This window comes from Lepisosteus oculatus, chromosome 27, assembly GCF_040954835.1.
Source record: "Lepisosteus oculatus isolate fLepOcu1 chromosome 27, fLepOcu1.hap2, whole genome shotgun sequence".
NCBI lineage: Eukaryota > Metazoa > Chordata > Actinopteri > Semionotiformes > Lepisosteidae > Lepisosteus > Lepisosteus oculatus.
The window spans coordinates 7,624,181-7,695,511 of NC_090722.1; the positions used below are offsets into that span (position 1 = coordinate 7,624,181).

General features: G+C 40.1%; 5 protein-coding genes across 7 annotated transcripts; 2 read left to right on the plus strand and 3 right to left on the minus strand.

The window, feature by feature from the left end:
• Positions 1-1,892: 1,892 nt before the first annotated feature.
• LOC102694515 (oocyte zinc finger protein XlCOF6-like) lies at positions 1,893-7,176 on the minus strand. Its single transcript, XM_015336504.2, has 2 exons — positions 6,705-7,176; positions 1,893-4,505 (listed from the first exon to the last, which is right to left on the minus strand). Exons 1-2 carry the CDS (start codon positions 6,874-6,876, stop codon positions 2,350-2,352), a joined length of 2,328 nt encoding a protein of 775 aa, XP_015191990.2. The 5' UTR covers positions 6,877-7,176; the 3' UTR covers positions 1,893-2,349.
• A 12,690-nt stretch (positions 7,177-19,866) lies between these two features.
• On the minus strand, positions 19,867-27,085 carry LOC138225291 (E3 ubiquitin-protein ligase TRIM39-like). 3 transcript variants are annotated; one of them, XM_069185051.1, is made up of 7 exons: positions 26,943-27,085; positions 25,274-25,375; positions 23,983-24,102; positions 23,301-23,372; positions 22,030-22,056; positions 21,571-21,597; positions 19,867-20,822 (listed from the first exon to the last, which is right to left on the minus strand). In XM_069185051.1, exons 1-7 carry the CDS (start codon positions 27,049-27,051, stop codon positions 20,293-20,295), a joined length of 987 nt encoding a protein of 328 aa, XP_069041152.1. In that variant the 5' UTR covers positions 27,052-27,085; the 3' UTR covers positions 19,867-20,292. The 3 variants fall into 3 exon arrangements, with proteins under 3 accessions (XP_069041152.1, XP_069041153.1, XP_069041154.1); XM_069185053.1 differs by having other exon boundaries at positions 20,730-21,147; XM_069185052.1 differs by lacking the exons at positions 25,274-25,375; positions 26,943-27,085 and adding an exon at positions 24,287-25,227.
• Positions 27,086-30,177: 3,092 nt separating this feature from the next.
• LOC102694124 (perforin-1-like) lies at positions 30,178-35,058 on the plus strand. The gene is made up of 3 exons (XM_069185054.1): positions 30,178-30,278; positions 31,472-32,043; positions 33,173-35,058. The coding sequence occupies exons 2-3, from the start codon at positions 31,502-31,504 to the stop codon at positions 34,362-34,364; spliced, it is 1,734 nt and encodes a 577-aa protein (XP_069041155.1). The 5' UTR covers positions 30,178-30,278; positions 31,472-31,501; the 3' UTR covers positions 34,365-35,058.
• A 1,911-nt stretch (positions 35,059-36,969) lies between these two features.
• Positions 36,970-41,597, plus strand: LOC102693923 (zinc finger protein 214-like). The gene is made up of 2 exons (XM_069185055.1): positions 36,970-37,399; positions 39,764-41,597. Exon 2 carries the CDS (start codon positions 39,772-39,774, stop codon positions 40,750-40,752), a length of 981 nt encoding a protein of 326 aa, XP_069041156.1. The 5' UTR covers positions 36,970-37,399; positions 39,764-39,771; the 3' UTR covers positions 40,753-41,597.
• A 3,963-nt stretch (positions 41,598-45,560) lies between these two features.
• LOC102693328 (uncharacterized) lies at positions 45,561-48,410 on the minus strand. Its single transcript, XM_069185527.1, has 4 exons — positions 48,314-48,410; positions 47,914-48,229; positions 45,950-46,026; positions 45,561-45,871 (listed from the first exon to the last, which is right to left on the minus strand). Exons 1-4 carry the CDS (start codon positions 48,357-48,359, stop codon positions 45,561-45,563), a joined length of 750 nt encoding a protein of 249 aa, XP_069041628.1. The 5' UTR covers positions 48,360-48,410.
• Positions 48,411-71,331: the final 22,921 nt, after the last annotated feature.

Here is a 71,331-nt window from a genome sequence, read left to right on the forward strand (position 1 = left end):
TCCCATTTGCAAGTCAGTAAAGCGCAATATTCTTTCTAAGATATTCTTCCTGAAACAGAAGACATCTTGTGTTGGCTTATTTTTGCCCATTCCAAAAAATAGACTCTTTCTGTTTGTCGACATCCAGAATATCAGAGCAAACTATGAACAAAAAATATATAGCTGGCATGAACAGAGTTCACCCCTGTCTAACTTGAGGCTGGACCACAAGAAAACAAACTGGGCACAGACGGTTTTTAAAAACCAAAGGCAGAAAGACTTTGCTACTTCGGCAGAGCAAAGCAAGGCAAAAGCTCCTTCTCTCTCTATCTGTCTGCTCCGGGACCCTGCCAGCACAGAGAACCAGCTATAGAAGAAACAATCCCGATCAGCTGCATTTTACCAGCATGAAGTTTAAACTCTTCACGGACGTCTGGACAACAGATCTGTTGAGTAACTTCATTATTTAGAATTATTCACATTATAATTAACGAGAGTTGAACTACTACCCAAACACATATTTAGTTCACAACTGTGAATGCATACTAGTGTCTGAGAATATTAATGTGATTTAACAGTATGAGACTGATAAAAATAAGGAGGTAGACCATAACATTATAATTGATGCGTATTTTAACTCTGAAGTTATTAGTTCTGATCTTTGTAATCCCTGAGTGAACATTCAGCTTTTGAGTCCCAGCAGATCATTTCACAGATATACTGTACAGTATATGCTATTACGTTTGTTATGCATGTTTTGGTTAGATCGATAAATTGCATATTTTACATTTGGAATCTGTGTGGGAGACTATAAAATATTCTGTTTGATTGGTACCTAAAACTCATAAAGTACTCGTGCAATTTATTGTTGCAATTTCTGATTGTTACAGCAAATCTAACCCCCCAATCTCCTACACTATAATAAGCTTTGTTTCAGAACACAATATCACAGTTTTGAGGAACTCTTCGAGAATGAATCCTACTTTAATGAGCTCTTAGGGTTAAGAAAAAACATTTCAAATCACAGTGTAAATAAGCTGAACAGAAGCTTGGGCCGATCGGTTTAGCCATAGTCTTACGGAAACAACCCTATACACTGAGACTTTTGTTATGTAACATGTTATGCGCCGTATAAATGGCTGACCCTGCACTCTGACCTCAAGCTTCTCTCTTCCCCCCGTGTGTCTGATGGAGAGCAAGCTGGGGTATGCGAAAAGACAAATTCCTAATGCAAAAAATTGTATAGGGCTAATAAAATGATCTTATTCTTATTCTTAACAGGAATGGACAACCTGCAATTTGCAGATTATCCAGTAGGTGGGGATATTTGACAATAAAGACATCTCGATTGGCCTACGAAATTAAACAGGATGCACAGCGATCGCTTTCCACTTTAGAATTCTCAAATTTGAGAATCCACTTTAGAATTTTTAGCATGAAATCTGCAGTTTGTACTGCAGCGATGCTCTGTAAAATCCCGGAATTAGCCTAAGCACCAGGCGCGTTTTTTTAAAACCAGTTCTGTACTTTCCAGGAACATTTTTCAGGTCACTTATCTACTGTCATTCTTTAAGACTGGGAAAATCTAGCCTTCGATATTGCCTTTCCTCACTGAAGGCTGGCAGGGAGCACACACTGTATTGCTCCTCTTGGGTACTTGAATGGACATAAATCTCTGGGGCTCTTATGAATTTACAAGCCCTGAGCTGTGCCTCTGTGTCATTACTTTCCCGAGTACAGGAGAAACTGGCTTCTCCCAGCCAGGTGGCACGATGAGAAATATAGCAGCAACCAAGGTCATGTAACTCTCCCCACACTGACTGTAAGCCAGTGCTGCTGGATACATTTTAGGGTATTAACTTGATTTCATGCCTCTATCCTGTGTTCACATAGAGGACACAACCAAGTTGGAATACACAGCAGTTCTATTTATTACCACATACAGTACATTGTAAAAAATACAATACAGATTGTTAAAACAACATACTGCACAATAATTTGAAGACATCCTGTTCACAGACTTGATAGTACACCCCAGTTACTGCTCTGGGGAACAGGAATGTTTTGCCCAGGCAACAGAGTCAAAACTCTGCCTTGTGCTCTTAGGTATCCTTTCTTCTTGCAGGCCTTAAAACCTGCTCTCAAAGCTAATGTGGGGCAGCAGTTAAAGTAATAACAGCAGTCCGGAGAGAGCTTTTGAGATCTGACAAGGTCAGGCTACAGGGTGCCAGAGGATTATGTAATAAATGTTAATATAGGCCCAACAACAGTGAATGTTATATAGCAAACAGTGTTAAGCATAATAGAAATATCGTGGAAGAACTGGACAGGTCATAACCGTAATAGGAAAGACGAAATGATGAAAATATCTTACAGTTGTTTCTCCCCTAAGTGAATGCGCTCATGTCTTTTTAGGTTGCTTAAGTCACTAAAACTCCTCCCACACTGACTGCAACTGAAAGGTTTCTCTCCTGTGTGAATGCGCTGGTGGCGTTTCAGCGTGCTCAAAAGACTAAACGTCTTCTCACACTGACTGCAGCTGAAAGGCCTCTCGCCAGTGTGAACACGCTGGTGGCTTTTTAATTTGCTCAAGACATTGAAGCTCTTCGCACACTGACTGCAGGTGAAGGGTCTCTCTCCTGTGTGGATGCGCTGGTGCTTGATCAGATCACTCGAATTGCTGAAACTCTTCCCACACTGGGTACAGCTGAAGGGTTTTTCTCCAGTGTGGATGCGGTGGTGGGATTTTAACGCCCCCGACTGGCAAAAACTTTTGCCACAAAGCGTGCACTTGAACGGCCTTTCCCCGGTGTGAATGCGCTGGTGCTTCTTCAGGTCACTTGAATTAATAAAACTCTTCCCACAGTGACTGCAGCTGAAAGGCTTTTCTCCTGTGTGGATGCGCTGGTGGCGTTTGAGGGTGCTCAGGTCAATAAAGCTCTTCCCACACTGACTACAGCTGTACGGCCTCTCTCCTGTGTGAGTGCGCTGGTGGCTTTCTAGGCTGCTCAAATCGAGGAAACTCTTCCCACACTGACAGCAGATGAACAGTTTTTCCCCCGTGTGAATGCGCTGGTGCCTTTTTAAACCTCTCAAGTCAATAAAACTCTTCCCGCACTGGTTACAGATAAACGAGCGCTCTCCTGTGTGGATGCGCTGGTGGCATTTCAGAAAACTGAGCCGGCTGAAGCTCTTCCCACACTGGCTGCACGTGAAAGGTCTCTCTCCCGTGTGAACTCGCTGGTGGCATTTTAAAACGCTCAAATGACTAAAACTCTTGCCACACTCGCTGCAGATGAAGGGTCTCTCTCCGGTGTGAATGCGCTGATGCCTGTTAAGGTCACTTAACTGACTGAAGCTCTTCCCACATTGGCTACAGCTATATGGCCTGTGGCCGGTGTGAAAGTGCTGGTGTATTTTAAGGTTGGATAACTGGTTAAAACTCTTGCCACAGTGACTGCAGATAAAGGGTCTCTCTGCTGTATGACAGCGGTGATGCCGGTTTAGGTCACTTAACTCGGGAAAACTCTTCCCACATTGGCTGCAACTGAAAGGTCTATGCTCCGCGTGAAGGCGCTGGTGTATTTCAAGATCAGACGGCTGGGTAAACCTCTTCTCACACTGAGAGCAGGAGTACAGCCTGTGTTCTGGCAGGATAAGCTGGTGTGGCACAAGATCTCCCAAGCGACTGACACTCTTCCCACAGTGGGTGCTGTGATGGACAGCGTCTGGGTTTCGAGTGGATCCCTCGTTGTCCTTACTCGCAGGCGGTGGAGCGGACGTAGTGGGGAGCTCGTGCTGTTGCTGATTGTGCTGTAATGACAGTCTTTCCACCCTGACTGAGCAAGGCCTCAGAACTATAATATCCAGCGGGTTGGTCTTCCTGATTTCCTGGTCTCGGAGTTGCTCTTCCCCTTTGCAGTCCTCTGTGTAATGGCCCTGCTGGCTGTGATCAAACTCAGCCCTGTTCCCATCTGAGTGTGTGGACTGGGTCTCCCTCTCCACCTTAATGTGGACGCAATCCAGCTCAAGGGCCTCTTCCTTCACGAATGGAGATCCCTCACAAGGTCCACGCAGAAGATCATTGCCTTCTTCTTCTTTGATGTGAACCGGCAGTGGCTCAGTGTGCTGCTCTGTGGATTGAGCCGAGTGGGGCTCGGTGCTCTGTTCAGTAACTCGAACAGTATCCAGCTCGTTCAGCTCCTCTTCTTTGACACCCTGTTCAACACCACACTCTAGTCCAGTGAGACTTTCTTTCGCATTCTCAGTGTCCAGATTACTGAGCCCTGCCGTGCTGTGATCAGATCTCAGTAGTTTGAGACTGTGTGAAACCCACTCAGGTGCCCGTGTCAGAGTGCTGATGTGTTTTCCACTCTCTTTGCTCCTGTGCCGCTGGGCGAGAGTGTCCTTGCCTGCCAGAGCGGGGCATTCTGGGCCACGTCTGCGACTGGAGCCCCACTGCTTCTCACAGTGCCGCTGTTCAATAGAAAGCCTTTCGCTGGCATCAGGGGTGGCCTGCACTGCTCCTGTAGGACAGACAGGATGAGAGAACAGTGCATTTAACAGGGGGGCTGTGGGGAGTCCAGTCACAACCATGAGCTCCAGTTCACTGCACTCTCATTGCATGCTCAAAACAACAAAATATTCAGGATTACTTAAGGGCTTTCAGAAAAGAAAAAAAAATGCCTTATGGTGTTGTTACAATTCAGTATGATTTGAAAAAAAATGAATACATATATTCTGTGACTCTTGTCTTTGCACTTGAAGAGAGCTGTTTCCCCTGTTTCAGTAATGGATTATGTATTTAGGATCTTTGAATTTCACAGACATGGATGCCGGAACCTGAATCTTTTGAAATGTTTGTATTGTGATAGGAGGTCTTGAATTTTAGGGAGATGATGCACTATTTGGGTGAAGATAGGGAAATGTTCTTAAACTAATGGTGGGGGGACTGCGGAAGAACATATCTTTACATTGGATCACTTTAAACTCATTAAGAGTTTTTATACATACAAACTTCAGCATTTGTTTTAGTTTTAGTGACTTAAGTTTTGGTTTTAAGAGAGTGTATCTGGGCACACTGAGGTTAAATGCAATGCATGGGCAGTTTCACTGTTTTTGTGAACACAGCCTTTTAAAAGAAGCCTATATTTATAGTAGATACACTCTCTTAAAAATAAAACAATTGCTTATGTTTTTTTTCTAAATTTGCTGAAAGTAAAATACAAAAATAACAATCAAGATGGAAAAAGTGTGCAAAAAATGTTATCATTTAAAATATAGAAAAATATTTTATGAGACTTTTGGCCATTAAAATACAACAGTATTATGATGTTTAAGATGGCTATATTATTTTCAAAGATAGAACCAAGGCTCCCACCATTGAGTTTCATTATTTATTCTTGTAGTTATCATCCTCCCTACATTGAATGATTCTTGACTAAATTGTCATTTTCTAATTAAATATATACTGTATATAATCATTTGTCGTCTTCTGTGCCTGTACTAATGTATGGGTGGCTATTCTTCTTAGATTTCCTAGATAATTGCATCTAATTATTATCCAATTATTACATTGAGGTTTGAGAAATTAATCACTGACTATTTAAGGTTAATTCATGCAAAATATCAATGGAGCAAACCAATGTATGCATCAATAATGCAAAGAAATCCATAGGTTTATATACCAAAACTGGCACATGGAATAGTCTGTCAGTAATAACATTCATTAACATTTCAGGGTTTTTTTTGTACTGCATTTTAATCTAATATTTGACCTGTGCACAGCTTCCACCAGAAACACAGCTGTTTAATGTTTCATCAGTCATGTATTGAACTTGATCACAACAGCATCAGACCTTACTGTACCCCTGGTAGGAACCCACACACCTGGGATCATCTGCACAGGTTATACAAGGACAAACTCCTGTATGTACAGTACCAAGAGCCTTTCTGTGATTGGCTGGAAAAAGACCAGCAGAGCTCCATGCCCTGAAGATGGCTATTTGAAAAAAATGCTTGTAGCGTTCATATGTATTTTTCAGGATAAGTTTTGCATTCCATGTTCGATAGTAAAGGTGTTTATGGTTTCATTTACAGTTCTGCTATTGTGTCTTGTCCATGAAAATAAATGTCAAAACTGTCAATTAAAAACAAATTCCCCAGCCAACAACACCGAATTCCATCAATCGCAACTCCTAAGACGGATCGAAATGCATGCTTCTTGTTGCTGGAAGAAAACGTTACTTGTGAAGGCTGATTACAAACACAAATATTTAACACCTGGACACACAGTAATGACTGTAGCCCCCACTACAACTAAACGAGAGCACAGTCATTCTCTCACTAAGACCCAAGCGCTTACACGTTACTGTTAATTTTGTTTCGGCGCTTTTTGTGCACATTGGTCTGGCTTTTGGCTGCGTCCTACTGGATGATAATTTGTCCTCAATCGATTGAGAATCTGGTTTAAATAATAATTCATACATAATAATCTTAATGTAAAATGTGAAGCTACAGTATCACATTGCTAGAAATGTACAGTAATATTGAAATCTGGCTTGTTCTGGTCAGCTCTTGTCTTCCTTCACGCCTTTTTTAATAAAACTGTAAAACAGTAGCAGTAATTATCATTAAATAACCAAGAACGCTGCTCTGCTCAGATAGTCCATATCCAGCACTACAGCAGATTTTTTTTTTTTAATGACAGCTCAGTCCTGACTTACCGGCCCCGGGTTGTGTCAGCTCTGCCCCCGTGATTCCCGGACAGATCCGGACAGACCCAACACGATCCCTCTCGCCGGGATGCGACATCCTTCCCAGATCCCAGGCGGCTCCCGATCCCCCCTGCTGCCGCAGCTGAAATTGTGCAGGCGCGTCTTCCTTTTCTTTCTCCATCTGAACTTTTTCAGTCTGGGGAGAGTGGGCAAGCGGTCCCAATTCACACCAGGTTCCCCGTTAAGGGGGCGGATTTGAAGTCAGATCCGTGCTCGTAAGGCAAACGTCCAGCTCTTCTTGCAAGACGCCTGCTATTCGCTCAGTACTGCCTTCCTACACTCATTCCCTGTGTACGATTTACCAAGGCGTTGAGCATTGATATCGTTACATTGTGAAAGCACTCAAAAATGGTAACGGGGAGGGGGGTGGGTGGAGTGGAATTCTTTATTTCAATAACCAGCCAAAGCAAAAACATCCTCTGCTATTACTAGCCCCTCTTCATCATTGTGGGCGTGACGTCAGCCCCTGAGGTCACAGCTGTCACGGCACATCTCGACGCCTCTTTCACATCCCGCGAGATGTGGTAATTCAAGCCAGAGTAGATGAGAGAGCTCCAGAGCTGGGGAGATGAAGTCATCGTGCCGGACCGGTCGCTTCTCCTTCTTCTAGGACTTAAGTTACGAGAAGAAAACAAAAACTTATAAGGGATTCATCATTGTCTATTTGAAGCCCAGATTCAGAGTTTTAGACTTTTTTTATTCAGGGACGAAAAACCCTCTAAGTGTGTTGCATTTGTTTTACCGTCTTTACTTTTAAGTACAGTGTTTTTTTCTCCCCATTTCGTTATTTTTTTTGTAGTAATTCTGACTGCTCGTTTGAGTTCTATTACCTACAGTACGGTCTGCAGGAATTTGTAGTGACATATGCACATGAACAATGTGATTGATGAAAATAAGGAGGCACACATGACAGAGTGTACACAACAAACGTGCGTACACATGGTTTCATTTTACACATGGAATACAGATGCTTTCTGGAGCTACTGTAAAACTGACAGGCTGAGTCATAAATCTAGCAAATAATTTTTTTAATTAAATTTCACGTTCTTTCAACTTTGTTTCAGCTTTTTTTTCTAGTAACATATACACAGTTTTTCCTGTTCCTGTCATAATATTTTCTTTTCACTTTTGTCATAGACTATTGTTTTCTATAACTGGTCCTCCAAACCTTAGCTCTTAAAATGCCTTATAAAAGCATAATTTGAGGAAACCAGAAATCAGTATTACTTGATTAGTGATTATTCACTGAGGCAGCAGGGTGGCGCAGTGGTTAGTGTTGTGGGCTCTGGTCTGAGTGTGTATGTGTTTGTCTGTGTGTGTGTGCCCTGTGTGCCTTGTGCCTGTTGCTTGGCACAGGTCAGCTGTTACTGCAATTTCTTACTACGGCTGGGCTACCGCAATGTATAAAATGTCTACTGCGCTTTGTGCATTGATGTTTGTACAATACCAGGCTTGTTGGATTCACAGATAACGAGACACCGCAGGTCATTGTGACTAGGGATTTCTGTAAGCTGGTGATAATCAGTTGGAAATTGAGCAAATACTACAGATTCATTAACATGAACCAAAGAGAATTTACAGCATAAACTAATCTTATTTAGTAAAAAAAAAAAACATAGATTTGCTCGTGCTTTTCTGTTGTAAATTACAGGTCATTATGTCATTATGCTATGTAGATTTTACAATTCTAACAATAACATAATGAACAAAATCACAAAAATGTGGGAAATTTAAACACTTTTCTGGGTCTTTAGTCATTTCTTTATGGGACAAGCTGACAGTTGCAGAGATATGAATCCCTTAAATCTCATTCAACACAGAACTGCTTTGGAAACAGTTTATAAAGTTCTTTTTATTAACTTAGAGTGTGGACGTGAAACAGTTCTGTTCAATTACTGCATTTTGAAATGGCAGTTTTTATCCAGTAACACACGGTCTTGTTACTCCAATAAATCAATCTCCATAAATCAATTCTATTTAAAAAGTAACAAATAATGTGGATGCAGAAATAAATAATGGACAACCCTTATAATGCAGCCTATCAGTTGCAAAGTCAAGCAGTACTGCTTTCCAGTGTAATGTGAATCCCAGCTCACACAGTGCACGTTCTATGAACTGAACTGAGTTTTTGTCAGCCTCTCTCACAAGATTCACACACTGTGCTTCGACCGCACAGTAGTAGGAGCCCGAATCTTCAGCTTGTGAATTGCTGACATTGAAAACTCCCGTCCTCTTCTCCATGTTCACTGACCCACTGAACTGGTTCTCCTCGTTTTGTGTGGAAAACAAGATCATTATAATCTCTGGGCTTCCATTTGCTCTTTGCCTGAACCAGTGTAGACTGCGGGCATCAGAACTTGAATAGTTGCAGTAAAGGATCGCAGTCTCTCCTTCTGTTACAGTCAGCGAGGCTGGCCTCTGGGACACCTGAGACTGAGATCTCACACCTGCGTAAGATTTCAGATTTTACATGTTAATGTAAATATATAAGTAAATGCTAAACAGATTGATCAAAACTGGTTACATTTTGGGTACTTTTATAAGAACGTTTATTTATCAACAGATGGTAATAAAGTATATTTGAAATACTTACATAGAAAGAAAACCAGTGCAATAACCACTGAGTGCAATAATCCGGATTTGAGACCCATGGTAGAGGCTGTGGCAGTGATCACTGAGTAAAAGTGATCTGTGAGTAAAAGGCTGTTCATTCATGTTATGTTCTGCAAGTGCATGAACTGCTGTAATCCCTCCCACCTTCCTCTTCCCAGTAGAAGACAGTGATGATGTAAGAGCTTTTCCTTTAAACTGCAAAAGCCTTTATTATTTGGTTTATACTGCCATTCAAGAACGTTATGTTTTACAGATGTATTCTCACAGGTCATTGGGAAACAAAGTACTTCATTGCCTTAATAATGTGCTCGTGGGACCTTAAACGAGAAATTAACACTCTCCTACACATCTACAGCAATACCCTTAAATCTGCGTCCAAATACGAAATTGTTGACTATAGTTAGTTGCAACCTCCCTTTTAAAACAAGTTTATTAAGTGGGTCATGGACGTTAGGCAGATGTCACTTACGGTAGTTCCATTGTACATACTGTTGCTGATGTCAGTAGTAACAGAGTTGAATCAATTAAATGAGCTCACAAAAATTGCAAATAATTCTTTAAAAATTAAATTCTAAACATTTTTTTGTGCAGGGAATGCATTCGCTCATTTGTTTAACTGTCTGCTGTGTTAATACTTAGAAATAAAAATAATGGAATTACACAATGAAGGTAGTTTCAGGGTGAGAGTGAGTATAGCCTACTGTATAATCAGCTTGGACACTGGACCACTTGCTTTGCGTGTGAGCAGTCTAGGAACTGATGACCACGGGCGTCTCTCCAGACCTGACCAAATGCTTGTGTGTTCATGCATCTTGCTTAAATATCAGCCAGCGTTAACAACGTGTGCCTTCGTTGGCATTATTTCTAAAAACAAGCAACAATAGAGTCCTTTGCATCTCTCTAAAGGTGTTACAAAAATCAGAAAAATCAGAATGCTGGACAAATGTTTAAATTTAAAAGATTAAATGAGCTAAAAAAGTTATTTATTTCTGAGCAGAGCGGTGCTAGAGCTTCTGTAAAAATTAAATATATTAGTGGCATGAATTGGTCACCCATTCTGTTCCTATGATAATATGGCTCTTTGGATGGTAGTTAACCATTAATTGAGAAGAGTAATTCTCTCTGTCCAGAGGGGCAGGACATTTCAAATACACTGGGTTAACGAGAGGTTCAACTGTTCTAGGAAAACTCTTGATTTTTTCCTTAGTGTTTTATATTCCTATGTGTTTCCAGTTTCTGTAAGGTGTTGCTGTGAGTTTCCTGTCACTGTGGGGTTCAGGGCACAGTAGTACAGGGCTGAGTCTGTCACTGTAGTGGAGGAGAGCTTCAGCCCCACACGTTTCTTCTCTTTATCAAGCTCGATGTTGAAACGGTGGTCTGCAGGGTCAGATCTGCTCTCTGTCAGAGTAGCTTCATGAATGAGGACGATGAATGCCAAACGCTGGCCAGGATACTGCCTGTACCACTGCAGATAGAGCACATCACCGGTGTAGACACACGAGAAGGTCACACTGCCTCCCTCTCTGACATGTTCTGACTCTGAAGCTGGAGTCAGTGTGTTACCTGAACTGTCCCCTGCAAAAAACAAATATTTTATTTACAGTCAAAGAACATCACATTCTTAATGGAACTGGAAGACATGTTTCAGCAGATCACATAATATGGGCAAGAGCTATTTTTCATTGCCTCAAGATAGTGATACTTTTAGGTAGTCATTTATTTGATTTTCTTTTTAAATTTAGAATTCCATACACTTTACAGTTTGTTTCAAAAATATGATTAAAAATCAGCAATGCTGCCATTATTTGAAAACACTCTTGAAAACCTCATATGCAGTTTTGATTAGTAAGATACACTGTACATTTATTTTTAATCAGCTTCTGTGCAAGAAAATCTTTCAGTGGTGAATCAATAAGTGTGATTCCACAGCAAGATTGGATTCTAAAGCCTCATTCTGATGACCTACCTGGCAGAGCTGTGAATAGGAGAAGCATGAAGAGCATCTTTGTAATTCTGCTGAGCCCTGATCTGATTCTCGCAGCCTCAGTCCCAGTGTGAGGGAGTTAATATTGCATACAGGCAGTTCACTGCTTGTGTGTGACCTCACTGATAGTCACACGGTTGCACAATGCAACAGCCTGGTGCTGTAGTTGCGCTTCCACCCCGTGGGCAAAGTGAGGTACTGCAGCAGAGGACAGGGGAGAGAGAGCCACGTGACCTACTGTACATGAACTCAACATTACAGCAACTGCTTTGAACCCCTGAGCATTTTCCCTCTCACAGTGAAAAGCAACCTGTCTGCTTTGTGTTATTTCAACTGTCATTGCTTTTTGGAAGGACAAACATCCTTTATATTTATTATCTATATAAAAAAACGCTAAAAAGAAATTTCAAATAAATTGAGAGGTAAAATAATTTTGTTACAACAGCACACAAACAAAAGTGGAACCATATAACGAATGAAAGGCTAAAAAATATTATGTTTGTACAATTGGACAATGTAGCAGTCAGCAACTTAGCACAGGAAATATGTGTCATTTCTGCTTGTCAGGGATCTGTGCAAGAGAAAAACAGGATCAGAAACCTATGCTTTTGCATCCATTTCATTAAAGTATAGACAATGTCCTTTCACTGAAATGATGTTGATTAAAATAATTTGCAGAACTCACTGTTGGGATGAAACTTTGTTCAGATGAAACAAAAAAAAAACTACCTGAGCTTAAAGATCACACACTCCTACTGTATCTGGCAGTGTACAAATATTAGTAAATACTCAAATAGAAGTTATATAGATAGAGTCAGAGAATGGAGTGATCAGCGATGCTTGATGTTTCATGCATTTTCATGGAAAGATACAGAAAGAAACATATTTTCTTTTTTGACAATTGGATTTCAATAATGAGACCCAAATAAACCTTCAACTTGTGCATTAAAACAAAGTCCGGCTTATCAAAGGTATTGTGTTTTCCATTGCTTCTACTATCAGAATAAAAGTTGTAAATTATTCAGGAATAATAGGCAGAAGAGGGAGGTATTTCCCTTCCCTTTTATTGGTTATTATGAGAATGGGTTTTGTAACTATGGTTGAGTAAATCACCACTAAGGGGAGCCCTGTAGCCTAGTTGAGAGTGGCTGCTGCTGTATCATCATCTAGCTGTTGATGAAGAGAAGCATCCTTAATGCGTCTCTTGCTGTTTTTCTATTGAAAAACCTTTTCATTTAGCCTCCATTAACATATTCCTTTCTGTCTTTCCCTTGCCTTTTCCAATAAACCTTTTCACATGTGCTTGCAGATCATTGCACTCCTTTTTCTTAACTGCTGGTTTTTACTGATTTTATCAAGTGCTTGCTTTCTCCTTATATTCGTTGTCTCATCTGGCACACTGTTTTCAGCTTCTGGTTTGCTGTTTCTTAGGATGAATATGTTCTATGCTTTAAGCAGAATCACCTTAAGCTGTTGCCATCCATTTTCCACTCATGCCATAACAATCCTATTCATTTCTGCTTCTCTTAATCTTTGCCTCCTGGGGAAGTAATGTCTCATATGGAAGTGTATTTTATGTTGATGACTGGTGGTATTCATTACACAACGGTCCATGGGAATCTGGAGCCACCTACCCACCCATATTGTTGATACACTTGTCCTGGCTTCCTTCCAGAGACAGTTGGACAAGATCCTCAGATCTATTAACTACTAGAAACCACATGAGCTAAAGGCTTATGTTCAGACTTTTCAGAAACAAGCTGCATCTGTAACTGCTTTAACCGTTGGCACAGCCAGGAATTGCCTGGTACCAGCAATGAGAAAAGGAGGCCAGTTTTCACCATACACATTTTAATTGGTTGATACACATCTGCTAGTGAGACAGCGATGAAAGCAAAAAGGAAACAGAACAGGTTTTATATCTACAGTATAATCAGTCCACAAGATTCTGGAACTAAACAAATTTTACAGTGTATCAACTGCCTTGAGGTTGAGGTTAACCTTAGTGTCCTTATGAACAACAAGAACAGTAGAGTTTTAGTACTTTGAGAGTAAATTAGGGTTTTTGTATTGGTGCATCCAGGACTGATCCACTGTGTGTCTCTGAGTGCACAGTGATACACAGCGCTGTCTTCCAGAAGCACTTTAGAAATGGTTAGAGTTGTCAGACCAGTGGTTGTATCAGCATTGGCTGAGAATCTTCCTTTGGCAAAATCTGCAATGTTGCTAAGAGCCCCTGTGTACAGTATAAACTGAGGTGCCATCCCAGGATACTGGCGGTACCAGTAGATCAGATAGCTGGAACTGCTCGTGCTGAAGGTACATTCCAACACAGCTTGTTCACCTTCGGTCTTTAATGCCACTGTGCCCTTCGATCTGATCTGGTTTGCAGAGGAAACATCTGTCATGAATAATAATCAAAATATTAAATATTCAGGAGATGGTGGGGTAGGTAAAATGGTAAACACACAGATGCTAGAAAGGAATACTTACAGAATTCAATGCAGAGCAGCAACCCTAAAGAAAGATACATTGTGCAGTGAAATGTGCTGCTCAGTGTATTAAAAGAGAAATCAACTCAGCCCAGAACAGAGGAAGGAGGTGAGTAAATGAGAGTGTGACTGTGTGGGTTGGGGGAGGGGCAGCAGTATGGCTCCACCCACTTGGCAAATGCAAACCAATGACAGGGACTCAATCCTATGAAGCTCATTGGTCAGATGTGTCACTGTAAATTACTTGCTGTGGCTCACTAGGTGAGTGAAGCCTGTTAAGCAATGATAAGAGATTAATCAGATATATTCAGTTTTAAACAGGCTTCCTGTATGTCAGTAAAGAATCCAGCCTATTGACTTCAAGAGTTACCCATTCGTGGACTATAGAAGTAAGAAACACAATGTTTCTCCAGGTATGAAAAGCATAAAAGCAAAATATATTGCTTCTTCTTTATTCTTGTCAGCGTGAAATTATTCTTTACTTTTTCCTTTGCAGCCATCACGCGCACTTATTTGAAATTCATTAATAGACTATGAATTTTGGTCTTTCATAAATGAGATCATAGTACATACAATATAGTTTTTTGTAGTTCAGGTGGGCAGCTGTGTCGGCATGCGTAGTCTGCAAAGAAAGAAGTAATACAATAGGTTTATTCCATGCTGAAAAGAGAAGAGAGAAATCACAACGTTTCGGCTGTGAAGCAATCCACAGAGGGCTTCAGGGTATCAACAGCAGGGCTGCTTTACAGCCCCCTGATAGGACAGCAGTGATCCCATACTGTATTTGCCTGGCATGATACAGTATATCAGCACCTTGAGCAGCTTTTCCCACATGCAGCTGCGTTCAGTTCTGCTTCAAAGAAGAAGAAATCAGAAGAGCATCAACAGCATATACAGGAAGCTGGCTTTCGAGAAGGCAAGCTGTTCTTTAATATCCAAACCACATTAAGGTAGCCCAAAAGGTATTGCACTTAATCTCTAATCAACCAGCTCAGTATTTCTCCTTTTCATTTAAAGAAAAGACCACAATAACTTAACTTAACTGACAGCAGACTGAACTTTCCTATTCAAAATGGAATATTATCTGACAAAATCAACCACATCTTTCTCCATCAACCTAGCATTTGTCTTTAAACAGATGTGTTGAGAATGGCTTTTCTGGCAATTTCGTTTTTGTATAGCCTCTCAGTCAGTTTGCACACTGTGGGTCTGTTCTCAGAGCACAGTAATAAACACCAGAGTCCCCAAGGGTCAGATCTGAAATGCTGAGTGTTGTGGATTGGGAGTCTGTAGTAGAACTAAAATGTCCTTTAGCAAAATTGGCGGTATGAGAAAAACTAACTGATCGAGCCCCTTTGTACAGGATATATTCCAGCGATTTCTGTGAATTCAGCCGGTACCAGTAAAGACGAACATTGCTGCTACTTGTGTCATAAGTGCAGCTAATTGTCACAGACTCCCGCTCTGTCTTGGAGATGTCAGACTGTTCGGAGGAGATAATGTCACCAGCTGCCATGGCTGGAAAATGAAGAACAGCAGAATATGCAGTATTAAACCTCAGTATTTAGGATGTTACAAAATAATTATTGTATTCAACTATACATGGAACACATATTATTTATTATTTTATTATTATTATTTTATTATGTTACTTATTGTTTAAAAACTCATAGCAGTAGTAGTACAGATATAAGAATAAGAATATTAGCAATTAGGATGATCCTGTTGATAATACTTATTAAAAGTATTGAAAGATGATAATACCTGAGAGGAAAATGAAAACAGAGCAAATCACAAGCAGTTTGTTCATATCACTGCCGATCTGAGCCAGAAGAGGGAGAGAAGTCCTGTGTGTCTGCTTTGTCCTCCTCCCTTCCCCTTTAATGAGCTGCTTTGCTGCTGCATATGCAGCATATTCTTGTCCCTTGCAAAGCGTCACTCCTGTGGCAGGAGGTAGGATACTGTAGTGCAGTACGTGATCAGACCACGCTTCATCTTCATCAGGGTTTGAGTTTTTCTGGCCCTGCGGACAGTGTCAGTTCCAAGTCTCTGCCCAGAGAAAAGACACACGCATATATGGGGGAAATTTAGTAGGAGAGACTATTGGTGCTGAAATAATGAAAGATAAGAGAATGAAATCTGGAAACTGCCCTTAACCTGAATCCACACTATTTGATTTAGTGAAATAATACCGATACTGGTCTCATTCAATCCTTTTGTGAGAGGTTTGCTGCCAGAACTGCTGTTGAGATGTTAACTTAAAATAATATATATCTGAAGTCTATATTGACTTGATTGACAGTAGACTGGAACTTGAGTTATTGCATCTGTATAAATATCCTTCACTAACAGTTTAGAACTGACATGGGAAACCAGGGAAAATGCAATAAATTTAAATCTAGGAAACCAACAGGTTGTTGCCCTGCTATCATTGGTAGCCCTGAAGGTGATTTTGAGTCTTTAGTTTTTGTTAACTAATTGTCACGACTTCTTTGCCAACATCCCGTAAGAAATGGAGAAATTAAGGTGATATTGATTACACTCTCCATAGAGACTGAGACTGGTGGGACGTACTGTAGAGCCTACAGCTTGAAAGATTTTGGAAAGTGATTAAATGGTTGCATTTTGTCATAGATGATAAAGAAATTGTTTGCAGGAAAGTATTTGAACTGGGACACAAGGAAATTAATAGTATCTGGTTTGGCCTTCAGTTACCAAGCCCTTTGTAAGTGATAGAAATCAGAAAGGTGTAGACAGATTTTAATGGACATGATGATGGCTTGGATGATCAATGCAATGGGCTCACAGACAGCACAGATATTTACGGAAACTGATTCTGACCAATTTTATTATTAATCATTTAGATACATGAAAGTGTTGCAACTGTTGAAGAGTATGTTGGACTCAGGCATCGTTTTGTTTTGTTTTGCTTTTAATTTTTAGGAAGATCACACTTTGTGTCAGCAGTGTAAAGAGCAGTATCTTTATCTCTGCCTAGAGTGCAGAGCTGTGTGCAAAAGTAATAAAATTGATGTGCCCTGAACATGAAGAAAGTTATCCTGTGAGATGATGATCTATATTTTCCTGGATAATTGAGTCAAAAACAGATAATAGGTTCAATTCAAATGAAAAGTATATTGTTCTGTTGCAATATTTCAAATCTTTAATATCAATTAAAAACATCTATATGGGGGTATTGTTTATAAATCTATGACCTTAAGTTCATTCATGATAGAAGACAGCAGGCTGGTACTGATAGAGACTCATAATAGCAGCTAGTGGAGACACCTTTGTCTTTGTGTGTCTGTGTCAGATTCTACTACAAGGGGTTCCATTCAGAGAGGTTTTTGTGAGCAGCTGCACCTTGATCAGCCTCACTGTGGGCCTCAGAGCACAGTAGTAGAGAGCGGAGTCAGACAGCTGTGTGTTTGAGATTGACAAGTAGGTGAGCTTTGCTGATGTATTTAAGTATCCAGTGAATCTATCATCATATTCTTCAGATTTGACATCGTGGGTGCTACCTCCTGTTCTATAGAGAATATATCTGGGATTCCTCCCTGGTCTCTGCTGGTACCAGAACAGATAATCATTGGTACTGCTGTATGTGACAGAGTAATTGCACCAGATCTTGATGTCCTGGAGCTCCTTGGTTGTTTCCATGTCCTTCAATTGGTGTATGCTATCTCCATTAGTCAGCCCTGAAAATACATCACAGTCATTCATATATGTCCAGCACAACAATGTAGACATTATTAAAAGAAGATGATACTTCTAATTAGTATTTACCAGTGTAGAAAAGAAGCAAGTATAGGAGACTCCCCAGGCACATTGTTGTTCTTCAGTCTAGAAAGAGTGTGATGAGATCTGTGACCCAACAGTCAATATCTTGTGAGGAACTGATGCAGCAGCTCGTAATACTACAGTACTTTATTCTCTGACATAGACAAGCCCATCCCCTTATTACTTCACCACAAGCTCAGATCATGGGATCAGAGCAGCTGATAAGCAGACTGCAGTGAAGGTATGAACTACTATTCTGGAGCCAGTATTCATTAATCTGTCATAAAGAAGTCATCCATTCCTGATAAATCTTGTGGCAATGTAAAGACTATCCTGGAAATATGAGGTACAAGGTGGGACAGCATCTCCTGGACAGCACTACTGAAGGCAATTTAAAGACACCAATTCAATTAGCTATGTAGTCTCTGGAAGTTGGGAGAAAAGTTTATAAATATTTATTATTTCTGAGATTTTTTATGTTAGGGCAGAAGTTAACCAAAATAACCAAAGTGGTTTCATGTGTTGTGGTTTACATGTACAGAGACTTCACTTTACGCCTTAGAGCCAAGGTGTGTTGGAACAAATGCCCACTCGAATGATCCAGATGTTCACAGAAAATAGTCAGTTATATAGAAACACAACTTTATGTTAACTGGATTGCTTCATCCAATCATCCAATTAAGGGTCACAAGGGAGCCGGAGCCTATCCTGGCAAGCAACAGGCACAAGGCAGGGTACACCCTGGACAGGACGCCAGTCCATCACAGGACACACACAGACTCGCTCACACCAGAAGCCAATTAACCCTTTGCACTGGGTAGGAAGTTGGAGCAGCTGGAGGAAACCCACACAAACAGGGGGAAAACATAAAACCCTCCACACAGATAGCTCCCCAGGTCTGGGATTTGAACCCAGAGTCCAGCCACTGTGAAGTAACAATGCTAACCACCATGCTGCCATCTACTGCGATATCTAGTACCTGTACATAAATGTAATGCATACAAAAATCATAAAACAATAATTGTGTACAAGCTGAACTGTGACACTTATTTGGAATAAGCAGCTTTCTGATAATGAAAGGTCATACAACTTAACTTAGTTTTGGCCACATAGAGCTATTTTTTTGCTGCATCTTCCTGGTCATTGTTTTAGGGTGAACTGCTCCATGGTGTTTCTGCACTGACATATTCATGCTCTTCACCACTGTGGGCTCCACAGCACAGTAGTACATCACAGCATCTTCCAGCTGAGTGTCACTGATGTGAAGCTCAGTTACACGACCAGCTCTGTCAAATTCCATTGAGAAACGTCCTTTAGGTTCAGCTTTATCATATCCATAAATCAAAAGCTCAGGAGCTCCGTTAGATCTCTGTAGATACCAGTACATACTGTTATAGCTCACAATACTGTGGTTACATCTCACTACAGCCTTCTGTCCTGTATGGGAAAAAACACTGAAGGGCTGATTCACATCCAAAGCCTGAGTGATACCTATAATGCAGAGAAAAAAAAAGAATAAAGTTAAAAATATCATACATTTATTTGCATGTGGTAAATATACAGTACATTGTCCCTACAAAATATACCTACTTATAAAATACGTCACTGGTATTATTGCAATGAAATACATTTTTCAACAAAATAAATGTTGAATATGCAGACTCTTTTGTCTAATTGGTGTTGACTGTTCTCTCTGAAGCCTGTGACGAGACTGAAGAGTACACAGCTGCTCTTATATACCTCAGAGCTCGGAACAGCCTCAGTGAGTGCTTGAGCACGGCTGCCACCTTCCTACAGCAATCAGTCAGTGACATCTGCTGGTATACACGGGGAATACATTTTTTTACAGCAGAAATGTCTTTTTTTTGGGTGTTCCTGACTTAATCACTGAGCCTGCTCTCTATAGTACAATGTCAGGTGCAGTTCAATGTATTCGGAAGCACCTTCGCCTCAAATTGATATTCGGTTTATGAAAATAAGGGGTACTGCACAGTCATCTCCGTGCCTTTTTCTAGTTCTTTTTCTCCATCAAGACTTACCCTTCTGCGATAAAAGAACAAATGTTGAAAATGTTGACAGCCGCAGATGGAGTTGAGCTACTCTGCAGTGGTTTGTGAAATGAATAAGAAAGTAATTATTTTATGTTTTTATTTTATTCATTTTAATTTAAAAAAACTACAATAGCACACACAAAGCATGAAAATAACACAGCACACTGACTAAATGAAGCCAAGAATGAAAGTAAATTGTACAATAAAAGCTTTATTAAAATATGGATCAATATGGGTTTTGGAAAGTGGCCGTGGCAGAATCTCTACTGAATCTGGACAATGACTTCCAGAGATGTGATGCAGCACACAAGAAGGCTTGGTTGCCCATGTTTTTCATGGAGTTGGATCTTCATATGAGTGAGAAGGTTGGAATATGCAGATTTAATGCCACATCACATTCAGCTCCACTGCAACCCTGAATTGGAAGAACATTTAAGTACTGATAAACTAGTGAACCATTACTAGTCTAATTGGACTAGCATTAGTCCATAGTTTGTATGAACAAAAGTATACACAAAAACAAGTTCACCAAAAACAAGTTAGCTCCTATTGCAAAAAAGTAAAGACATTTTAACATCCTCAAATTGCAATCATTCTCGTGAGCAGTTTCGGTTCCCTTAGTTCTTTCTAACAGACGTTATAGTGAGATCAAAGTCTACAAACCCAGTGCAAAAAATTGGATACAGTTTCTGGCGACCATCGAACTCCATATCGGCGAAGGTGTAGATGTGAGCTGAACTCTCTGCATTGTAAAATAAGATCTGTCTCTCGTCATAATCCAGGAACATTCCGAGTTTTCTGGGTTTAAGGGTCACTGAAAGCTGGGTGAGAGGTTCTGTTTCTGCACTGAATTCATTTCCATAAGACAGGGTCCAATAACCCTGTTCTGGGGTCCAGGGGGACTCTCCTCTTCTTGGTGCAGACTCCTTGCTTACACCCAAGGTCCAGCCCAAATTCTCCCCCAGGTCCACCTCCCAGTAGTGTCTGCCTGCAGTAAACCCCTCTGTTGCCAGCACACAGCGCCAGAGATTAAACCTCAGGGGATTGTCATGGACATAACTGCTTCTAATTCCGCATCTCAGACGCTTTCCTCCTTCAGACAGTATCAGCTGTGGATGGGCAGTGCTGGGATCCAGATAGATATTTGCTCAAGGGAGAAAAGAACAGATTTTGAGATATCAACATGAGATTTAGAAAAGCAATCTGAAAAATAAGTGTGTATTTTATGGAGGGCAAACCACCAACAATCGCAACCATCAACAGAAATACTCAAGGTATCTATATGTCAGCCCTGTCTCAGACAAGGGGCACCTTGCAAAAGTTGGGGTGTACTGCAAAGTGATAAGGAAACCGGACACGAATTAGTGTGCAAAATGTTCTGGCGGTGCCTTTAATTACTTCACCTTTTTGACCCTTTACAGAACTGCAGATTCCTTATCACCGCCAGTGCCAAACGCCATCTACTGGATAAACTTTGAAACAGCGTTTAAGCTTGTTCTCATCCTGTTAGGAGTTTTCATGGTGTGTATGATCATGAAGAAAAATGTAAAAATTGAACCAAACAAAAAAGAGCTGTGCCCCCCTCCCTTTAAACTCATACATCTAATTTCAAGCCCACAATACAAACACGGAAAGCTTTTCCAAGAAATATTGACAGCTAGCTACATGATGTTAAATGTTTTAATGCACAATGACTGACAAACTTACAGAAAAAAAATATCAATGCAAATGGAATTTGATCTCTTAAAAAGTGAGGTGAAGGGCTAAAATACAGCATATTTATCTATAATGCACTTTCTACTATACTTGCAAATTTAATATATTGTGAAACAAAATCAACCTGTTTCTGTACAGCATACTTTAATAAAAAATAGTGTTGACAGGCAATGTCCTACCTGATGAGTCAAGGATCAATCTCCAGACTAGAGAGAAGAGATGTGTGAATTCATTTCAACACAAATGTGTTTAGAAAAAATATTTTTCCCCAAATTATAATTTATGTTACAATAGCACTGTAAAGAAGAATGTATTCTACGTACCCAAAAATGAAAATAATGCAGAGTCTTAAAACATTTGATGTCTTTTAAAAATAATGTCTGCTATCCTCAAATTTTGATAATTCAAATCCACCATGAACATTTCTTCCTGTCATTCCATCTCTGACATTTGAAAACTAAATATTGTTTCAAAAAAAAAACTTGTTATGGGATACATTTCAGATTTTAAAAAGGTATTTTACATTGTTCATAGTACTATTCCTAAATAGTTTGCTATCTTAAAACTCTTTTTTGCAGTAATCGATAGCATGCAGGTTTGTTTTCTAAGGGAGAATATGCACACTTCAGTAACAGTACCTGTGCCAGGGGTTGCTCCCATCGATCCTGTGGGATAATGAAATTTCTGTATTGGTTAACTCATTTAAATTTCAAATAACATCAGGCTGCTTGATTTGAAGACATTTTTGAAGCCATAAGTGAACATCTAAACAATTATTGAGGTCACTCAATAATGCAGCAATGTAAAATGTAAGTTGTATATATGTGTAAAGTGGATACATAATTTCTATTTACCATCTTCAGGCAGATCCCACCCTTACTGAAGGTGGCTGCAGGGACCTGAAGATATTAAGAACTTTCAAAAGCAATACTGGATGGGTCACTAGAACTTTACAGCAAACAACCTCCACCTGCCTCCACAAACTGCTATCAAACACCCACACACGGTAAAAGCCCTTTATATCCCCAAACATCCCCTTTATTAACCCCTTGAGAGAAGCTGATATAAACAACCACCAATTATGTAATTGTCACCCGATGTGTCTATTGACAACAGAAGCCTTAGATGGCCTTTAGTGAGAGTCCAGCTGTTTTCTCACTCCTACCGAAGAATTCCTGCCACACATCTGTAATTCCATCAGATCCTGGAAGTGCTCTCTATATTTTTATGGATTCACAAAGTAATGAGAATGTAGAATCAGAGCATGACATTGGACTTGGGATTTGAAACGCTCTGCATTTAGCACCTGCACAGCACTACCCCTGAAAGTAAGTACCAGAAGAGTCCAGACTCTTCTGTTAGCTCAATTAAGGCTTCAAGTAGGTAGCAACAATGGACACTGAAGAAAGATAAAAGATGTGAAGAGGGGGTTAACTGATTCCTTTGTGCACAAGGACTTCTTGTGACACAAGACATTCCAGGCTTTGAGTTATGGCAGGGATGGGGGTTAACTGATAAGAATTCCAGATGCAAGCTAGAGACCCCCCAACTAAGGAAACCTAAAAGCGACCATTAAGAGTGGTCAAAGTCTGGGAACTGTCCGAACACCGTGAGTTCTCCCCATTACCATGGTAACAAACTGTCGGAAACGACTGAAATGTGCTATATAAACTGAAAGTTTGGTACCTTTATTCCTAATAATACTTCAGTCTTATTGTTCCTTGCATGCAATTAACTCAGTTGTTTAAACTTCATCTCGGGATCCAGAACTTATTTGTCTGTTACATAACACCAATAAGAACTTACCATTAACATTCTAAAATGTGATTGTTTATTTTAACTTGCAGTACTCAAAAATAGTCTTTCTTCACCGAACTGCAGCTCAAAGAAAAGTGTGAACATGTTTTACCTGTTTTGCAGTCTGCATTGGGAATGCTGGCACATCTCTCAGTTAGATTTCTGTAGATACGTTCCTGCAAATCTAAGCAATGAAGAAATTTCTGTTGAGTGATTCTGTGTCTTAGGCCTGTAGTTTGCTTCAGTTCAACCTCACTGTATGTCTCTGGTGTTACACAGTGCTGGAGTCTGTTGGTGATGTCTTATTGCATGAGTCATATATAGTACTATATACTATATCCATACTAGACATTAGGGCAGAGCGGTGGCTAAGGATCTGCACCTGTGACTAGAAGGTTACCAGTTCAAATCCCGCGGCCAGCAGAGGAATCCTACTCTGCTGGGCCCCTGAGCAAGGCCCTTAACCCCAGCTGCTCCAGGGGCGCTGTACAATGGCTGACCCTGCGCTCTGACCCCAGGCTTCTCTCTCCCTGTCTGTGTGTTTCATGGAGAGCAAGCTGGGGTATGCGAAAAGACAAATTCCTAATGCAAGAAATTGTATAGGGCTAATAAAGTGATCTTATCTTAATTTCATCCCAGAACAATACTGATATAATACCATCTGATCCCTGAAATACCTTTGTTTTTTAAACAAATACTGAGACATCATAATTTGTCCCATTTCTACAACTTCAATGAAAGGCATTGCTGTAATCTAACCTCCTGCAAAAGTCCAGCCTGCCTGAAAAACTCACCATCTTTCAGCTTCTCACTTGGAACGCACTCGAGAGGTTTCTCCGTCTGGTTCTGGGGCTCTGGTTGTAGTGTTGCAACAAGGGTGACATCCTCTGTCCTCTGCCTGGAGATCCTGAAGGCTTAGCGATGGAAAAAAAGACAGTACAGACCAGGGACTGTGCCACAACCATAAATATGGTCTCTATATGTGAACTGTGAGCACTCCCTTCCTTTGTACATTGTATTTTCTACAAAAGCATGGCTGATTACAGCAAATGCAATCTGCCATATTAATTTGACAGATCTGAAAGATCCTTTACTCACTCCTGGGATATGTAGGACACATGCAGTACAGGACACCCATCCCTCCATTTTCCAAATGCTTTATCCAATTCAGGGTAGCTGGGGAGTTGGAGCCTACCCCAGCAAGCAACGGGCACAAGGCAGGGTACATCCTGGACAGGACACCGCAGAGCACACACAGACACAAACACACACACTCACACTCAGTTTCTCAGAAGCTAGTTAACCCACCAGCCTGCCTTTGTGCTGTGGGAGGAAACTTGTGGAAACCCACGTGAACATGGGGAGAACGTACAAATGCTAACCACCGTGCCTCTGTGTCACACATGCATGCCCACATGCAGTATAATATTAATAATAATAATTAATAATAATTGCTTACACTTATATAGCGCTTTTCTGGACAATCCACTCAAAGCGCTTTACAGGTAATGGGGACTCCCCTCCACCACCACCAATGTGCAGCCCCACCTGGATGATGCGACGGCAGCCATAGTGTCCAGAATGCTCCCCACACCTCAGCTCTCAGTGGGGAGGAGAGCAGAGTAATGAAGCCAATTCACAGATGGGGATTATTAGGAGGCCATGATTGATAAGGGCCAATGGGAAATTTGGCCAGGACACCAGGGTTACACCCCTACTCTTTTCAAGAAATACCCTGGGATTTTTAATGACCACAGAGAGTCAGGACCTCAGTTTTACGTCTCATCCGAAGGATGGCGCCTGTTTACAGTATAGTGTCCCCGTCACTATACTGGGGCATTAGGACCCACATGGACCGCAGGTTGAGCGCCCCCTGCTGGCCCCACTAACACCTCTTCCAGCAGCAACCTTAGTTTTCCCCAGGAGGTCTCCCATCCAGGTACTGGCCAGGCTCACACCTGCTGAGCTTCATAATAATAATAAATGCAAAACAACGACAACAATTGTTAATGCCATTAGAATGTTTTACTAATGACACCAGGTAATATGTAAAAAAAAACATCTATAACATGAAATGATACTCACTGAAAAAACACAGGATTAGGAGGGCAACAGTCAGTACACAGCACAGACCACCCAGCATGAAAGATATTCTCCTGTATAGTGACTCATGGTCTGTGTGGTGGGCTGCCAAGGTTAAAAAAAGACAAGACTGAAATGACACCTTAGTAGGTTGCACGCACACAGCAGTCACATTTACAACAAAGTATTTTTTTTTCCATTTAAACATAGCATTCCAGGCTGAAGAGGTATTTTCACTTTCTTGGGACAAAGATTAGGATCACGAAAAATAAGTAGCAAGGCAGCAGCAACTTTGTTGATGAGATCCAGCAACTTTTGCTTCAGTGTAGCACTATAGTTGTCATGATAGAGACAGTTTGAAGATGGGTGGCTGTTGTGCTGTCTTGCTACAGGGCAGGAATGATAGCGTGTTGAATGTTAAAAGCATGCTCCCTAGAAACATATAGATCACTTTATTGTCCATATACAATTTTTTGCATTAGGAATTTGTCTTTTCACATATCCCAGCTTGCTCTCCATGAGACACACAGATGGGGAGAGAGAAGCTTGGGGTCAGAGCGCAGGGTCAGCCATTTATACAGCACCCCTGGAGCAGCTGGGGTTAAGGGCCTTGCTCAGGGGCCCAACAGAGTAGGAATCCTCTGCCAGCCACAGGATTTGAACTGGCAATCTTCCAGTCACAGACACAGATTCTTAGCCACAGTGCCACCACTAGGATTCTTTAAGCGGCAAAAAATAATTACCAGGATTAAAATTATGTTACAGAGTTTTCAATAAATGATTTCTTTTCCACCCTTAAGTAAAAAACACATGTCCGCTTTCTAAGACTAAGTCAATGAAAACAATCTCTGTTACTTATCAAAGGAAAGGCTCAAAAGTAATTGCATATCAAAGAACTGGCCAAGCATTCAGGTTGTACAATGAACTTCTTTGGGCCTATATAAGAGTTGTTAAGGAACCCCTTGCAGTTTGTCTGTTCTCCAGGGAAGACCCAGCACGCGTTACTGTCTTTACTGAACTATAAAAATGTATCTGACTAAGACTGCATCCAGCTCCTCTGATGATTAATTTCCCACAACACTATGGAAAGCTCTAAGAGCCCCTATCAACCTGTTGTTTATGACAATCAATGATCAAATGTCTTCACTAGAATAGAGAGAATATGTGTGCATCTGAAAAGGGATATGATGTACAGGCAGAGAAGTGAAAGAGGAAGCGTCTGTTTCATGGAAAACAAAACCCTCGAGACCTGCCTCTTGCAGTTCTGTCTTTTACCCTAAAAAATATCCTTTCATATGCTGGAAAACAAACCCCTGTGTTAATATTGCTGTTGCCTAAAATCATTTGGTCTCAGAATAAAACCATTAACTGTAACACACTACTGTATGCTCTGTAAATGTTATTCCAGGTTTGCTTTTAAGTACTAATTAGATTTATTTAGTTAAATATGCAAGTCTCTTGACTCTGAACCCACGAAAACACCAGGAAATCCCAGTGGGGCTCGTCAATACCTGTTTAAATCAGTTATTCAACTACCTACTGTACACCTCTCTCAAATTTGCCCTGTGCTACAGCAGGTACTGATTTAAAGAGATGTGTGAAACTTGATCCGGGCTAAACAAAAGTATTGTGGAGCATCTGAAGACAGATGGCTATAATTTGAGATTAGTACCTGCCACAGGTCTCCTTGAGCTCCATCCTTCTTTTTGGCCTCTGCAGGAATAGGCATCCTGGTAGATGTGGTCCAGATTGTTGTAAACCGGAGTCAGCTCCATGGACATAGCTGTAAGAGACCTGTCCTGTGCTGTATTCTGTACTGAAGTGTAAAGACAAGGAAAAATATGTTTGGGTAATATGGATCACTTCCCCTTTTTCTCATGTTTTCAAACTTACATTGCAACGGACTCTGGTTTCTCTGACTAACTAAAGGAAAACCTTGAATACGGTATATAACCTCTAAGGAAATTATACTACACTTATTGAAGGAAGTATAGATCAGGATCAGATATATGTTCCTTGGTAAGTTTGTCCCTCACGTGAAAGAGCCACATTCATTTTATTTTCATTTTTCTTGTGTTTAAATGAACCTCCTGCTTCACAAGGCTGCGCTTCACAAGGAAGGTTGTTATACTGTACTGCTTTAAAAAGTTTAAAATCTGAATTAGAGTACAGTATATGGTCTGCATATCAGAGTTCAGCTTAAAATCAAGTCATCACTGTATACATCTCGGCTAACAGCACAATGCTGATTGAATAAGTTAATTTCGATTTCCCACAGTCCACAGTTTTTTAAGCAGTGTCTGAGAAACATTAACCTGCCACTGGTGAGCTAACAAAACGTATAGCTAATAAATGGCATGATGAAATGTTGTTTAGTGTACATTTCAATATGCGAAACTGTCCTCTCTTAAACACAGGGTTACTTGAAAAAATAATGTCAAAGTAAAAATAAAAAGTAATGAATCAGTAGATGGAGAGAAAAAATAGGAACGATAAAACCCCAAATAAAACACACACAAGCTTCTGCATGTAAAACCAGAAGAGATCAGAGAGAATTTATTTTTTATTTCAGCCACAACCTGTGGCCTTGAATTCCTGGAACAAAGCTTGAATTGGTTCTCTGTTTGGCCTGTGGTCACTTCGCATCAAGAGGTTTGCTTTTCTGCTGCCTCAGCGCTGCTTTTATCTCGTGAGAAAGGAAATTGCAGGTAGCTTTTTCTCTCCTGTGCAGAGCAGTTTTGAAATGGCCATAGAAATGATAAGAAACTTTAATTGAATTGCTGTGAAGTCAGTTTAACAGCCCAGCTGTCCATTTTTAATCACGTAGTGCTGGTGAGGGTCACGGTTTTAATGCACAGTTTTTAAATTCATTTTCAAATATCCATCGAATTCCATTCTTCCCTTAGGTGTGTGTATCTACAGTCCTTATTACTAAGCATCTTCCATACTAAACAGCTACAGATACATCACCTTTGGTTTGGTGCTAAACTATATGGTATAATATTTAATTATAAATATTGTTTGATAAACTATATTATTCTCATACGACATGTTTCATGGAATACATTTGTCCTAGTAGATGTTAGTTCAAATGTTCCAGTCACATAATTTCTTTAAGATAGAGGGTGTCAATCCTCCTCAGATGAATATGCAACTGTTGCTTTTTCAATACCTTAATGCTACTATAATTAAGGTTTTAATAAATAAAATAAATGTGATATTTTTGCCCTGTGATAGTCATCCCACTTCTTACTTTTAAGGAGAGTGTGACGGGTAAAAGTCTATGAGGTGACAGTCATACCCAAAGACCAGTTACATTTCAAATGGTTTCACAAAGTAGCTCACAAATTTTAAAGAAATCCATCCATAGCCAACCCCAGGAAGCTACAGTCAGGAGGCAGGATACACCCTGGACAGGACGCTAGTCCATCACAGGGCACACAGAGACACACATGCTCACACCAGGGCCAGTTTTCCCAGAAGCCAATTAACCAACCAGTACTCAATGTCTTTGGTCTGCGGGAGGAAACCAGAGCACCCTGGGGAGAACACACAAACGCCACAATAACATAAAATTGCAATAAATTCAAAAGTTCCTTCCATCCATTTTCTAATTGGTTCTTCCAGTTCAGGGTTGTGGGGGAGCTGGAGCCTATCCCAGCAAGCAACGGGCACAAGGCAGGGCACATCCTGGATGGGGTGCCAGTCCATTTCAGTGCAGGCACACAGAAACAGACACACACACACACACACACACACACACACACACACACACACACACACACCTAGAAGCCAAATAACCTACCAATATATATTTGTACTGTGGGAGGAAACTGGGGTACCCGGAGGACACTCACGCCAACATGGGAGGAACATGCAAACTCCATGCAGATAGCACCCTAGGAATTAGCACCCCAGTGCTGCAAGGTAGCAGTACTAACCACTGCACCATACCACCCATTAAGGGGAATTGTCAATATTTAACATGAAGACAATAGTTAAGGTGCATTAATCAAACAGACCCAAGTAACTGGATCAGAAGTTTAAAGGCTCTAATGTGAAGGTACAATTACAATTTGTAAGTGTTCAATTATGTGTCAAATCCTTGCTCTGTTTCACCTACCTAGAGTTCTTTGCTCTTGCGTGCTAATATGGCCTAGGATGGGAGGCTTGCTGTTACACCAGATCATCTGTGGTTTTAGCAGATCAGATTTCTGTGTTAGTTGCCCTACATAATAATGACACTGCTCTTCAGCAATTTGAATGCTCCTGGCTCATTCAGATTGAAGCAACAGGACAGTGTATAGAAGGGACAGATAAACCCTGTTAGTCTGGTTTATATGCAGCAGCAAAGCATGGAGGATTAACATGAAAATAAGGAGACAATAGCCATTCCTTATTCAATTTGAAAAAGATGTGTACAGTATGTACACATTTCCCTTGAAAGCTATTGTGTTCTGTTGCCTTCCAAAACCAAGTTAAAATACAAACCGTTTTAAAGGCAGAATCAGCTTGAAGTCTCGTTAAGTCTGAAAAGTGAATGCTAATTAAAACGACTGATGGTGAAATCAGTCAGTGAGGCACCCATCAACCCACCTACTCCAGCTGCCAGCCTGGCACAGAGCTCTTCTCTTTAGTGGTTCCCAGGATGAGTGCAGGATTGTTTTTAGCTGGGCCTTGCTGGACCTCAATACTGATGTGGTTAATTGTGGTTAGTTTTCATGCACGTTAGCCACATATTATTTTGCATTGTAAGTTTGGAGGTGGGAGTATCACAAAAAAAAATATCTACATGCATCGTATGTATTAATGTGCATTGAAAGTGGTCAACCTCAACGAGACAGCCCTAATGCACGGTCTATATATTTAGCAGCCCTTTAGTGTGTGGGGATCATTAGATTCAAAAGATCTACTGTCGGGACCTTCAACAGATCCACTGCTGGGCTTGGCTTGATCTTAGATGACTGGCTTCTGTTCCTGGCTCCACCGCTGAAGACCCAATTAGAAGGTATGTGACATCCGGGAGATTAATTTATTTAAAATCTACTCAAAATAATGTGTTTTTTTTCCCCATTGCATAACAACACAACAGATATTCCAAATGAGAGGAGTCATTCTGTTCATCTATTATTTTTCCTATTTAGAAGCTTTTGGAGCTGGAGATCTTGAAAGAAGTCAAGTGTCAGGACAAAGCTTCCTGTTAAAGACATAGGCACTCAGGTTTATTCCTGGTGAGGGAGACTGCTAGCAGAATCTGTGTGTTACTTTATACCCATGTAGTGGTAGCAGCTGTGAACTCCTGCCGAGTCCACATGCTAAACTCTGACCATCACACTTGCTTAAGCACAGATGCTCCCCTGTGCTAAACCCCAAATGGTGAATATTTACCCAAATGGTGAATGTTTAAACTAAACTGCTGATGAGAAAGGAAGGTTTAAGTGCTGTCTGAGTCCTGGAGTATGTGAGAAAGTTACCTCAAAGACAGGAAGGGTAAGGTGTAGAGAAACGTATATATAAGCTGTGTAGAGTCATATCCCCTTTGAACTACGATAGATACTATAACTATTATGGTCCTTACTGAGGTTCCTTGTATGCACTTTCCTTGTATCTTGTTCCCAAAATGAAATAACCAAATCAGATGAAATGGACTTTAGAATCACATTAATTAGTGTGTTCTTAGAAAAATCTGCACTTTAAGGAAAACTAAATACAGAAGAAATAAAACCTGAGATTATTTTCAATAAAATGGAACTAGTATTGTACTTCATTCAATGTTCAGGCATTTGAAAATATAGAAATATAGAAAGTTCTCAATTATGCTTAACTTTAATACCTATATTTATCTTTTTCTAAATTGCAAAGGAAATCATCTGTATAATATTCACATGCTATGTTATTTGTTCTGTTGTTTACAGTTATGCGTGTGTGACAAAAGCTAGTGTTGTGTCAAATATGTATAGCAGGCCATTAGAATTTAGATTTGCTTTGTGATTGACTAAAAAATTATCTTAGTCCTTTAGGTTCCGCTTGTTACTGAAAGTCTTTCTTTATGGATTCAGATAAAATAAAACATCTGCAAGTCTATGTAAAAAAAAAACAAGCTCTGGCACTCTGGGGTATGTGAGATTTGAAAAAAGGCTTGTTTTTAGACATGACAGCTACATAATTGTAGAAATTCTATTCACTGTTTCTGCATTCCAGATTGGCAGTGTTGTTCTGTAGTCCTTGGCGATGGAGAGACCAGGGCTTTTTGTCTTCCTGTGCTGGGCACTTCCTGTCCTATCTTGTCCTGGTATCCTTGGAGCTGGGTACACTGGCACACCGGTCCAGTGCCAGAAGGCTGAATTTGTGCCCGGTTACAACCTGGCAGGTGAAGGTTTTGACATAGTGAAAATGCAGCGCAAAGGTGCCTATGTGATCAACATGGAAGACTGGAAGAAGGCAGATGGCAGTTGTGAATTGAGAAGGAACCAATACTTAAACGGGAAGATGCAGAAGATCCCCTTGGCCATGGTGGACTGGAGAACCATTTCCAGCTGTAAGATGAAGCTCTCCAGCACCATCTATGAGTCCAGTGAATCCCTTGTGAACGACAGCACCTCCAGTGTGGAAAACAACTGGAAAACTGGCCTGGATCTAAATTGCAACCCCAAGTTTCGAGTAGGGGCAGCTTTTGGGGGGACTCACTCCCGGGATGCCAACTTTGCTATGAAGAAGTCAAAGGAAGATAGATACAGTTTCACCAGCCATGAGGTCAGCTGCAGCTTCTACAGGTAACAGTCTTCTTATTGATATTGGTATTGCTATTATTATTATTATACATTACATCATCAGCACATTTTTCAGTAAAGGTTATGTTCTACTTTACTCCTGATTAATTATTTTTACTCTACTAATTACACAACAAATAGATCTCAGGATGTCAGCCAGCCATGTCATGAAGGAAGCTGGAGTATCAGTTTCAACATTGCCAGATAGCTTGTTTCATATTCCTACAGCCCTATACATTTGGAATTTAAGAAGTGGCGCCTTCTCCTGGTTTCAAATGCACTTCCAATTTGTTTCCACTTGGGCCCTCTAGTTTGTGTTTCACTGCTGAATCCGAAGAAGCCCACTAGGGTAGACTTTATCTATGCTTTTGAGATCAGGTATTTCTGACTCCTAATAGTCTTTTCTGCACAGGACTAAAAAAGGTTCTGTGCTTTTACTATTTGTCTGGTTGCCCTGCTCTAGGTTAATATGAAGGAAGAAGATTAAATCTTCATCTAACACACTCCTGCTCCACTTCATATATACTGTATATCATGCACCCAGGACTTACCTTTGTGTATCTCTCTTGCACTTCTCCTGCCTCCTCATCTACACCCTTGTAACAGCTCCCTAGGTCATTCCTCTCACTAGTGATGGGGGTTTGGGCATCCTAACCTCACAGCTATGTCGCCGTTCCTCAGCTAGGCAACTCACTCGCCACACATTTTGTCCCTCTGTTGCATTCATTAGGATCTAATAGAATAACTGAAATAAGAGTTGCTCATGACAGGACTACCCCTGAGTGGGAACACTAGTTCCATTAGATACTGGAAGGCTATGAAAACCTGTTGCCCGGGCCAGTGTGAAGATCCTAGATCTGCTCTGTCCCTGCCAGGAGTTAGTCACAGTGGCTTATAACCTCAACGCCACTCTCTAGACAGATCGCAAACCCCACTACACCAAACCATGGGGTCTTCTGATGCAGCAGAAGTCTACACTCTGCACATTTCAAAGGGGATAACATTACCTTCTGTTAATTATCTGTAGCTACGAGCTATTGATATGAGTAATTAGCTAGTGAACTACGAACACTTGTATGTTCTTGTATGGTCGTATGTTCTTCATGGAATTATGTTTTTTTTCTGTTTCCAGGTACAGGTTAGTTACCAAGCCCCCACTTCACAAGGAATTTCAAGTCTCTGTGAAGATGCTCCCTAAAAAATACACTTCTAGTACTAAACACCAGTATTACTATATGATCCAGACTTATGGCACTCACTTCATCACCCAGGTCAGCCTGGGAGGCAAGGTGAAGAGCATCACCTCCATCAAGTCCTGCCAAGCCACCTTGAACGGGCTGACGGACACGGCGGTGAAGGACTGCCTCGATGTGGAGGCCTCTGCCAATATTGGAATGGCTCCCTCGATGAAGGCTGAGTTCCAGCGTTGTGAAAGTCTGAAGAGGAGCATGCACTCAGCCCAGAACTTCAGCAGCATGTTCAGCGACCGCCACTCTGAGGTCACTGGAGGACTGTTTCAGCAAACAGACCTCCTTTTCTCCGGCGCCTCAAATTCCAAGATTTATAACCAGTGGATCCAAACCCTGAAAACCCTCCCCGACGTGGTGTCCTACTCACTGAAACCCCTGCATGAGTTGGTGCCGATAAAAAACCCGGCGAGGCAAGGCTTACAGCAAGCCCTGCAAGACTACATCCTGGAGAATGCCCTGTTGAAGAAGTGTTCGGAGCCATGCCGGATGGGGACGAGGGTGAGTGTCAGGGACTGCTGCGCTTGTGTCTGCAACAGCAATCAAGACATCAAGTCCAACTGCTGTCCCGCTAGGAAGGGTCTGGCTCAGCTCCGGGTCTTTGACCTGAAGGCACAGGGGCTGTATGGAGATCTACTCGGTAAAACAGATGGGTCGGTTCGGGTTTCATATGGTGAAATAATTAGACAGACTGGAGTAATTAATAATAATGACAATCCAATCTGGCATGAAACCTTGGAGTTTGGAAGCATCACAATAAGTATGGCCACGCAGCTGAAGTTCGAAGTCTATGATGCAGACCACGTGTGGAACAGTGACCTGCTGGGAAAGTGCTCTTTTCCTCTCCAGCAAGGAACTGTGAAGAATGTGTGCTATTTTAAGCACGGCACCTTCTTTTTCTCCTATACAGCGGAGTGCGCCCCCAGCCTGGGTGGCCCAGAGTGCAATGAGTACATCCCCTCTCCCATGAGTCCCAGCCTGGCAACGAAGTTCCACTCGAGGAACGGAGTTCTGGCCTCGGAGAGCTGGGTGGCAGAGTTCCGTAAAAATCACACCGTGTGGCACGTCAAGAAATAACGCAACAGGCAACACCAAACTACTCACATATAACCATTAACTGCTTTTTGCTGAACTAACCAGGCCAGACAACCCAGTTCCTTTAAACAGATAATGGGTATGGCTTCACTTAGCTTCAAATCTCTACCCCCTCATACTTCTCTTTAAACCACCTAACAGGGCATTCCTCCAATCCATTTTATCCAGACAGAGCATGTTGCAGGAGACCAGTTAGTTCTGTGAGACATAGTACACTCACCTGGAGCTTTGTTATTGTGTGTCAGCTTGGCATAGTACAATATGGTACTCTTTACCAAAAACCTAAATAATCAATTTATTAAGGAATTCACAAAAAGCAAAGACTGGGATTTTATTTTTGAAATGCAACCTCCAACATGTTTAAGAGCTTAAAACAGTTCAGGAGAATTATATTTTTAATTGAGTCAATTAAGTTTGCAAGCTGGTCTAGAACAGGTGTGTGGTCCCTTCTGCAAAAGCACTGGGAACCTGTGCCCGAAGGGGCTTGAACAACAAGGATTGGGAAGAACAATATAAGTAAATGTGGTTTACCCTCCTCACGGGGATACTGAAAAATCCTTTAGAGTCTTACAATAATCCAAATACAATGGGCTTATACGACTTTCATTTTGTACTTTGCATTCTGATTCATGAGCTGCATTTAACTGAACACACAATAAAGCATTTGAAAAGGATATTGTTCGGCCTCAAGCCATTTTCTTACAAGCTAATTAATACATCTGTTTCCAGGAATATAACAGATCGTTTTCACTGGACAACAAGCAGACAGATGCATAACATGACCATGTGGAAGATACTGATGTCAAAGGTCAAAGTAGTTTTTTTGGAGGGGGGGTATTTGGGGGCTCATACCAAAAGAAAAGAATAAGAAGTCTCCAAAACACCCTGGCATCACCTGAAAGCAATGTCTCCAAGACAACAGATGAGTCTGTTGTTCCCACAGCGATAAAAAAACCAAAAGACATAAATTTAGCAAATTTTAACTGGCACCCGATTATCTTAGAAATGCAGTCATTAAGAGAATGTGGCCTGGCCTAGGAGAAATCGGGAGGAAATAAACAGAAAACACATCGCTAAACTTAAGAAAGTTGACAAATAATGGTTAGAAAACACTAAGATGAAGAACATTAACAGACAACAAAATTGCTCTAGGGAGACTACAAAAAGGACCAACATACAGTAAGGTACACTACAGGGAGTAAACTGGAGCACAAACCAAAAGATATCGGAAGAGTTAGAATAAAGAAATATAACTGTGACTTGCTGTAATAACTAAAGGATTTAAGTAGCTTTCCTAATCTTTATCCACTAATGAGGTCTCCAGCAGACCTGCCTAGCTGCATATTGAGAAAAAAATCAGGTGGCAGCCCTCAGAATAACACACATGTCACACTGCATTGCCCCACAGGAGCTCATATACAGTAACTTCAGGCAGACCATACAGTTTTAGTCCTGAAACCTGGCTTTGAAATGCAGAGTTCACACTCCATTCATCAGGGGGGTTCAGCTCTGTGTAGTAGGGTCTTACTTTTGGACATAACATTTATTTCCAGTAGTTAAAATTCTTTTATTGAGAAAAACTACAACAAAGGCACCTTGGTGTCCTGGGAGAGCTGTCAGCTGGAACATAGCTTGGGCTGAGGGCGTAGTTCCACAATGTAGCTGTCCTGTGGACTCTTTTAGCTGCACTGGGGGGTTTCTGTCAGCTCCTCTCATAGGTTCCTCACACTGTGCCTGCACTGCGCAGTAGTAGGTGGCAGAGTCTTGTGCTTGTGAATTGCTGACATTCAGAACCCCGGTCCTCTTCCCTGTGGCCAGAGACCCAAAGAAGTTTTTCTCTGTCTCTGTTCCATCTAAATACAATATCAGCACTTTCTCCGGGCTTGCGTTGGGTTTCTGTCTGTACCAATGGAGACCGTTAAAGTTAGCAGCTGTGTAGTTGCAGTGAAGAGTCGCAGTTCCCCCTTCAGTCACAGTCAGTGAAGCTGGTCTCTGAGACACCTGAGTCTGAGATCTCACACCTGCAAGAGTATATTTGAAAGTAAGGGATATTTCACAAACCCAGTATACAATAATCCATGAAGTGTTTAAGCATCATACTGCAGAATTGTAATAAAAATGTACAGGTGACCATTAACTGTATCCACATTAATTTTATTACACGACCTTAAATTCGCTGCACATTTTAGCAAGGATTGAGGGAATTCTAGATGTTGAAAATAACTGTAAACGTCATTTGAAGCAGTTATATCAGTGGATGGTACAGATTAGAAAATACTCACAGCCGAAGTAAAGCAGTGCACAGACCACTAAATGCAATAATCCTGCTTCTGGGCTCATGACAGAGGCTGTTGAGGTGATCAGACAAAAATGCTGAGGAGCTTTTTTGTTCTGCAGATGTATCCAAGTGCTGTGATCTCACCCACTTCCTGAGCTTTAGAAGACTACAGTGCAACCGTGCCTATACACGGCGAAAGCCTTTATTATTGTTTAATGGGCCATTGTGTTTGTAAATTTACAACTGGTAAAAAAAAAAAAACACTTTTTAACGGTGTCCACCAGGCTTTAAAACAAACAAATGCTGATTTTTTTTTCGAAACATTGTATGAACTGAGTCCTTCTTGTTATTTGAGGCATGATAGGTACGTTCCTATAGGCGGACCATGGCTGACGTAATTGAACTGGTGAATCTGGGTTTCCTTTTCCTTTTGTCCTCTTACAGTTGTGTGTTAGTTACTGCCTGCATCTTTTTTTATTTTATTTTATTTTGGTAATTACGATGCCAAACATGTTGCTGTGAATTGCATTACTGTAGGCTGGGGTAACCGTTGTGTGCAGACGAAAAGACGAAGCATCATCTTGTAGTTTGGCGTTTTAGTTGGAACATTTACTTCCGAGTTTAAAAATCTTAACTTATTTATGGTCCCTCAAGAGCAAGCACAGTGAAGTACTTCGACGGAGAGGTGGCCTCGGTTTGCGGAAGACACGGGAGAGCTGTGCTGTTTCAACTGAGAAAGGTAATTTCTCGCTTTCAATTCCGCACTAATATTTTCACTTTAACGGTTTAATTAATATGAAATTAAACTACAGGTTTCCAACGGTGCTGCAGATCTCGCAGAGGATATAACTTCCACAAGCAATATATTTTATATATATACTATATATTTGTTTTCAAATTTTCCAAATGAGAACACGATCATTAACTTTTTTAGTGAGAAATAGCTCACACCGGTTTATACCTTTTTTTGTGCACAACTCTTCTGCCCTCTAGAGGCAACAACATTAACTCCGATCTGTTGAGTTCAGAGTTCAGTCATACGCACAAGGGCAGTGAAATGCAAAGGAACAAGTAATAGGTTTATGCCATGCTGAAAAGAGAAGAAAGGAAACGCAACATTTCGGCTGGGGAGACTTCTTCGGGCTCCACAGCCGAAACGTTGTTTTCTTTCTTCTCTTTCCAGCATGGCATAAACCTATTACTTGTTCCTTTTCAGCCTACACATGCTGAGGGGCACCTATATTGATGGTCAGCATGGAAGAAAGTTTTCCATCTACCCTCATAGTTTGTGGTCTGCCAGTAAATCCTGCATAGAGAAGTGTACTCCAAAAAAAACGACTACAATATCTACTACAACAAAAGCATTTTGTGAGCAACTCTGTGATTTCAAGTGTCCATAAGTATTGGAACACCTTAAGGGAAATTTAACTGGGTGAAAAAGTCAGTATTTGGTTTCATATCTCTTTGGGGCAATAACTATACAAAATGCAATGCAGTGAACTCGCCTGGCTTTTTATGGAATGATTTCAGATGGTTTGCTAAGCTAATGTTGCAGCTGCTTTGAGTTCCTGCCTGGCCAAAGGAAAAAAAGCCTTTTGTTTTAACAGGTTCTAGTTTTTAACGATGTGAGAGTTCCAGCTACCTTTCTATAGATCATATGGCACTGTAATCGCATGGGATTATAATCATTTTGTTGCACTTGGCTCTCTTCTGTGACTTTTTTAGGTAAACTAATGTATCAGAAATTTGGAATGCAGTTCGCTTTGTCACCTAGGCTGTCCCATGTCCAACTTTCTTTGCTTATTTCTCCTCTTACGCCTGCTCATGCACATCTGTCTTGTTCTTATCTATCACTTCTGTCTTTTAATCAGTCAACATGAGCTTCACTGCATTTATATGTTTATCCAAAGGTTGCCAAAACATTGAGCTGCATAAGTCCATTGCATGCAGTCAGAGCAGCCCAGTACAACTGAAGATCTTACAGACGGTTTTCAATTATATAAATTGTTGTGGGAAAGTCTTCGTCAGAGGAGCAGGACACAGTCTTGTGCAAATTCAGCTCAATAAGTCCAACAACGCACTCTGAATCTGCCCCCACAGAACAGACAAACTGCATGGGTTTCCCAGCTCTTATACACAGTCGGAAAGAAGTTTGTTTCACAATCTGAGTGCTTGTCCTGTTCTTTGATATGTAATTACTCCTTGTCCTGCTCTGTCTTGCTCTAGGTCTTGTCCTTTGATATGCAGCAGCCATTGATCTGCTTTATCCTGTTTGTGGGTGTTGTTCCTGTCTTTTATTATGTAGCATTAAGTCACTGGGGCTGCTAAAGCAAGTCAGGTTAATGGCATCTTAGTGTAACTTTTGTTGAAGGTTAAATCAACTATGGAAGCCTGTTTCCGCCAGGGAATAAAAAAAAAACACGCTATAGTATCTAGCAATTGTGACTTTATATCTTGCAATTGCGACTTAAAAATTCCGGCTTTATATCTCGCAATTGTGACTTTATCTCACATTTGCGACTTCGAAATGGCCCACACTTCATTGTCTGTCCTTTTGTTATTGTAACGGATTCGGGTTCTTGGGCTTGTGCCCTCGCCGCTCCCACCCTAGTTCGTGCCTCACTGCATGGGCTGGAACCTGGGTCTTGCCAGCTGAGCTAAAGAAGACAGCTGTTACAATAACAAGAGGACAGACAATGAAATGTGGGCATTTCGAAGGCGCAAAATTAAAAATTCACAATTCTGAGATGCAAAGTCGCAATTCTGAGATGCGAAGTCGCAATTGTGAGATACCATAGCACATTTTTTTTTACTCCCTGGCGGAAACAGGCTTCCATAATTAACAGACCCCAGCAGCACCTCCCGGACTTTTATTCAGCATCACAATATCACCATTTAAGCACATTGTGAGAGTGCTTAAATGGTGATATTGTGATGCTGAATAAGTGAGATGTATACATGTCCCACTCCATAAAAGATAGATGGCTTTTACACCTAATGTATATTTATGGCTGTAGTCGTTGTTTTATACAGCTATTGAGTGTGGAAACAGTGCGGTCCCACTCTTCCTAGTTCCCCATCTCTTTCACTTTTCTGTCTTCAGAGGTCCGTATGGAAATGAGCTCTCCCATCCTTCCCTGCCCTCTCTGCTCAGTCAGCTTCACATCGCAGATCCGCCTCTTCCGGCACCTCCAGGCAGCCCACCAGACGGAGAACATGGGGCTGCTGAAGCCCTGCACGGTCAGGCTGGATCGCCTCCTGTCGGTCAGGAGACCACCCGAGCTGAACCACGCACACGGCGATTACTCCCCGACGCATCCTCCTGGAATGGCTCCTGGGCACCGGCAGCGTGCGTTGGGCGGAAACGGGCTCGCGGAAGGAGAAGGCCTGGATCACCTCCACCTCCAGGTCCGCGTGGGAAATAGCGGGCAGTGCTGCGAGCGATGTGGGAAGAGTTTTCGGACGTTGAAGGAACTTAACATCCATCACACAATCCACACGGGAAAGAGGCCCCACTGTTGCCTGCAGTGTGGGAAGAGCTTCAGTCAAACCGGGCACTTTAACAGGCACCTGCGCACGCACATGGGAGAGAAGCAGCACTGCTGCACCCTGTGTGGGAAGAGCTTCGCCACCAGGACCACCCTGAAGATGCATCAGCTCATCCACAGCGGGGAGCGACCCTTCTGCTGCGCCCACTGTGGGAAAAGCTTTAACCGCAAGTGCAGGCTGAACGCTCACCAGAACATCCACACGGGGGTGAAACCCTACGTGTGCAGTTACTGTGGGAAGGGATACTTCCTGCTCAAAGATCTCAGCGTGCACGAGCGGATTCACACGGGAGAGAAGCCCTACTGCTGCACCTACTGTGAGATGAGCTTCAGTAGATTGGACACGCTGACGAAGCACAGGCGCATTCACACTGGGGAGAAACCCTTCCAGTGCAGGGACTGTGGGAAGGCCTTCAGCAGAGGCGATGTCCTCAAACTACACCGCCGCACTCACACGGGAGAAAAGCCATACGCCTGCACGCAGTGTGGGATGCGTTTCACTTTTTTGGGGTCCTTGAAGCTCCACCAGAAAATTCACAGCTGATTTTTGTTCTGGGTGGACTCTCTCTGGTGGGATGACCTCACCCTGATGTGTGCTTGTCATTGTCGGCAGATTATCTTGCAACTTTTTTTTTAAAAATGAAATGTCTTTTTTTAACTTTGCAGATTTGTTAAGTGAACAAATGAGCTGAAGGTGGAATGCCTTCATCCTTCAAACCATCTTTTATTTCCCCCCATTTTAAAGTTGAGGAAGAATTTTAGCATTTACCTTTTAAGTGTACAAGATGGTAACTATTTGTTCTTGCTAATATGTTTTTTCTGCCTAGTGATAGTAAGAAAGAATACGTTCCTGGCACATAGTTGCATCTTTGTGATGCTAATGGTATAACCATAGAACGCTTAGCTAGATTTCACACATTCTATTTGTTTACTTCCTTTTCACTGAATAAAAGGTGAATTTTCATTTCTTAAGGATAAAGTGGTCAGTTACAAAGAAGTATTTGTAGAAAAAAAACAACTCTTAATATGGAAATTTGGCATGAGCTCTGTTACCCTGAACCTGCTGTATAAAACTCATTGCCTTTGACATCATCATTCAGAGGCTGCTCTCATTTCTGTATTCCTCTCCTCGTGCAGGAATAAAGGACGCTGCTGAACCACATCTAGCCTTAGTGAAGAGTTTTCTTCAACAAAGTGTAGACAAACTTACTGGCAGGCCAAGAACAGCTTGACTATCAAGTAACACTAGTAATGATCAGTCTTTGAGAAAACTAACCCTCAGCGGTAGTTTGTCAGTTGTTCATCACTCTATGGGGAAGGGTATATTTTCTGTATATGTAAAAATGTAATGAGACATCTTATAAATAAAATAAATATTATGAAAAGTAACAGTTGTGACCATTTTTGTACAATTTATGTTAAAACCTTATACCTTAAAGACCCTGGTTTCTAATGGTTTTCTTTTTACCAGGTTAATTGCAGGTTTACTGATTTGGCCAATGGCCTCACATCTAAGTGCATTCGGCTACACTAAATTGTCTCTCTGGTGAAAGAAGTTAAATGTCTGCAGAGACTGTAAAGAAAACAAAAGCATGTTTATTTTATGCTGTTGTGAGAAAAGGTGTATGAACCCTTTGAAATCATCTGTATTCCTGCATCAGTTGCTCCTAAAGTGTGATCTGACCTTCAATTTATACTAATTCTTAGTAATAGATAAATGCAATCTGATTAAACAAATAACACATTTTCTTGTCTATATTGATCACATTGTTTAAACATTCACATTCTATGAAAAAGTAGATATTTTATATTCAGTAATAATGCATCTGTAGACACCCCTACTCTTTTGGGAAAAAAAGCCTATTTTAATGACACACCTGAAGAAGGCTCCACGGCCGAAACGTTGTGTTCTCTTTCTTCTTTTTTTTCAGCATGGAATAAACCTATAACTTGCTATTTTAATGACTACTGAGAGTCAGGACCTCAGTTTTATGTCTCATCTGAAGTAGGATGCCATTTTTTTCATAATTTATTCCTTTTTTATTTTAGAATGGAACTGTTTTATAGTACTTGTATCCATAATTTAACGTGTTAAAATATCTTTTCGACAGCGCTGCCCCTTTCTGTACACTGTTACTGTAGCTGTGTGTTTTTGTTAGCGTCGTGTGTATCTCTTTGTCGCTGGGTGCCTCAGCGCACAGTAATACACGGCGGAGTCCGTCAGTGCCGTCTCCCCTATCGTTAAAGGTACAGCGTTTGATTTCGGATTGAGCTCGGCGTCAAATCTGTTTTTGAACCCTTCGGCGTTGTCCTTATAACCTGAAACATCTCTTTGTAGGATTATCCTTGGAAAGTCATTGCGGTACTGTATGTACCAGAACAGGCTGGGTGAAGTGCTACTGGTGCTGTAAGTACAGTTCAGTGTTGCCTCTCCTCCTTCGGCAATGTTGACACTCTCCGGAGACTGAGTTACCGTGTCTTCTGCTCCGCATTCTGGAAAACAGGAATTCAAGAGTGTTTAATTTTATAGGGAGCAAACACTTTTTTTCCCACTGCAAAAAAAATAGAGGAATAAATAGAATACTTACCTATTAAAGTACCTACTAACACCACAGCAAAAGTTAACAGGAACTTATATTCCATGATTTGTAGCGCAGCAAAAAGTTTTAAAACGTGCTCCAGCGGAGCGAGATATGCATGAATAACAATTTGTGTGCTTGCGCTTTTATATTTAGAAGGAGGACTGACTGTCTCTGGGAAAAAAAAGACTCTTAAACTCCTCAATACATGACGTAAACCGACATATGAGTGAAATATGAGTTGCAATATCGCCACCTGTTGGTTCTTACGATAACATCTTCAACAAACTGGGTTATAAAGTCTCCAACGTTTTGTTTATTAAACTACCTTTATAACTATACATTTAATGTGGATTCGTTTTTTCAGCCTTACAAAGATGGTTGCCAATCTACCCAGGAGTGAGCATCTCACCAAATTCACTCCAATATCAGAATGTCTGATTCTCCTAGAGATTGCAAAGAACCCTAAAGCTACATTCAGGCAGGGGAATATCACTGCGTCTTTGCATTTGAACTTTATGTTACAGAAGTTAAAGCGGAAAACCTAGTGATCAATTCTGGCAAATATTTTCCTTTTCACTACAAGTTGGTGAATTAGTCCTTTTAAAAAAAGGTGCACTTTTTTAAGTTGCAGAATTCTTCATGGTCCAAGCAGGACAAATTATGTTCGTCCATGCATCTGAAGGATTCAGTTTACTCAAATCTTTAATAGTAACTGTGATCAGTTTATGTAAATTGTTGTGAATTTTTTTTTTTAATGAGAGCACCTGTTCCTGGGAATTTGGCAGAGAACAATGATCAGATCAAGCCACGGTAAACAGTCAATTGTAGAACAACAGATTAATGATGAAAAAAATACTTCTACTCTCCCCACATCAAATCCAGTGTGGTTTCACCGATGCTACTGTACTGATGAAATCAAGCAGAACTTCCTGTTATGTGTCACAGCTCGGGAAGAGGGGGTGCTTGATGTTTTTGTAAGGCGTCTCCATAACTTTTCACACAGTGCTCTTCTCAAAGCACAGTAATAGACAGCCGAGTCACTGGCAGTCAGGAGTTCAATCCTCATTGTAGCTGATGACCCCGTTACAGTAGAGCTGAAACGGGTTTTGGCAAAGTCTGCCTTATACTCAGAACTCCATGATTGTTCTCCCCTGTAGAGAATGAATTGTGGTGACTGGTGAGGGTACTGACGGTACCAGTAGAGATAGTAATCAGAGCTACTGCTCTTTGAATAGGAGCAGCTCAGAGTCACCCAGTCCCCCTCTGTCTTGTGGATCACTGTCTGTCGAGGAGAGATGGAGTCACCCACTGCCAAACCTGGAAAAGCAAAATTCAAACATGGGATGGCTGGTGTGTGAAGGAAAGCATAAAAGTGGAAAAGGAGAACGAAGTGGAGAATAAAATTGATATGTAATCATTAGAATGATATTCATCATATTTATAAATACCTGGGAGGAAATTGATCAACATTAAGAGACTGAGGAAATTGTCCATTGTAGCCCTGAGAAAAAGGGCAACACAGGATTCAGATTCTCTGTCTCTTCATCCAGATGCTCTGTCCTGCTGTGGATCTGCAGGGTTTAATCACAGGTCTAAGGCACACCCAGGCAGGATGTGGGCAGGGCTGCCTTCTGCACCGATACACCCTCTTCAGCTTCTCCTCAGTCTTGGACTCAAAGAGTTACAGTAGGTGCAGCTCAGCTCCCAGCTGCACTTACAACTTGAGGCATTAAGGATTATAATTGACCTCTGCTTGTAGAATCTTAAAAGTGAGAATCGTTTTCTATAATGTTCTTGACAAGAAACTCTCGAAGAATTATGTGTATCAGATGAAAGAGAAAAAAATGTTTCCCAGAATTCTCAACTGAACACTAAGATAAATTGTGAAATAATTTTACTTTAAATGTGTACACTAAAAAAGACACTAAAACACATTTCCTATCAATATCTGTGACATTAACTTAGATATGAAAAAATACAGACAGTAAGCAAATAAGTAGTTTGCCAAGGAATTTAAATATTGAAATTATTTTTGCTGAGTCAATTACAATCGCATTTTTTTCTTACATTGTACCTCTTGAAATGGAGATCGAATGGGTAAATTGATTCTTAAAATGTGAAGAGCTTTAGAGAAATATATAACAGGGATGTAAGTGCTGAGTTACGTGCGGGTTGTCAGAAGACAGTTTGTCAGGACAGGACATACTGTCTAGATCACCAAATTAGTCGAGTGCTAAGCTAAGCTTTGCAAAATATGTATTGGCACTTCTTCTTTCGTTTCTATGATGTAATCTGTCTTGTCCTAAGGTAAGGGGAAGTATTAGATAAGGACTATGTGCTTTAGTTTTCCACTGCATTACAACATCTTTATAAAAAGCCTGTACTGCCTGTAGCAAGTTGAGTCTCTGACGCACTCTGCAGAGTGACAGCAGGGCTCCCAATATTGCAATATTGAAATAAAGACTCTCTCTCGTGGCTTCCTAGATAGGTATATTTCCATGGCACTCTGTAGAGTGTTTGTGTCTGTTAGAGAGTTAAACAGTCCTAAATGTGAGACAAGATTAATGAGACGTCTGCATTGAGCGCTAAAACAATCACTGCGAAAGTAAAATCCCACAACGTTATTACCCATTTGCAAATGCATGCATGTGTGAGTTGCAGTTTGATGAACTGGACTGTTTTCACCTGAACATAGAGCAGTACCTGAAGTGTTAAGAGAGTTAAAAGTGGGTCACCTCACAGTGAGGTTTGTGCACACTGTTCTGCTGCTCTAAAACACTGTGGGACTCAGGGCACAGTAGTATGTAGCACTTTCTGCCACATCAAGCTTCGATATATTGAGCTGAACTTGTTTCGTGTCTTTATCCACCAGTATCCCATAGCCCTCAGTTCTCTTGGTTCCTTGGTAGGAGTCAGTGTGTATGAGATATTCAGGGTTTCCATTGGGACTCTGCCGGTACCAGAAGAGATAATGAGTTGCTGTGGTGCTGGTAGAGTAATTACACATCAGAGTCACTGCCTGTCCGTCTTCAGAGTAGACTTCATTGCTTAGTGGATGGACTGAATCTCCAAAGCTCGCATCTGCAACGGGCAGAGAAGTGTTAATGATGAGCAATCTCAACAGCAATAACAACGTTAATAAAAACATGAAGTACTCACCACACATCAAAACTAAAATCAGATATATTACCATCATTTTTACGATGAAGGAGCTTAGATGTTTCTTAATGTTGTGGCTTCACTGATCACTGGGGAACTGTAAGACCTCAAATGCAGAGCCACTGCTTGTGTTGGACAGCTTGTGAGCTCAGAGGGGTGGAGACTAGTAAAATGGTGACACTGCTGACATACTGTACCTGTTACTGTTAATGTTATCTTGTAAATGAATGCCGTCACTAGGAATTCAGCTTCAGTATTTTTCAAACACATGTTCATATTTTGAAATAGATAGTGCTTCAATTTGAACGAAATTAGATTTAGCCAATAATCCAAATTTCTTGTAAAAATGATTTGCACAATGTCATTAAAAAAGCTGTTGACATTAATTTATAATAAATTTCTATACCTAAATCAGATGCACAGCTAAATAAGATAAATCCATGAGCCATAATTCATATATTCAAGACTAAAATTTTAATTCCTTAAATTAGATATTAGAAAATGGATATATGGATTAAGGAAACAGTTGTTCCTCTGCAATGGTTTAATTGTAATGAAACATTTGTCCCTCAGCAGACTTTAAATGTTAATACATTAAATTCAAGCATGAGATCCTATTTATTCATAGATTTTAGATAAATGTCTTATATACTGTAAATAGCCTAAGTTACTGTCCTTCAGAAAATCAGGGCCTGAAAGCATCACTTTTCTGCTCTGTATAAAGAAGTTATTTTTTTTTAATTTCTCAAAATCTCAATGCTTAAAAAATTAAATTAGTCATTCTGTCATCATGTATTAAATATAGTAAGTGTGGAAATTGTCATTTTTTTCCTTTCTATTACTAATGGAAATAAACAGAAAACAGCACAATACTGTACTGTAGTCTACAACATTTGATTGTTCTCTTGCTTCCTGCTAATACCTATAGTTCCCACTAGGTGACGCCAACAAGCCACATTTATGTCCCCAGGCACAAAAAATAACAAGTAGAAATAGATTTCACAAGTGTTCTGCTTGTATCTTATTGTATCTGTTTTGCATTGCAATCTTGCATTGAAGTATTATCTCACATAATACTACATCTGGTTAAATACTGTGAATTGTGAACAACTGGAGATTTTGTACAAAAACTGGAGGGAAGAGCTGCATCAGTGTGTCATATCAAAATACTGACTGGTATAATATCACAATAATTATATTTTTTTCCAGTGCTTTGGATTTGACATTTTTGGATGTTAATATTGTTTTCACACATTTTATCAGATTTTTAAACTTAAACCTAGATAATAAATGTTTTATTATGTATGTGTATATCTTCCCTGTTTGTTTCTTAGACTTATTTTGCAAGACAATTCCTCTGAAAATTGTATTTCAACACGTCCACTTTTGAAAGCTCAGTATAACTTTAGATTAAAGTTATATGGAAAGTAGTAGAAAGAATTGCTGTTCTTAAGTGATGCTCGTCACCAATTACATTCTCAACTCTGATGCTAACTTGCAACTTTTAAACACCTGCTTGTTTACTGTAAATGATTGTTATTGAACTAATGATTTTGTGGCAAATAATTTTCCAAAGCACTCTGGTACAGTGAGTAATGAATTAGCTCTTATATTTTCTTATATTTTATTTCCACAGATGTTATTTTAAGAAACAGCTCTTTACGTTGGATGTCTGTAACTGTAATGCTGTAATTTATCAGCGGTTTACAATAACACTGATAACATCTGTGGTAAATGATATACAGTAGGTGAGAAAAAAAGAACCTTCAAATAAAATTGCAGAACAAAGACAAACTGGAAAAATGTGATGAAATGTTAACATTCACTTGTCTCCACATCAAATACTACAGAACATTGCCAGTGATATCATACTGAGATACTGAAAATGAACTTCCTGTTCTGCATCCCAGCTGTGGAAGAGAAGATTGCTGGAGTTTTTGAACGGCCTCTCAATGACTTTTCACACTGTGCTGCTCAGTGCACAGAAATAGACACCAGTGTCACTGAGAGAGAGAGTTGTAATGGTCAGTGTAGTGGACTTGTCTGTTACGATGGTTGTGAAACGACTCCTGGCAAAGTCTGCTTTATATGTACTGCTAGAATCCCATGATCTTCTCTTGTACAGTATCAGTTCTGGTGCTTGCTGTGGATACTGGCGGTACCAGTAGAGATAAGGATCTGTAATGCTAGTGGAGTAAGAACAGTCCAGCGTCACTGAGTCCCCTTCGGTTGCGGAGACTTCTGTCTTTTGCGGAGAAAGGGAGTCACTGAATGCTAAATCTGGAAAATTAAAGAAAAAAATATTAATTCCGAGGGCAAGGAGAATAACAAAATATGTGAAATACAACCTGTTTTGGAACTTACGTAGAAGGTTGCTGATTACAAAGATGAGGTTTAGAAACTTAGCCATTGCTGTCCTGAGAAAGATGTGGAGCTCAGAGGATCAGATTCTGATTCTGGTTCTACTGTATCAGGTGCTCTGCCCTGATCTACGTTCATAGTTTAATTCAACTTCTGACACTCCCAGGAAGGATGTGGGCAGTGTTTTCTGTTGTAAAGATATCATCAGACTCGGTGCTTCTTCAATCATCGCCAAATCCCTTATAAAATGTGTACAGCTTTTATGCTGATACGCATTTACATTAGTCTGTTGTTTTCCTAAACCTGCCTTTGTCAAAATGTTCAATCTTCATTTCCTTGCATTTCCTTTATAGAGAGCTATGATTGTAGTTAGCTGAGGAATTATTAAAGAGGTGCAATATAATTGTATTTTCAAAGTTCGTTTCAAGGGAATGGTTAATTTTGCTGTGTTTTATGCCTTTACAAAATTGTGCACCCTCTGTATTGTAAATGTTCCAGCACTATTTACAATGAAAAGAGTTCTGGTAGTTAATACTGAATAAATACCCAGCAAGATGGAATTATAGCAAGAATAGAAGAAAGTTTGTCAACCTGAGGAGGCTATTTGACCCCTTTATTTGTTGTTTTTTTATGACCTAATTTACTGAAGAATCTCATCCAATCGTTTGCTGGAAGAAGCAATGGTTTGTCAAGGTCAGTAGTATTTCTATAGTCTCAAAACTTTAATGCAGTGTCTCCTGCTCTCCCTTTCAATAGCACCTCTTTAGTTTTCTCTTGTTTCTTGTGGTTCTTATTTCACATTTTTCATTTAACACAAAATCCTTTGATTTAAAAACTATTCTTTGAATTTTATACCCTAACATTTTGGCTTTATTAAATTCCTCACAATTACACCCCTACCAGCAGATCCAAAGATTCAAGCTTGATGCAGAAAGATGTGAGGGGGAGGTTTCTGTGTGGCGTTGGTGCAGCTGCTCTCACTGTGGGCTGCAGTGCACAGAAGTAAACTGAAGAATCTGAAAGCTCCACAGAGCTGATCTGAAGATGAAACGTCCTTTGTGCTTTGTCGTGATCTGCTGAAAGACGGTTTTTGAACTTTTCGGGGATGCTCTCTTCCTTCAGAAGCTCATTGTAAATTGCATATGGAGCTTGGTTGAGAGCTTGAAAGTACCAGAACATATAAAAGCTCCCAGAAGCATCCTTATAGGAACAGGGGATCATCACATGTTCTTCTTCTTTAACTGTGATTGAAGATTCTGATTGATTCACCGTCTGTCCACGTGCAAGTTCTAAAAATCACCAAAACGGTTTAAACATATTAGGACAGTTTAAACATGAAGGAAAACGATAGCAGTGTCAACTGTATATTGAAGACAAGAGTAAAATCTACCCTACCTATCACACAGCAGAAAGCTGTTATAACAGTCAATTGGAATCTTTCCAGTTTCATGACTCTCCAGTTCCTCCTGAATGCTCCCCTCAGAATGATTTCTGAAGTTCGAATGCACACTTTTATTCTCAGCTAATCTCTGAGTAACAGTGTTTGTTACCACACTGTCACACACAGTGACGTCAGTGATGTCAGGATTTCTGAAATGTCTTGAAGTACCTGTAGGCACAGAGGGGTGGAGAAATGCCAGATTTCACTATTTAACACACAGGAACATACAGTTACTGTAGAACACATGAGCTATAGGAGAACTAAACTGCACAGGAGTGTTATTAAGAAGTTCTATTTATTTTTCCTTATAATGTGTTTTCAGTTAATAAATACTCAGGTGCCTAGCCGTTGTGAGGTATCTTAATGCATAATAAAGATAATTCTTATACTGTATTGTGTATAAGACAGCAGGTTGTATTAATAACCAGTTGTCTAAACAGACAGGATAAAAATAATTTGAAAGCAATAATTTTGAATTGCAAATGCTTTGTGAAAATAGGATGTCTCTGAAATCTTTAAGATAAGAAATGCCAAAGAAGAAAAAGTAAGAAAAAAACATCCATGAAAAGTAATGAAAATATTTTTTTGTATAAAAAGTTTTATATATTAGATATATGTATAAGATTGGTAAATTATATATAAAAAATCATAGGTTCATGCCATTTTATGTTTGTTGGTGTGACCCTTAAAAACAATCAGTCTTAGAATGAAAGGGATTCAAACAAATACACTATTATTCCACATAAGTGTGACTTTCATGGCAATTAAAATAAAAATTACCAAGTGCTGAGTTGCACATACTATCTGTCCAGAAGCAAACCACCTGAAATAAAGGCAAAATAGATTTAGGAATGAATATTCCTAAGAGATCTGGTTAATATGCTTTTTCCACATATTTTCAAATATCTGAGTTGATATCTGAGTTGAGCTCAAGCTCCACCGACCCACTGAGGGTAAAGTTGAAAATGGATGAACGCAGTATTTCCTTGTTACCCACAACACTTCAGTACGTGAAAAATAACAGTAATGTGATCATTCACTTGGTTTTGGCGCCATCTGCTGGTTCATTGTCGACGCACGCTAATATGATCCAATAAAAACGCGAGCGGACCCGGTGATCGGAGGCGTTTAAATGTCAAAAAATATTAATCAGTGTGATTTTCAACAATGCAATTTCAATAGCTCAGTTTAGAGGAACACATCATGTGCAAGTAAAAGGTGAACACAGGAGATTTCTTGCTGACTTTGTCTAAATTTATACTGGTTATTTTACAGCACAAAGAAAACTAAAACCTATACTTGTATATACAATACAATCATAAAAATCAAATATCTAATACAAATCCTGTATGGTTAATTTGGTGGTATATACTTGGCAAAACCTCAAACAGAAATATGTTGAGGTAATTTAGAGGGAATTTCTGAGATTTTTGGAGTGTACTGTAGTTTGATAAAAATGCAAATAAAGACACTGTCTTGTCAGTGATATACAACACTTCTTGGTGAGAAAATCTGTGTTTTTGTCTTCTTTTCTATTGTTTGCTTGTTTTTGAAAAGTGCTTATTAACTTCTTGGCCTCTGAAAATATATTTTAGAAAACTGAAAAATGAAAGTCTATGACCTTCATCTGCAGTATGATTGTTCCACAGGTTTCTGGAAGTGAATTTCGTTTCCCCAGTGTGTCAGGTTTCTTTCCTGTTGAGGCTAACCTCAATGTTATTGTGGTTGATGCACAATATGAGCAGCAGAGGCTTCAGGTTTTTGTATTAATGTTCTCAGATTTTGTTCCACTGTGTACTGCAGGGCGCAGTAATAAACAGTGCTGTCTTCCAGGAGCACCCTAGAAATGGTCAAGGTGGCTGTACCTCTCCTTTTGCTCACAGCGGAAGAGAATCTTTCTTTGGCAAAATCTTTAGTGTAGGTTTCCGATCCAGCATACAGTATAAACTGAGGTTCTGACCCTGAATAGTGATGGTACCAATGGATCAGATAGTCAGAGCTGCTTGTACTGAAGGTGCACTCCAGTACAGCCTTTTCATCTTCTGTCTTTAGTACTGGTGCACTCTTCTGAGTGATCTCATTTCCAGAGGTAATACCTGTTAAAAGCAGGAAAATAAATGTTTACTGAAGAGATGAGAGTGGGTTGGGTAAAACAGAGAAAACACAGCTGTGTATCAGGTTGACTCAAAGACTTACAGAGTGCAGTGCCAAATAACAGCCCGACAGAGAGATGCATTGTGTTCTGAAATGAGAGTGTCAGGATGGGGGCTGTGAATTCAGAGAACCTGTCAAATGAAACATAGCTGCTCTGACTGAGTAATTAGCACTCAGAGGCAGAGCAATTCCACGTGAGGGGAAGGAGCTGGTGTGATTGGCTCTGTGTGTGATTAGTCATGCCTCTGGGCTTATTAAGAGTGTTGTTCAGTTTCTCCAGTGTCTCTTTGAGTTAGTGATCATTTTGGTGAATATTACAAATGGGCAACATATAATTGATTGAATAGAACTCTCTGCTGGTGTCTGCTGGTTGAAAACCTGAGGGTCCTGAGGACCTGAGCTGAATGGTATTGTGTACTGGGTGTAACCAAGTGAAGACAAAAGCACTGGTGCTAGCTGTGGGTTTTGTCAGGTGAAACAAGTAAAAAAAAGAGGGGAACTGTGCAGTTTTCCAAGGGGAACACTATGTTAGATCTGGGATCCCAGAGGATTTATGAAAGAACAGAACACTTAATATGTAAGGAGGAAAAGGGACCCGCTGGCAGTGTTGGTCCTGATGTTGAGTACGCTGGCGTCGTGACAGTAAAATCTTGGACAGATTTCAGATCCCCCCAGAATACAGGAGAAAGGTGTGTGAAAGTCTGTGATGGGGAATGGTGTTAGAATCTATTTAGTGAGGCTGAATTTTTAAAGTTCCACCTCCGACTTTTAAAGTGATCAGGCAATGTAACATCTCTTATTATATGTGCTCGTTTATTTATTCTGGTGCTTTCTGGTGGCAAATAATAGCTTGAAAGTCCTTGGAAACCTACTGAGACCTATGGCTGATCTTCTGACATAACAAGATGGGACACAAGGTTATGCTTGTCTTTCTCCTTCATGGAAGATTTATAATTTTTCTGTGCTCCTTGATTTTTTCTCTTTAAGTATTCAAACAAATGTATCTTTTCCCAAATTTAATAAAGACAGTCCACATAAAAGGAAAGGTGTATTGTATTTTCAAATGAGCTGTAGAAAACAACAGAGCATAAGGGGCAGTATTTTCTGTGCTGTCCTTTATAAAATCAGAAGGAAGCATTCCACTGTGCTACTGTAGACAGATAGTGAGTAGGTTTGGAGAAGCCCAGAAGTTTTTGTAATGCTCTCCTGTTGCTTTGTAACGCTGTGTCTCCACTGCACAGTAGTACATCACAGAGCCTTCTGTCTGGGAGCTGCTGATATTCAGAACCCCAGATCTATTCTTCTCATCCAGTGATCCACTGAACTGGTTCTCTGACACAGTTCCTGTGACAGCCATTACCAGAAGTTTCTCTGGGCTGTTGTTTGTCCGCTGTCTGTACCACTGCAGGCTCTGGATGGTAGTAAAACTGTAGGAGCAGTGCAGCACTGCTGTCTCTCCCTCCATTACACTGAGTGATGATGGCAGCTGGGAAACTTCCAGCTCTGAAGAGACACCTGCAGTGCACATTAATTAATATAACAATACATCATTTTCAGCAACAGCTTAATCATTTTTACCTTTGTATTATTTACTGATGGTGTCAAGCTTACAGTAGCTCTTTTTTAAGAATGCTCTGATTTAAGAATAGCAACATTTCTTTTAAACTTAACTTTGATCAAGACCCATTAATATAACAAATGTATAAAAACATACTTACGGGGCAGATGGGTGATTGTCTTTATCAGACACCACAGCAGTGCAGCTACAGTGAGCATGATGACAGGACTGTGCAGGGAAATGAGTTTGACTGCACGCTGTACATCACTGAGAGTGTCATCACCCCTCCCATCCCCACCTTTGTCTGTTACAGTGCTGTGAATATCGAAACCAGGTTTTTCTTTGATCAGAAGAAAGAATACCAGCTCAAAACTATTAATGCTGTACTTCACTGAACCTCAAGGCACATTTTGGTCTAAGAAGGTGTTATATCCTGTCGATCTATTCATATACATGTCAATCTATACAGATATACTGAGGATCTATACAGGTGTAAGGCACCAAGTTACTGAAAGATCCCATCCTGGTAAATGATCAGGCCTAAGTTCATGAAGAATAGCAGCTGTACTTTATTGCCCAGGAAGAGATTTTGATTGTCATGTGGCAGCAGGCTGGCTCAGGGAGATTTATGTGGACCATCAAGGTGAGGAGAAGTCGCTGCAGGGGGATTAGGGAGGGATTTCAAGGAGAACAAGGAAACATGCTTCATTTGGTGTGAACCTGTTCTGATCTGATCTCTACATGTCGATCTATGCATATATACTGACAATCTATAGAGATATATACTATAATAGGAGGGAAGTGTAATGAAGGTGATTGGTACACTAAAGATCAATGGCTTTGACATGAGTATACCTTTGTTTATACATGATGCAACGTTTTCCTTTTGTGTGGGAAATCAAATATTTTTGGGACATGCCAGGGCTTCATTTTGACTTATTTGTCAGAAAAACTCTTCGTCAGGTTTTCCAGGTTGTGGGAGCAGATTATAAAGGGACTTGTAACTAGTGTATGAGTAAAGTCCATGAAAATGTGCTCATTTGTGTTGGTACATTTAGTACCAGTTCTTAGATCTGCTGAGATGAAATCCAGAAGTATGTGAACGAAGGATCACTGGGATTAGGCTTGTAACCCTCTGTGACAGGAATCATCTAAAAGAGACAAAACACGAAACAAGTGATACACGTTGATGTTAGCAACCTGTATTGCTTTCCGATGTTGCTGAGAATATACTTCTTGTTACAAAGTGACATCTACTGGGCTTTCTGCGTAATTGCAATCAAGCTGTACAGTCATGTTAAGAGTAGTAACGATGAGTTTATTCTCAAATATGGTATTAAGATTTACAGACTTTTGTTTTTTTTCATTTCTAAGTCAAATCCTTGTTTTCTTCTAGTACCTTAATGCTCTCTTTCCCATGTCTGTAATATACAGTGCAAGATTGATTAACCAAAACTATAATGCTACATGTTAAAAATGAATATATACTGTAGTATGTTTGCTCTGCAGTTGATTGATCATTAAAACATGCTTGAGAAAATATAGTATGAATTGTTGTAACAGTAAATTATTGAACTGAACCCAAATTTATTAGCTGTATGCTTTCTAAAATTGTATTTTAATCGTTTTTATGATTTAAAATCAAGTTTATTCAAATTCAGTGATAAACATATGAAGCATATAATTTGGAAAAACACATAGAAAAAAATATTATGTCCAAAGAAATGTTTGCCTTTCATTGGAAAGACAAGATATTGACAATACAGAAATAATTCTCTTTTGCTGCTTATTATGTAGAGTTGACAGTTAGCTGTAGAGATGAAACTGGGTCACAGTGAGATTTACTAACACAGCTCTGCTGCTCTAGATCACTGTGGGCCTCAGAGCACAGTAATACACAGCACCGTCTGCAGCTCCAGGCTCTGAGATCTTGAACCAGACTCTCTTACTGTCTTTATCCACCCGTGTCTCATAACCATCCTTTCTGTTGCTTCCACTGTAAGTGTCTGTCTGGATGAGGTATTCAGGGCTTCTGTTGGGACTCTGTCGATACCAGAAGAGGTACTGGATTCCTGTGCTGGTAGTGTTGTAATTACAAATCAGCGTCACTGCTTGTCCTTCTTCAGCCTGGACTTCGCTGCTTATTGGTGTGATTGAATCTCCAAAGCAAATATCTGAAAAGCAAGAGTAATATTCTTATTCTTATTCTTATTCTTATTCTTATTCTTATTCTTATTCTTATTCTTATTCTGCAGACAAAGCTAAAAACTGAAGCACTTACCAAACAGCAGCACTGATAATGTATATTTAATTAGCATTTTTACTGTGAAGGAACTTTGAGATGCCATGCTGATGTGAATTCAGTGACGCTCAGACTGCTAAAGAAACTCGGATGCAGAGCCCCTTGTTGTGGTGATGAGCATGTGAGCACAGAGGGGTGGAGAAATCTACACTAACACCTCTACAACGTACTCTACAACATGGGAGCTGTAAAATTATTTCTTCACAGACATTTCTCCCGGAATCTTTTCTAATAAATCTTTTTTTTTATGTTCCATGTACTTAAACAACGCACATGAATCAAATAGTAGCAAATCAGACGCATTGATAACTTGGCTGCTCTTTTTTAAATGATAGAAACCGAATCAGCGATAAAAATCGCATTGAAGCCTTTTAAAAGAGTTCTTACGGGTGACCTTTTAAGACTTGTAGTGTACATACACCAGTCTATAAATAACGTCAAACAAAATGTCTTTATAAATGTACTTTTCAAAACACGACGTTCAGAATGAAAGAGTGCACCGCAACAGATAGATTTTGATTCCACATAATCACCCGCTTCTCGGTTGTTGACAATCAGAGAACAAGAAAAACATCTTCCTCCATGCAAAGACCGGATGAAGGTGAAATCAGATATTCACAGCACTCAGACTGGAAATCATGAGGGCAGGTAAATAGTGACTGAGAATTTCATTTACACAACATTTTAATTGTTTTCTTTTTTTACAAATATTCATTTGTGAAATTTTAATTGATCACTTTTCCCCCCAGCATACCACTCTGTAAAACTTGGAAATTAACCTTAATTAGAACTACGACAGCCCTTTTTTCAGTTTTAAGAATTTTAGCTCCACCTGCTGGTTGATAATTGTGATTGTGTAAAGGTGAGAACTTCAGAAAGTCACTATGTGAGACAGGGCTGGACACGCGTCTTTGAAGATTCTCTAGTTGTCTTTAAAGGTGTGGCACCAGCCCACCAAGACTAAGAGAAGTGTTCCTTGGCATTTAGATTTTTCGAAGATGTTTCTCTGAGTTACAAAACAAATATGAAACCTCTTTGAAAGCCATGAAACAGAAATACAGATGTTTTGAATCTTTGATTTTCTAGAAGTGTGCAAAATACTATTTGAGCTGAAATTAAATACTCCAAATTAGTACGAGGTCAGTCTGTATGGAGCACTAAGTCTTCATACTGCTCTTTGAAATAAAGAGGACATCAGGATATATTTCATCCTGCAGATCATTCTGTTGTCCTCTAGGTGACACAAACACTTTTATCTTCTGTGGCAAAATAACAAACAGAAAAACTCATCGGAATGTTCTGAATTATCAAATACTGGCGTGGCACATATTGCACAGTTAAAACACAATACAATGTGGAACCAATAGTCTTATCTCTCACTCTGAGAAGATATAATAATAATAATATCACTTTATTAACCCTATGCAATTTCTTGCATTAGGAATTTGTCTTTTCACACACCCCAGCTTGCTCTCCATGAGACACACAGACAGGGAGGGAGCCTGGGGTCAGAGCACAGGGTCTGCCATTGTATAGCACCCCTGGAGAAGCTGGGGTTAAGGGCCTTGCTCAGGGGCCCAACAGAGTAGGATTCCCCTGCCAGCCGTGGGATTTAAACCGGCAACCTTCCAGCCACAGGCGCAGATCCTGAGCCACAGAGCCACCACTCCACCTGGATCGTATTAGCTAGCTTCAGACAACAAGAACAACAACAACAATTATAATAATTCCTTACACTTATACACTCCACTCAAAGCGCTGACGGATGCATGTGACAGCATCAGTGAATAGAGTTGTGTTCCCTGGGACCTCAGGTGTTAACTGCACCCTACTGCTAATGGTTACTGTGTCTGGCCCACCTGGGTTGACAACTCTCAAATCAGTGACTAAAGAGGAAAACCCCTCCTCATGACAGCTGTCATTGTGGGTAACACCATACTAGGAAATGATGCCACAGGAGTCTTGATAAGGGCTTGATTGACACCTTATTTGTGCTGGAGGGTTTTTGTAAGGGTGAGATACTCCTTTGTATCACGGTGCTGGGCTCTATGGCACAGTAGTAGATGGCAGAGTCAGCCATTGTGGGTTTTATTGTCAGCGATCCAGTTTTTTTTGATGTGTCTACTGCAGGCTTGTATTTATCTGAAACATCTCCATATGTACTTGAACCAGTTGCTTTATTTATATACTGTATACCATTGTTCTTTGATTGTTTATACCACTGCATAGCATAAAAGTTGGTGACTGTGTAGCTGCACTGTATTCGGACTGAATCTCCTTCAGAGACTTCTTGAGCACGAGGGGTTTGGGTGACTTCGTCTGCACTGTCAGCACCTACAAGAAAACACATTAGAAGTAAATCATTTAAGGAAACATATTTCTAATGCTTAGTGATATACTGTAGAAACAATTACAACAATACTCACCTTCTATAATGAACCAGAGAAACAGACACTTCAGTGTTTTATCATAAACTGAAATCTTCATTGTGAGTTTTATATTATTTCCTCTTCGTTCAATTTAAGCTTTCAGAAAAGCCTGTCCTTTCCTCTTTATACCCACAGCATCCAGCCTCAGGGTCATGTGTTCTGTGTTAACGGGGAGGAGTCAAAGACAGAGGAAGAGAGACAAGCCCTGTAGGTCTAAAAGCCCTTAATTTCATCAAGATGAAATCTAAGTTTTGAAATCAAAACTGACTTTTAATTTGAATGAGATACAATTCCAAACAGCCAGCAGCAATATCAGCTTGCAGCTCTCAACTGCCTTCCTACCCAGTGAAACTAAGCAGGGTTGAGCCTGGCCAGTACCTGGATGGAAGACTCCTGGGAAGCTATGGTTGCTGCTGGAAGAGGTGTTAGTGGGACCAGTGGGGGGTGTCCACACTGCGGTCCATGTGGATCCTAATGCCCCAGTATAGTGGCGGGGACACTAGTGGCAGCATTGTCAATCAGTGTATTCTGACCATTTGAAATTTAGGGTGGGAGTATTGCTGCCCAATGATAAGTATTAGCGGTCTGAAATCAAATTCAGCAGCCCAGGTATTGACAAGCGCATCTCACAGACGCACTTCCGCACCGAGAGCGCACCTTTACGCACGCCCGCGAAGGTTTCTTTTGTTACAGTTTAGCAGAAAAAAAATCCCAAAAATGGCAAGCAAGAAGCAAAAAACAGTCAAAAGGCTTAGTGTTCCCGAAGAGGTTTATCGAGAGGATTCGGGAGAAGAGTCGGATGGGGGGTCAGGACTGGATAGCGCAGATTCGTTTTCAGAGGACGCCTTTGACAAAGGACTGGATCCACTGCTGGATTTGTGACTATTTTTGTTTTATTTCTCCAATGCAGACCTCTGTTATTACTAACGTTATTTTATACTGATGCGCATATCAAACTTTATCTTTATTTGACTGCGAATATGAGAAAACGGTCTTTATGGCAACAACAAAATCTGCGTTTTACGCATACTGTTGTCTGTGAGGAATAAAAAGTCTCTCCATGTTGCTTTTTTTGCTGCAAATATTAGAAAGTCGTCTTTCTGAGTATCTTGGACAACATACAAAGACATTTTGGCTATTATTGTTTTGAGATGTAGAAAGTTTCCTTGTTGCGTATTTGAAAATATCCGAAATTGCTGCTTTTTGCGTCTCACAGTCTGCGTAAGGTTCATGGACATATAATTCTAGAATTGACTATTGTCTGAGTTTTTATATTTCAGTTGTCTGTCCAGACAGAGGACAAACCGTTATCTGACCTTCTTGCTTGTTTCCTGGAAAACGTTTTTGCCCAAGGATTTGGATTGGAATTCTCTCTCTCGAGTCCTGCACGGGATCCATACTCCCTTACCTGTCTTGCTACAGCGGGAGACTTTCCTCATGCAAAACGCGCACACAACCCAACCACCTCCTGCTGCATTTCCAATTATTGTGAGCGAAGTTTATTTCCATCTTTTTCAGTTTGTGTATTAAATCAGGAGCGACTCCTTAATTAGAAATTATTAGAAAAAAAAACAAAACATAGCTGATTTTCCATTTGAATTAGATTTGTTGATTCATGTTTTGCAATATAACATCAAGTTCCAGAGCACCCTTTTTAGAGGGCAGGTGAGAGGTGAATCTTCTTTGATGGTATATGTGCTGATGTGACACAGCAGGATTTTCTTTTTTCTTTTCTTTTTATTGTGCTCATTTTGTTGTACCTTTAAGCTTGAGTTATGTCTCTTTATAAAGTGTAAGGTAATAAACCCAGCCAGAAAACACATTGTGTCATAGAAATAAGAAGAAATTAAACTAAACAAAGCCAGAATAAGTTTTCCCGCCACATTAGATATGGGAAACCACTGCAAATTATGATAATCATCATGTTTAATGACAAAGCAACCGAATTTCCTGTTCTGTGCCACATCTGAGAAGATATGGGAGTTAGAGTTTTTGTACAGACTTGCAATGAATTTTCATGCTGTGTTTGTCTAAGAGCGCAAAGGTAGACTGCAGTGTCACTGAGAGTCAGGGTTTGAATGGTCAGTGCTGTGGACTTGTCTGTTGTAGAGCTGGAGAAGCGCTCTTTGGCAAAGTCTGCCTTAGTATCAGACTTTTGTGATTCTCCCCTATACAGTATGAATTCTGGTGACTGGCGGGGATACTGACGATACCAATATAGATAATAATAATTGCTACTACTTTTAGAATAAGAGCAGTGCAAAGTCACTGATCCCCCTTCTGTCTTGGACACCTTTGTCTGCTGAGGAGAGATGGAGTCACCGACTGATAGATCTGAAAATGAAAAACCAAAATAAAATCACTGTTACGGAGAAACGGGGACGCAGGAGAAGAAAACAAATGTGAATATGAAAATTACCTGGAAGGACACTGATTATTAAGAGGATCGTTAGCGATTTGTTCATTGTGGTCTTGATTATTACGAGGCGATGCAAGAGTCTGCCCATTGTAGTTGTCAGAAGGGTTAAGTTGATCAAACTCTGTGACTGTGACAGATATATGTTTCTGTATGAGATCAGAAGGGAATAATCAAACCTCTAAGACACACCCAGGAAGGAGGTGGGAAGTATTTTTTTAGTTCTCACCCTGCACGGTTCTTTTTTGTATCTTGATGTCGATGTTTTGTGTACTAGCTTCTTCTTGGTATCTAACATCTGCACTTCACCCAGTATAACAGCAGGTACTCCAGAGTGACCCCAACAGATAAAAACAGGTTGCTTACCTAAGAACAATCTGAATTAGATTGAGAACTTTCTCGACTGCACAATAACGCCGAATATATTATTGAGTCTCTAAATTAAAGCAATTAAATAGACACAATATGCCCAGCTCTCCATTTGTATACTGTACATGTCAACATGATTGTCCTGAAGTTGTAGTGATACAGAGGAATCCAATAAGATTTGGGGAACTGGGAACAAGCCAGCTTGTTAAGTTGTAAAAGACATGTGAGCTAGACGGCCAAAATCTTGGAGACAATTGGACACCATTCTTGTGTTCCTTGTGCAGCTTGTCCCAGTATTCTTCCCCTCGAAGCAGTCAAGGTGAGGTTTCTGTGTGGTGCTGGTGCAGCTCCTCTCACTGTGGGCTGCAGTGCACAGAAGTAAACTGAAGAGTCTGAAAGCTCCACAGGGCTGATCTGAAGATGGAAGGTTTTTTGCTTCTTTTCGTGATCCGCAGAAAGACGGTTTTGGAACCGGGGAGGGACGCTGTCCTTAGGCAGCAGCTCATTGTAAATGGCCTCTGGAGCTTTTCCGGATGTCTGGACGTACCAGAACATGTTAAAGCTCGTAGGAGGATCCCTGTAAGAACAGGGAATTGTTGTGTTTCCTTGTTCTTTAACTGTGACTGAGGAAGATTGATCCACTGACTGTCCACCTGCAGTTTCTAATCAGCAAGAAAAAAGAAACAGATGAGTAGTCAGTGCTCTGAAGTTAACCAAATGAAATTCTAAAATTCTGAAAGTTAAATTAAATAAAGATTAAGGTCCTACCTATCACACAGCAGAAAACGGTGATAACTGACAGGTGAACTCTTGTCAGTTTCATTGCTGCTCAGTCCTCAGTCTTGTTCTCTGTGAAATACAATATCTATGAAACTTCAGTTCACACTTCTGTCCTGAAGTTGAACTTGTCCTCTGAGCATCAGCCTGTAGAGGCTCACTGTAACACACAAACACACTTGAGGCTCTCGAGAGATTTCTGTTGTCTCTCCTGGATGAGCACAGGGGGGTGGAGAAATACATCGCCCTCCTTCTTGCAGTAAAGCCAGGTTACTGTACAACTGGTGAAATAACAACGCTCTTCAATCATGTGGCAGTTTATAATAATCTGCTTTTTACAAGTGAACTGAAGTTTTACACCATGTTTTCACATTACTCTTTTAACGGGCCATTTTTAAAAAGCTAAAAATATTTTTGAAGGAAATCTAGGACAAATCTATCTGTCAAATGTTAGATTACACATGATCAAATATCTTTTTGCTTCTGGGGTATAGAACAAAATCACTTTGGAACTAGTGTCTTCTTTTTTGTTTAAACCTGAGTAATAAAGTAATCTAATTATTTTCTTAGCTATAATATTATCCTAAATATCCTAAATTCTGCAATTTCCCTCACGGGATCAATAAAGTATCTATCTATCTTTTGTTTAAGGTATTTTGCAGTCGATTATGTAAACATTCTGTTAATTGAAGGTACAGTTACCTAGGAAACACTTCAGATCTTGATTAGAAGTATTATGAGTATTAAGACTGAGCCCTCCTGGAATTAAGTTTTAGATGCCTGTTCTACATAGGATTTTGATTTGGGAAAATGTTTTAGGATTAAATAAATCAAGTCTACTTCATTTTGATTTCAAATAAGTGAAGGGTTAATTTCAAAATGAAAAATAAACAAATGTTTTTTTGTTACACCATGCAAGTAAAAAAACAAAGATAAAACTGGTATTCACTGCAGTCGGGGTGGAAAATCAACGTCAACAGAAACGTGTATGCCCTTATTATCATCTTCTAGGTGTTGGCGCCATCTGCTGGTTCTCTTTCGGCACAGACTTACGGTCTTTTAATTTAAACCTTGAAAAAGTCGCTATCAGTGTTTACTGCGCAATCCATACCATTTCTTTAGAGGTTAAGAATCTATTAGTTACATGACGAACCTCTACATTCTCAGATATCCTCAATAGCTACACCTGACCACAATTCATGTCAATTAACAGCTATAGCAGTGCTAGTAAAAAGCATGATCAAATAATACATATTTCATTCTTTACAAAATACTGTAGGTGATGCAAAGAGTAAAAACTTAAATGGAAGTAATCTCTTTTAATCGGCTTAGTTTTTGTACTACACTAGCATCCACAGAAATCAATTTGGTTATTTTTCTGTTTTTGGCATTCTGTGCTCTGCTTTCTGTATCCTGTAACAATAAATCTGGGAGGAATTGTGAAATCAAGCTAATGTGGGATCAGCCCTTGTGTAAATTACTATCGCACCCTGACTTATCTGATCTGTAACTTGACCCTGACCGTGATCTGTATCTTGTTTAGCCTTACCAGATTCTCCTGTACTAGTAACCTTACTGATGGGAGGGCTGATTAGTGTTTCTCCCTTCTACCTTTTATCCATAAGGGAAATATAACCCTGTTTAATGGTTAAATGGGTGTGACTGGTGCTGAATGTGCTTTAAGCCTGTGAGTGGCTTTGATAAAATCCCAGCAGAACAGCAACTCTCACATACAATAAGTACTGTGTATGTTCCAATACTTCAGCATCTGAAACCAAGAAATGACATCATGAACTATAGTGGGAAAGATGACAGGATCTCTTTGCATGATTCTTTGAACACTGTAATGGGAATCTATTGCTGAGAGTACAGTAGCAAAAAAGTAAACAATAATTTAATTATTTTATCTGCAATATCAGATATAAAATGTCCACAGTTTCCTGGAATGGAACACAGTTATTGCTGTGTCAGATGTCTTTCCTGTTGAGGCTAACCTCAGTGTTATTCTGGTTTATGAACAATATCAGCAGTGGTTTCTCAGTGCTGTAAAAGCAGAGAAGGTTTTTGTATTAGTGTTCCCTGAATTGTAATGTTGTGTGCCACAAGGTACAGTAATATATGGAGGTGTCTTCCAGCAGCACTCTAGAGATTGTCAACACTGTTAAACCAGTGTTTTTATCTGCTGTAGAGGAGAACCTTTCTTTTGCAAAATCTGAAGTGCGGCTCGTGGTCCCGCTGTACAGTATAAACTGAGGTGCCGACCCAGGATACTGGCGGTACCAGTAGATCCAATAGCTGGTGCTGCTTGTGCTGAAGGTACATTCCAGTGTAGCTCTTTCACCCTCTGTCTTGAACACTGGTGTGTCCTTCTGAGAGATCTGGTCTCCAAGAGAAATATGTCTACCTGTTAAAATGAAGAACAGATAATTATTATTGAAAAGACTATGGCTGAATGGATAAAATAGTGAATAAACATCATTGTGGCCAGGTTAACAAGAATACCTACAGATTATAGTGCAGAACACCACCCCCACAGAAAGGTACATTATGTTCAGAAATGTGCTCTTCAGAGCTGGTAGAGATCAACAGGAATGTGTGTTGAAATGTATGAGACAGTGTGTTTGAGGGCAGTAATGGCTCCACCCAGTTATTGACATACTTAAAGCTCATTCGTGTTCAATTCCTCTCACCGTACTCTCAAAGAGGGAGCTGTCCCCTTAGTAGAAATTAAAGATAAACCAATTAGACACATTCCATTTTAAAGAGTGTACGTGTGGTGTTGTGATATGTGAGTGCAGGCACCCTTTATACTGCAGGAAACGAGTCATGCATTTTATACAGGGTGCAGTAGAGGTCTGGACTAGACAGTACAACTGTATTGCTGCTTATTTCATGTGAAATGTCTCCCTACCTTCATTCTGTAGAGGTATTTTCATAAGATCAACCACTTTGTACTTTTCTTTCCTTCTGAGTGTAATGCCCTGGACCTTAAGGTGGAGCAGGATATTTGTAAAGACATGTGTATGTGAATGTGACCAGCTTTATCTCGGGCATTTAACAGGACCTCTTAACCTACACGGCAAAACCCATTAATCTTCTATGTTCAGCCTGGGTCAGGATGTGAGTCATGCATTTGTACAGCAGTCGTTTTTTGAGAGTGGAGAAAGTTCACTTTCCTCACAACAATGCCTTCAAGTTATTCTTGCCTGTATTTCTCTATCTCCAATACTCGATCTGGTCGCCCAAAATCAATAAAGCCATCCAAGATGTTTGTGTAATACTCTGAGAAACACAAACCATCCATCTAAACATCCATTAACACAAACTAAAAGCTAGAATATGAAATGTTAAGGGAGAGACTGTAAAATAAAACCCTGTAATAATTAAATATCATGATGGAAAACAGACTGACGAAGTCATTTAAACATAATAGAAGACAATAATGAAAGTGGTAGTTATGTGTGAGCTGTGGGTGATAACTCTTCAGAGTACATGGAACTCTGCCTTGGTGTGATGCAGCTACATGTGTGAAAGAGGGTTTTGTGATCAGCTGCACCTTGATCAGCCTCACTGTGGGCCTCAGAGCACAGTAGTAGAGAGCGGAGTCTGAAAGCTGTGTGCTAGAGATTGACAAGTAGGTGAACTTTACTGTGAGATTCAAGTGTCCTGTAAACCTGCTGTCAAAGTCTTCAGAACTGGATGTCTTATAGTCACTGCCTGATTTATAGCACTGTAGAATATATCTGGGATTTCCTCCTGGTCTCTGCTGGTACCAGTATAAATACTCATAGTTAACGGTGTTGGTAAGAGAGTAATTGCAGTAGATCCTGGTCTCCTGGTTTTCCTCAGATGTTTGGAAATCCTTCCATGGATACACCTGATCTCCATTAGACAGATCTGGAAATATATAACAGCCATTAGGAAATGTTTGCTGAAAGCAGACCAGCAATCAGAAAATAATATGATACCCTATGTATTTACCACAACAGAAGACAAGCAAGGTGATGAGAATCACTGGACACATGTTGTTCTTCAGTGTAGAAAGAGTAAGATGAGTGTTTTGATCTGTGATCCACCACACAGATCTTCAAGGAAAGGAAGTCACATGCAGATTGTAACTGAGCTTCAGTTTCTGACGTAGACAAGCTCCTTCTCCTATTCCCAGTGACACAATCTGAAACAGTGTCAGATCACATGAGCAGATCTCTGCAGGTGCTGCCTTCTGAACTGGAACCTGCAGGGTGGAATCAGGTACAAACACAACTTCCAATTACATATTAGTAATATTGATGAATGATTGTGTGATATATAATTAATCCATATGTGTTTTGAGTGATGTCAGAAATGAAGTTTCAGTAATCTTATGGTTACGCTGTACACACTGATGTCACATTAGTATTCTACAGTAAATAAGCACAACACAGACACGCAAAATGTTATATATTGTTTTATCACAAAAATCATCTAGTTGTAAGAGATCATTGTATAACCAGGGAGCTTTACAGTTTAATCTAGAATTCACTTGAATCTAAATTTAAACTGAGTGTAGATTTCAAAATATAAAATTACATCAATCCAATCATACAGTACCTCTGTAAAGACCTGTCTCATTCCTCATTCCTCAAGTCTGTTTTTTGAAACTGTAACCTTGTGATTTGGGCTCTACAATACATGTAAAGTGTTACAATTTTGTGATCACAGTTCCTTAACAGTTCTATTCTTTTTTTTTTCCATTTTTAAAAACTTTATTTTCTTTTCACAAAAATACAGGGAATCACAAAATGGAAAGCTTTAAATTAATATTTTAATATTTAATGTAATTAATTAAATTAATATAGCATTAAACTGTCAGGGACATTCAGTTTGATAGAAACTGATAAATTAGTAATAAAAAAACGAACGTGGCCTACTAATTATTTTCCTTATCAAATGAATTTAAAATAAAAAAAAATCAGATTTTAAAGTACTCTGGAGTTCGTGCTAATTAGAAGAACAACTAGAAGAAATGCTGAGCTTTCCTAACAAGTTCAGCTGGTCTCCAACTTCATTCCGCACGCTTTTTTCGTTGCAGTTAAGCTCAAGACTGGAGATGATCACAGAGGAGAGGAGTACCGTGATCACTGGTCCGCAGTTTAAGAAGCGGCTGCGCGCTCACTCAAAGATCGTTGCAGTTGTCCCTGGGTGTCGGACTTGCTAATAGATTATGATGCGCCTATTTAGTGTCAACGTAACTCCACATGTCAGAAAAATAAGCGGGGTTCTTACTGAACAAGAAAAAATCAAAGTTCAGGGTTTTGTGAAGAGCTGCGGTCGGCACTGCAAGTAAGCTAAGCAGACTTCCACGCCTGAATTTACTCCCGTGGATGTGACGCCCGAATACCCCTCCATTCTTCCTTCACATGTACAGTACTTAAATTTCTGTGAGCGTAGACATTAAGGAGGACCTTAAACGGGAGGATAATGAGGTGAGTTAAAGGCTCCATTTGGTAAACTAGTCGTTAATTGACCGTATAACTGTTGCGTGTGAATAACTTGGTTTATCGTGTCAGCCTGTGGTGAAGAGATCTGCTTTGACAAGGCCAGTAATTAAGCGACACCGAAATCGATTACTACATGGAACAAAATCCAAGGGGTTTACTCCACTACAATCATGGTATCCAATCTCAATATGCACCTCAATACAAGATTAGAAGCCACACTATTAACACAATATACTTTACACGTAAATTAAATTGAATTTCCCGACAATTAAAACTTTTCTACATTACTGAAAAAGATAAATCGGATTGATATACAGCATCCCAATAAGGGTACAAACATAACCTTGCAATTTCCGTCAAGATAGTTAAGACGGTTGAAGATAGCGTTAGACTTTAAATCTTCAAACAAAAATAAGTACGTATATATGTATCTCTCATTATGGGCTTTATTAACGAATGATGAGTATACTAGAGTAACTATCAGTGTGTGGCTGTGTAGTCCAAGTCTCTAGGGAACAATGCCAATTATTGCTTTTATTGTGATCATTTGTTGGGAAACGTGTTTAGTGTGTTGGGGGCAGCAAGCTTTTAAATGAAATTATTGCTATCCTGTAGATTGAGAGAATAATAACTTTTTAGCAACAGATTTATGAATAATTAATTGTTAGAATTTTCACATGATGTATACAGTACATGTGTGTTAAAGGACATTGGTGTTAATTATGCAATTGTTAATGTTTGTTATGCATTCATAAACTGTTGCTTACAATCTAAAGTGCTACACACAGAGCACAAGTCAAACAATATAACTACATGCAAGAGCACTGAATTTCTGTAAAATAATCGGTAAAATAATTTCTTACCCTGTTAGAATAAAATAGTACTATACTTGCCAAGTGTAATTTTTCAAAATTGATATAATATTGACCCTCTCAGTAAATACTGTCCTCTTAAGAAACATCCACACTTGATATGTGTCAAGAAGCAGCAGACTAGGCTCATGGGGCTCTGCCTTGGTGTGATACAGCTACGTGTGAAAGAGAGTTTTGTGAGCAGCTGCTCCTTGATCAGTCTCACTGTGGGCCTCAGAGCACAGTAGTAGAGAGCGGAGTCAGACAGCTGTGTGTTTGAGATTGACAAGTAAGTGAACTTTGCTGTGAGATTCAAGTGTCCTGTAAACCTGCTGTCAAAGTCTTTGGATTGGAACCCCTGAGTTTCACTTCCTGCTTTATAGCGATAGAGAATATATCTGGGATTCCCTCCTGGTCTCTGCTGATACCAGTACAGATACTCGGTGTCTGTGTTGCTTGTCAGAGAGTAATTGCAGTAGATCCTGGTCTCCTGGGTCTCCTCAGATGTTTGGAAATCCCTCCATTCTTGTACTTCATCTGCATAATTCAGACCTGGAAATTGATCATAGATGTTAACAAATGTTCACTGGATGAATAATGTGCTGTAACTAATACAAAACGTCAATACCGTAGATATTTACCACATAAGGAAACCAGCAAGATGAGCAATATCACTGGATGCATTAGTTTTCTGTGCTCCAGAGAGAACATGATGAATGTTAAGATCTCTGTGACACCAGGCAGTATAACCCGAGGAAGTGATGTAGCAGCTCATGATAGTGAAGATCGAAGAAGTGCTTTACTGTCTTATGTACTGTAGATACGTCACATCCTCTAACACCTTCAACACAAACCGTGATGGGATTGGATCAGATGAGGAGCAGTTTGAGGTGTTGATAGTGCCGTATATTGGAACCAACAGAGTGCAATCGGATACAAACTAATCACCAGAGTAGGAATATGATGAGTAAGATTTCAATTGATGATTCATATTGTAAATTTACAGTTTTCTGGTGTTCACCTGTAGGAGTGTTTCTCTTTGTATGTTGTATAGGTTTCTCTGTGAATAAAACTTTGCTTGCAATTGTATATTTTTAACATCCAGTGTTTTTTTTTTTCCCCCTAATACAATTAAGAACATTATTAACACAGTCTTTATTCTGGAACACAGCTTCGTGATGTTTTCTGCACGCATTCTCCTATTATACAAAACCACACTTAAGCCTTTAACAGTGTCTTAGTGTATTTATTTCCTCGGCAAGACCTTATTCTAAACGTTTAGTCACATGGCTAAGAAGCCAGACGAGCAGCGCCAGAACTCCACTGAATCCTGATTTTCTCACACCGTCTCACGCTAACGCTGTTAATGTCGGCTACTGGCTCTTGCGTTTGACTTCACGGAGTGCCGCACAGCCGAACGGAACAGCGGCCTGATGTTGGAATGTGCTGCCACCATGTGGGCCGAAGTAAGCAGTGCATCAGTGGAGAACTCATTTCCTGAGGGGCAGAGAGAACTGTGTGAACTGGAAATAAATCTTTAACTATTTCTTCAATTGTCTTAATTTGGTGCAGTTTCCTTAACCATTCTACAATTTAAGATGTCCAGTTTCCTAAAAAATAGTACCTCCAAGGAGCAACAGCCTGTTTTAGATGCAAAAATTTCAATTTTCCAGCTCGTATGCAAAATGAAACTGTCCACATTTGTGCCACAGCCTGAAGTATTTCCTGTAAAATGGACAATTTATTGATTGTTCTTTCCTGTGGTTTCCACCTGCTATCCAGAAACATACTGGTAGACTAATTAGCTTATGGGGGGGAAAAAAATGCTCTGGTGTGTGTGATCATAGCCTGTGGTTACAGGTATGTTTGCCCAGCAATGGACTAGAACCAGGGGCTTTTGAGGAAACTGTTCCTGACATAGTAAAACACTTAAAACATAATTAAGAGACAAAATCTCAATGTCTGAGTTGTACCCCGTCTTCTGTCCATGGCTTGTTAGGACAGGGTTTGGCCCCCCTGGTACAATGTATTGGGAGCAGATAGAAAATGAAAGGATGATTGTTCTTTCAGTGTTTTGCTTTATGTACAGTGGTGGTCACATCATCATCGTAAATGAGAACTTTATTAGCTGACATTTATTGTAAAAAAACAACTTAGTTGGTTATTATTGATTAGATGCAATGCCTGCTGGAAGTTCTCTCACGGCTCTGGGAAGGTTTTTGCTGCAGGAAATGAGGAGTTTCAGTCACTGTGGGCTGCAGAGCACAGTAGTACACTGCAGAGTCTCTCAACTCCACTGCAGACACTTTCAGAGTCACTGTCTTGTTGACCATGGACAGTGTGGATGAGAAATGTTCTTTAGAGAAAGCTAGTGAATAATGAGAATTACTGTAGCTGTCAATGTGAAGTATATTCTGTGGTGGTTGCTGTGGATGCTGTTGGTACCAGAATAAATATGGATTGTTGTAAGTGGTAGAAAAGTTGCAGTGTATGATCACAGCTCCTTCCTCCATCACAGTCAGGGCATCAGACAGCTGATCAATTCGATCACCTCCGCACAAACCTAGAGATACAGAGGAAGGGTGAACATTATTAATCACATAGTTTTAAGTTGTACAGCTGAAGTGTAATGTGCACATGCCTGAGTTAGATTATATTGAGATGACAAAATGTATTGTATGTTTCAGTGCAAAAGTTGGTATTTAATCAATTACTAGCACTAAGTTAATTTGCCTTTGGTTCCTTGTGGTCATAGATAAGAATCATTACACCTTACTTACATAATACAGCTGACAGAATTAAGAAAACTCTGGCTTCCATAATTGAATCTTCACTACAGTGTACACAATGTTCTGTCTCTCTCCTCCAGATGTATTGTGATATCTGAGTGAAGGCACCTTTTAAACAACAGGAAATGAGTCATGCATTTCTACTGCTCTTTCTTAACGAATGGAGAAAGTTCATCCTGATTCCGCAGAAAGATGTCATTACAATGCACAATGTATACTTGTCCTATACAGTGTTGAATTTTTAGTTGGGGAGGGTAAAACATGGAATTAAAAATCCTATTAATTATCAGTTCACTCAAATGAGGTTAATTAAGCATCCAGAGGCATCCTGAACACTACAGGTGCACTGCAGGTGCTTCACTGATCAAAGATCCTTATATTATGAGTTCAAAATACTCCTACAAGTCCACATGAGTTCTTGTATGAAGTCAGACATGAATTTGAGTATGTGGAAC

Coding starts and splice junctions, on each gene's coding strand:
- LOC102694515 (XM_015336504.2), bottom strand. CDS start 6,876: ATGGAGAAAGAAAAGGAAGACGCGCCTGCACAATTTCAGCTGCGGCAG. Junction 4,506..6,704: donor GCTGACACAACCCGGGGCCG/GTAAGTCAGGAC, acceptor TCTGTCCTACAG/GAGCAGTGCAGGCCACCCCT.
- LOC138225291 (XM_069185051.1), bottom strand. CDS start 27,051: ATGTCCATGGAGCTGACTCCGGTTTACAACAATCTGGACCACATCTAC. Junction 23,373..23,982: donor AAGTGAGAAGCTGAAAGATG/GTGAGTTTTTCA, acceptor TTCATTGCTTAG/ATTTGCAGGAACGTATCTAC. Junction 20,823..21,570: donor ATTGATCCTTGACTCATCAG/GTAGGACATTGC, acceptor TTCTCCCTTGAG/CAAATATCTATCTGGATCCC.
- LOC102694124 (XM_069185054.1), top strand. CDS start 31,502: ATGGAGAGACCAGGGCTTTTTGTCTTCCTGTGCTGGGCACTTCCTGTC. Junction 32,044..33,172: donor GTCAGCTGCAGCTTCTACAG/GTAACAGTCTTC, acceptor TTCTGTTTCCAG/GTACAGGTTAGTTACCAAGC.
- LOC102693923 (XM_069185055.1), top strand. CDS start 39,772: ATGGAAATGAGCTCTCCCATCCTTCCCTGCCCTCTCTGCTCAGTCAGC.
- LOC102693328 (XM_069185527.1), bottom strand. CDS start 48,359: ATGGCTAAGTTTCTAAACCTCATCTTTGTAATCAGCAACCTTCTAC. Junction 48,230..48,313: donor TGTAATCAGCAACCTTCTAC/GTAAGTTCCAAA, acceptor TTAATTTTCCAG/ATTTAGCATTCAGTGACTCC. Junction 46,027..47,913: donor TGTGCACTGAGCAGCACAGT/GTGAAAAGTCAT, acceptor TGATCAGTGAAG/CCACAACATTAAGAAACATC.